The 72089-nt window shown below is 37.6% G+C and overlaps 1 protein-coding gene across 4 annotated transcripts; it reads left to right on the top strand.

The window, feature by feature from the left end:
* Positions 1-4023: 4023 nt before the first annotated feature.
* LOC126367546 (5-hydroxytryptamine receptor) lies at positions 4024-53131 on the top strand. Of its 4 annotated transcripts, none has more exons than XM_050011123.1 (5): positions 4024-4330; positions 49147-49223; positions 50626-50874; positions 51702-51945; positions 52122-53131. In XM_050011123.1, the coding sequence occupies exons 3-5, from the start codon at positions 50655-50657 to the stop codon at positions 52978-52980; spliced, it is 1323 nt and encodes a 440-aa protein (XP_049867080.1). In that variant the 5' UTR covers positions 4024-4330; positions 49147-49223; positions 50626-50654; the 3' UTR covers positions 52981-53131. The 4 variants fall into 4 exon arrangements, with proteins under 4 accessions (XP_049867080.1, XP_049867082.1, XP_049867083.1 ...); XM_050011125.1 differs by having other exon boundaries at positions 49151-49223; XM_050011126.1 differs by lacking the exon at positions 4024-4330 and adding an exon at positions 44318-44528.
* The last annotated feature ends 18958 nt before the right edge of the window (positions 53132-72089 follow it).

Raw genomic sequence — 72089 nt, forward strand, 5'->3', positions numbered from 1 at the left:
AGATCAGAAGTGCAAATCTAGAATTAAATTATGGCCGTCTTACTATTAATACTATGGCCAGATTCAGGAGAGGCGCTTTATTTTTTAAATATCTTTTTTAGGCGTTCTCGTTACAAATTGTTAATTTTCTGTTTCATGTAACAAAGATAATTAATAAAAGTTTAAATACAAATAGATATTTTTTGCAATAACGTATAAGGCTTTTCTTTAAAAGGGTCTAACAAGAACTATAACCAACTATCCCTGACTTACCGTAATACCTATGCATTAAAGCATGATAATTATCATCTGTTATTTATTATACAATTTGTAGCTTATAACCCTTATTAGCTTTTTAAACAGGCCTATTAAAGATAATAATACGCAATAGTCGGTATGACGTCATCACATTATTAAGGAGTTTCCGTACCAGCTCTACTGAAGTAATATTTCGGTTTTTATGCATTTGTCATTATTTATATTTTATAAGAATATGTAGGGCAACAAGAAATGTCCAAGAAGTTCATTAAATGACCTTAAAATTATAAAATTGCGTACTTTCCACTTATAGACAGGCACTTTTAAAAAAACATCTTAAGTGTGTTTTGTTTCGGCCATTTTACCATGCTCCTGACAAAGTATGCCAAAAGACGAAACTCTTTTTCCGGCGGCGTAATGCCTGGAGAAGTTGGAGAAGATGCGGGAGACAGGTCCGCGCAGTTGTACGTTTAATAGGTAAGCGTGTGCCACTTTAGGCACTCTTCATTTACTGTGGTCAAACGCAAACCTGAATAAAAAAATGCATTAACCAATTTGCCGACTCCACCGCTATCTTGTCTATAATGAATGATCGCACGTGTATCGGCCAGACTTTACAATACCAATGGTGCTAATTCCTGTAAATACCATCTAATTTTATTTTAAGTTATATCTGTCATTTTCTTATCCGCCGAAAAGGAAAGGGACGGGTAATCGACAAGCATAAAATTTATGGAACACACGTCAATTTTAAGCACAAATCTAAACCAACCGTCTAAAAATTTTACGTCAGTCAATAACCCGACACATTAATTTACTCATTCTTCCTAAAATTAAGAGCTGTGAATCATCCGTCCCTTTCCTTTTCGACGGATATGAAAATGACGGATATAACTTAAAATAAAATTAGGCGGTGTCTGCAGGAATCGGGGCCAATGTCAATCTAATGATATTTTTCATCAGAATTTAATCGAAACGATGTCGACAAATATCGAGTCGAAATAAAATTGGCTGTCCGCAAACTCACTATCGTTCGACCTTTGTAATCCACATTAATGTGAAATTTCCTGTTGGAAAATTCACAAAAATCAGAATCATGGTCTGAATAATCTGTCAAAGTTTTTGTTACGATATCACTAGCTGTATATAGGGGCTACGATAGTTTGGGATAGACCAACAGACTTAATTTCAACAGACTTTTCTAATTACGCTGCAAAAGTGAGTGCGAAATGTTGTTGATATATTTCTATTGGGTTGGATTGTCTACGTATGGGGGCGATAAAACATACATACATACATACATAAACTCACGCCCGTAATCCCAAATGGGGTGGGCAGAGCCACAAGTAATCAAAGACAACTTGCAGCCACTGTTGATACGAAGTCCTAAGATGGATATGATGAACCTTATGGTGATAAGGGATCAGCCTATCGCCCATAACATTAGTCCATCAATAAAAAAAATAAAAGCGATAAAAAAAAAAATAAAAAAAGATATTTATTTGATAAAAGCGAAGCTTGGGGCGATAAAAGCTGCAAATTATTTTTGTTTTAATAATACCCGGTGTCAATGCTCGTGATAGTATTAAAATAATTGATTTAAAAGATATACTGTGGGGAAATGTAGCAGCAAAGCACCCCTAAGTATTTAAGTGGCTTCAAGGCCATTTAAATGAAGAAGAATTTAATGGACTCTATATACTTTGTGTTCTTGACGTCCCTTTTAGCTTCGAGTAAGTGCCTACGTTTGTAACAAACATAGGTACCTAACCTGTTTAGATGTATTGACAAATAAGTAGCTTTTGCACAAAGTTGCCTCTTGACACGCTTATGTCAAGACTCTCCAAACATTAGTTGATAGAAGTATTTTAAGAAAATGACTCGCGGCTGTCGTTGAGAATTTGTACAAAGTAACTTAAACTTTTAGTGTAAAACGTGACCATTTCTTTGAGACATTAAGGCGATAACCGGGAGTAAGTATTCGGTTGTTAACAAGTTCAGACATTAGGCATAGAATAAGGAATAATACTACATACAGAACTGCAACTCTCCGGCCCCCACTAGCGTCTTAGCTAGGTTTATAGACTTGAATCGCTCGTAAAAGCAGTGTGCGGACCATTTATTTTTTTTCAGTTGTTTATATGTTCGAATTTTGACAATTTTCTGAATATTTTTTTATTATTATTATTATTAAAAATAACTTATTCTTGGACTACTTATTGTAACTTATGTCTGCTTCAATCACTTAATCGCATTCTAGTGCTGTTCCACCTGCCATCTCATCCTGCAGATTCATTCAACTGAATTAAGTACTTCATTGTTACGATCATTTGCACCCGTTTTTAGACTAAGAAGTGAATATCTTAGAGCTTGATCTCCGACTTTCCTCGTCCAGTTTTTTAAAGTTCCTTTCGCAGGTCATCATTTTAGTCATTGATATTTCGACAATGTTCATAGTCAGATCATTTGGTAGTTTTATCTGGATAATTTATCAGGAGTTTTGAAGATTGGTGATTAGGTAAATTTTGACATGCTTTTTACAAATTTCAGTTTTACCATCTTGTATAGTTTGCCGCTTGCGCCGCACTTATTCATAGAAAAATGGCGCCCATTAACAATTTTGAGTCGTTTAACAACAAAAACCTAATCGACGAAGTCTACCTTAACCATTAAAGTGTTCCGTTAAAATAATTAATGTCACACGTAAACGAAAATACACTCGGTCAGCCAAAACACTTATTCAGAACAATTCCAATAATTTATGGAATCGGTACAAGCAATAACACTCGTATTTCTCTTTTATACAGCCGAACATCTTGTAGTCTAGTGTAGTACAGGGGCCGGTAATAAATTTGTTAGATAATAAAATTGATTACTCCATATGACAGGGACGGACGAACGGGCCGGCGGCGACGGGAGGGCCGGCCGGCAATCGGAAGCTATATTTTTCGGTGACAATAGTCGCTAGCCGGTCCACGGCTTCGACCAGGGGTTACAAACTCTTAAGTGGATTAAACGTCTTACAAAGGGAGTTTATTGCGCGGAGTTGCCGCCGCGTCACCGGCACACGCTCTTTGTTAATACTTTACTTGCCATTGTTTGTCCCCCTACCTGCGTATCTCTACACTTCATCCACTCTCAACCTGGCTGCGACGGTTTTCTGTAAACTCCAACGTTCTTAAATTGGATCGTGTCGCTCACTTTTCTCTCTAAGGATCGTTTAAGTAAATAATAATTAAATGAAAAACGCGCTGAGAGAGAGCAGCTAACGAGTGACGGGTAGAAACGGAGATAATTAACTTGAATAGAACGCTTAAGATTCAGAGCGAATGCCATGCCGGTGTTACTAATCAAATCCACATTTCAGCATAAGTCGGTACGGGGCTTTCCAAGTGTTGACAGCAGCTTATTTTATAAAAACCTCATAATGTTTGAGCTTTCACTTTATTAAGTAAGAAAATAGGTATAGGTACCCTTGATAGCCTTACCCCTTATGTAGGCAGTTACTTGATGCTCCTCGATTATGTACCTATATGTATGTAAGCAGATAGGTGTGTGTAAATAATAATGCGTAGTGATTGGAGGTACGCGTCATATTGAATTTCAGCTTTCACATGAGGTGCTCGAGCCGGCTTGCAGAGCAGAAAATGTTCCCGAGGATTTTGGAGGTTTCGCGGTGACGTCAGAGCGCGGGGCGAGGCGCGGGAGTGGCGCGCGCCGACCCCGCCCGCGCCGCCGCCGCCGCTGCTGCCGCCGCCGTAGCTGCCGCGATCTGTTGCGCGCCGAGCGCGGTCGTCGGCGCCACGCTCGACTCGCGCCGCCCGCCCTATACGCACGCCCGCGAAACGCGCCGTAAACAAATAAGTTGAAAAAAAAAAGACATTAAAGTGCAGCACTCCTAACTACTTCTTGAACTATCTACGATTTTTGTGTTATCCGTTTCTGTGACTTTGTTGACATTTTAAAGTGCAGTAGACGGTGGACCGGCCGGGGTAAACGGCCCGTCAGCCACCCACGGACTGTAGTACTTTGTAGTAAATCCCTGCCCGCCTGTCGCCGGGTAATGCACCGAGTTATCACCCCCTTTAGGAAGGTATGACCGTGCATGACTTCGATTATGTCACCCTTACAAGCCGTTATACTAATTGTTATGATACTTTGGATCTTTTACATCGCAATTATATCGTGCGTTTGCTTCTTTCCTACAATTTCCCAAACGAAGGGTCAGAAACTACAGACCAGTTAAAATAACCCTCCTCATCCCAAATAAGTACGCAAGTACCTCTGGACTGTTATTCAAGAGAGCCAGCTGAAACAATCGAAATAGAAAATGTGTAGGTCTATTTAACGCCGGTAGATAGGTTATTTGGAAAAAAATAAAATATTGGACACATCAACAATAAAAATAATAGTTTTTCAACCAATATTTGTTTATAACAGATGTTTACTAGTAAAATCGGACAGACACTATGACCGAGATCTGACCTTGTTTTGTAAAATAATACCCACTTATCAATTATCGTAGTCACAAGATATATTAAGGTATCTTCTTAACTAATATTAATTCTACGACAAATTCAATTTCAATTGGGAGTTTCCCCAAAGCAACATTATAAAATTATCTAATTATAAGATGAAATACTTTATCAAAATTCATTATTGATGATGATTACCCTCATAAAATTAATTTTCGAGCTAAACAACTCACAATACCTACTGTTACATATTTTCCTTTTCTTTAATTAACGATAAACTCAGACATCGGATTTACATAATAATAGCAACTAATTACTCTCATTACACGACGACAATCCTCAGAGAATATTTTGACAAATAAGTACTTCTTCATTTCTACAATAAGGCGAGAAAACGTCGAGAAATTTAATTAAAAATCGGAATGGAGAAAAATGCTTGAAGGAAATCGCTGAGCGCCTTCTGTATAGCAGACGGTGTCTGGGGTTTAACCATTTTAGATCTATATATTTCAAGCACTCGAGCACGTACTTAACTACCTATTCGCATCGGAGATAGAATTTTAAAAACCCGGTCACTTGAATCGTTTCTTGTCAATTAGACTATCCCGAAGGACTTTCTGATATCTCGATGTCAGAGATAAAATTCCACCAAACTCAATTATTTTAAATTGTTCGTTTTATAGCGCCAAAAGTAATCCCAATGAACGTAGACTACGAAAGTCTCAGATTATTTCCCAATCTCATAATGAGAGGAAGATCATTATTTCCCTGTATTTTGTTGCGTTTGTTTTTGTTTGTCGATTGAGCGCATTTGAGACGAGTACGAAAATCTTAAATTTACATTTTCCAAGCCAATTTAAAGTGCATCAACAAACTTGGAAAGCTCATTTACATGCATTGTCTGTTTGGTTTTTGATTGTTCCCAGACGTCACTTTACTAACATAATAGTGTATTTGGAAAAATTTAATGCTTGTTGGAACAACCCGAGGAATGCGTCCCTCAGTGACAGTTGATTTTTGCTGCCTTTCAAATGTGGCGCGAGGGAGTGCTCGTCTTTTGTCAGTTTTTCGCTTCGCGTCGTTCCCCGATGCGTGTTTCCGAGACATTATCTGCAGAAACACGTGAGCTCCGCCTCTCCGGTCTTATCACGGGCTCGATACGTGGAAACCTGTCTTCAGCTTAACCTCCTTACCCTCGTCTGGCGACTGAACGCAAACATTGACCGAGATTTCCTTTTATGCGTCCCTATTTGTTTTATCTACGGCGTACAGGACCGTCAGTACCCACTAACACCTCTCTTTACATGAAACATAACCGATATCTCGAATTGCGGTTGACTATATTCGGGAACGGCTGCTGCGGTTGAGCGTTGACTTGGTGGACACTGAATATGTTTGTTCAACTTGACCTATTTAGGAAAAACGTAAGCATATCACCTCTATTATCCATATTTCAGATATTCTAAATTTTTAACGGTGTCCCTTTTGATATAAGCGTTACTGGTTTTGCATAACGTTTCATTGAAAAATTAAATTTTCTCCCTCCTTTTGTAATATTCGCCTTCATTTATAATAGCATTGTGGGCTTTTCACAGCGGTAAATTTAACAGAAAATAAATATACTTACTGATGTTTTGAAGCAGGTTACCATTTAAATATTGTATATTCTTTTCACTTGAAGAGTACAATGGGTAATAAAATAAGTGAATGTATTTTCTTTTACAAATTTGTACATAATTTCAAACTATTTTCAACAATTTTCTAAATACAAAACGTTTACAAAACAGCTCTACATGACCGACAATAATATAGATCTTACTTACGTTGTTGTATTGATTTAGGAACCACAAGTATGCTCGGGTCAACACTTCATCGAAGCGAGTCTAAATAGTTATTATCAACTAAATCTCTATCTATACTGTTGTGTATATATATATTTTTTAAACGGTTTTATATGTAGATATAATTATTATAATGGATTTAATATATTGCACCTCTTTTTATTCTTCCGCAGTTACTCTAATACTACCTCTGGGTTGGCTGGAAGAGATCTCTCTTAGAGATAACTCCACCCTTGTAAACGTCCATTTCTTGTTTGTGATGTAACTAGTTGTTAAGTGCAATAAAGTATATTATACTATTATGAATTTGTATTAGTATTGCATAAGATGAAGATAAACAGCCTATATACGTCCCACTGCTGGGCACAGGTCTCCCCTCAATCAACCGGATGGGGTATGGAGTTTACTCTACCACGCTGGTCCACTGCGGGTTGGTAGAGGTACTTTTACGGCTAATAGCCGGGACCAGCGGCTTAACGTGCCCTCTGAAGCAGGTAATTATCTTACTTTTTCGGACAATCTGGTGATTCAAGTCTGTATACTCCTTACCAAACAAAGGACAGTCTCACAAAGTGATTTCGACAATGTCCCCATCGGAAATCGAACCCGGACGTCCAGATCGTGAGCCTAACGCTCTCATGGTACACGCTCTAATTGGCCAATAGACCACAGACGCTGCTACATACCACCACGGAATAGAAGAAAGAGGTTGGAAGGGCCAAGTGTAATACATGTATGAGCAAATACTTCATACTTCAACATTACACTCCACTCGTCCGCAAACTTTATGACGCACAGAAGTTCACGATTGTATCTTGAAAGATCATCTTGTGCATTGTAACCTGCAGCTTGAGGAGCTCGGTGGCGCAGCGGTAAACGAGCTCGGTCTGCGATTGTTGAAGTTAAGCAACTTTCGCAAAGGCCGGTCATAGGATGGGTGACTACAAAAAAAGTTTTAATCTTGAGCTCCTCCATGCTTCGGAAGGCACGTTAAGCCGTTGGTCCCGGGTGCATTAGCAGTCGTTAATAACCATCAATCCGCACTGGGCCCGCGTGATGGTTTAAGGCCCGATCTCCCTATCCATCCATAGGGAAGGCCCGTGCCCCAGCAGTGGGGACGTTAATGGGCTGATGATGATGACGATCGGCTATTTATCAAAAAATATTTTGTATGCAGTATCTTACGAAAAGCAAAATATACATTGACGTTAAAGTGGCTATGGAATTTGACAAACCGTAGAGATATCGTAGTTATCTGTCTGCAGGAGTAGTAGTAAAAGATAGTGGGGTCTATCAAAATGCGTGATAGCCTTTTCAACCTCTTTCGTCTATTCCGTGCATACCACACAAAGAACCTAAATCTTTCCACAACTGCGAGGTTCAAACCGTGGGGGTAGTTGATAAGTAACTTTCTACAGAATCTTCATGGTCACGCATATTTGCTTCACCCTTAATTAAGTATATAATAATAATAAAATAACCAACACTTTATTGCACAAACAGAAAATACAAAATTATAAAACAAAATAGAAATAGAAAGACACTAATATTACACTTTATTGCCCAAAAGGAACTTAAGTAAGAAAAACTCACAGTAAATTGTACACAATACTTAAAAAGTAAAAAATAATTATTTTATACATTATTTTATATATACATTATATTTTTGAATAATTATGTAAGTACCCGAGCAATGAGAAAATAGGTAATTATCACGTTCAATAAGTATAACGTAATCTGGAGAACGTAACCTGGAGAAAGTAGCCTGAAGAACGTAGCCTGGAGAACATAGCCTAGAGAACGTAGTTCATTGCGGAAATGATGTAGTTTTATAAGTAATACAAATGCACTTATAAAGCTTGAGTCACCTGTACATAATGATGTAAACATATTGGATTTCATTACTCGTAGTGGTGTGTATTACGTAGGTACGTACTGTCGCAATTATTACGAGATTCATCTGACATATTGGTGTCTCTTTACTTTTATTATACCATAATAGTCGTTAGTCAATCTAGATTCGAGTAGGTTTAGAACCCCCACCAAATATAGGATGACCTTAGTTTTAACCGACATTAAAAAAGAAGTAGGTTATTTATTTATTTATTCGATTTAAGCAAGTATGATTTATATACCTTAACCTAAGAATTATACCTTAACCTAAAAATAATTAAAATAAACTATTCAGGGAATTTATTATTCGTCTTCGCCTTCCTGATGCATCGCAACACCATTCCCTCTATTCATTACTACACACATAAACACAGTCTCATATTATGAGTCTCATAAAAGTAACGGACTACGCTTAAACGGAACATGCTTACTTAGTTTTAGACTAATATATCAGATCAATTGGCAACAAATTGTTTTTATATTCGCTAAAATGTATATATATATATATATATATATATATTTATATTTATATTATTGTTAAGTTTAGTGTCATTTAAATGAGACTTCACATAACGATTCCCGAGGTATTCATAATTGGATCCTTAGCCCGGTGCATAGGGCGGGCGCTATTGATGCACTCCTGCACATTAAAATGTCGGCGCGGCCATTCTTATGCCGCCATTCAGCTTTATAGCGGACCTTCCGGTCGTACTTCATTCGTATGACTAACCTAATTCTCAGGTTCCTTGAATATACGTTCTAGACGACAATGCAGTTTGCTGAGATTTATAAAATAGATATATAGATAAAATCTTTATTTAAGTTTAAGACAGTACGCAAGTTCTAAATATTAAAATTTAAACATATTTTAAATCTTTTATCGTGTTTTACCAACCTCATCTACCCTGGTGTCAGGGTTATTATTGAGCCGCCAAAGGCCTCTGACATGTCTCATGTAACGACTACTTACTTACATCAGTAAATAGTAACCGGGACCAACGGCTTAACGTGCCTTCCGAATGGATCATCTTACTTTTTGGACAATCAGGTGATCAGCCTGTAATATCCTAACCAAACTGGGGATCACAAAGTAATTTTTGTGATATATCCCCACCGGGATTCGAACCCGGGACCTCCGGATCGTGAGCCTAACGCTCAACCACTGGACCAAGGAGGATCCCTCTGCTGGGTTAGATGCCTTTCCAAAAAAATAAAAAGTAACTCGTGGCTATACATGGCAGATAGAATGTGTTCTTCAACTGGTTTTCGTTCCAGACATGTAGCAAACATTTTCTATGTAGGTATATGTGCTTGTAGAACCTATAGACCATTTTCGCAAACGCACACCTGGGAATGGAATACATATTACAATAATATTATGAACAAACTGTAAACAAACATTATTAAAGGAAGTAGGTACCCATATCAACTATTAACAATAGCAGAATATGAAAAAGCAAGTGGAATACCACTTCCATAGCACAATACCTGCCTCTTTGTTAGACACAAACTGCGTACTGTCAACCAAAACATACTTTTTGTAATGTATTCCTTACGAGGCAAGATAAGAATAAATTCTGCGACCACAAAAGGGAAGGTGAATGAATGAAACAAAATATAAAGGGAAGAAAATCATGAATCTTCATGCAATGTTTTTCTCCGTAAACTATAAAAAGAGAAACTTTGGCCTGACATTTCTGTGAAGTTTTGTAAACCGCTAAAGTTTCCGAAAAGTGACTATGTTGCGACAAGAAAATCATGAAATTTTCATGGGCACTTCATGGTCCACCAGTTTTCATTTTCATTATGTAGCTTTTACTTTATGTAGCTCGGTTTTACCCGCAGTATTATTTATGATGGACATGTCTGTGGTATTCTGTGTTAATGGCATTCGCTGCTTCTATTAGTCGAGAGATACCGCGTCCGTACATTAGCAATAAATCTCTTTTGATTTTTTTTATATAAATCGCGCGGCGCGGTACCCGTGCCCGGGCGATGAAGTGTTAAATTCATTCCATACATAATCCGGAATGAAAAGAATAATTTAGAATATTAATATATTAAAAAAGGACTTATCACGCTTTATCATTAGGTCCTTTTGTAATAAAATACACTCGTGTAACATGAATGTATTTATGATTGTCTTGGTGTGTAGTAATTTTATCGTAACTAAGTAAAAGTTGCTGCAATCTGAGGTATATCCTATCATTAGAGATGATGAGAGTGAGATATAAATTTATGGTGATTATTCTTCATTTGTGTGTTATCACATTGTTAATAGATGTAATTTAGCAACAATCTTCTTACATTATTTATTAGAAATAATTTTATAGATATACCTTTGAAAAATATTAAAATGAGTATCTATTTATGTATTTTATTTAACTTTTTTTTAACTTACTTTACAAAACAATGTCAAACAAAAATCACCAAACAATCTATATTATACAATTATATTTTTTATTTAACGCGTTATATGTGGCGTGTGATTAAAAACAAAACTAATTTGGACCGAACCGTAACCGGATACGATCCGTGGACTCACAACAACAACGTCAAAGAGGAGGAAGTCAAATAGTCGATTGATCTTTTCGGAGAAGTATTAACGTACTAACCTATATGGGTACTCACCCAGCTAATCTGTTTTCGACAAATAAATTAAATGTGCTGTATTTACTTCTTTTATTAATGGACTGTGAAAGATTTTGGTCGATAAACAAACATATTGCGACTTAGGCATAGAATAAGGAATAATACTACGACGGCTTAGCGTTCGTCTGGTTTATTTTGGGATCAAGATCCATTCTAAATTGGAAATTCACACTAAAGCTTTGTATTTTTAAACATTAAAGATAAACCCTCCTGTTGTGTATATTCAGAAGACAACCTGCAGCTACTTGTGACACGAATCTAAGCTCGAACAATGCGTCGTGCCCTACTTACAATTTAAACAAAGACCTCACACTTCCATAGAACAGTTTGGTAATAAATTTATTTCTTAATACCAAACGGGAAGCTGATTCAAATATCGGCGACGTCCGGAAACACGACTTGATTTATTATCCTAGCAGGCAGTTTGTAAACTGTCACCCTAGCAGTAGGGTAACACAAATAATACAATGTATATTTATCAAACTATTTATTTTGTACTGTATTTTACTGTCTCTATACAGTATTAAATAGTTTGTGTGTGTTTGAAATCAGAACAAACTCAAATAATAATTTCGGGATTGGGGATGCTCTTTGATAGATGTATTCAGCGAATATTATAATATGAACTGTAGTACAGCTATGATGTACTCCTGTCACGTTAGGGTTGGTACAGCCGTGTTCTATAATCTCTTTTACTTACTTTTCCTATCGTTCAGTAGAGTTTTTTTTATGGTTTTAACTCACTTATATTCCATATTATATTCCTATGACTGGTAAAAGTTTTTAGTTAGGTACCCATAAAATGAATAAAGTATAATAGATAGGTACCTATGACTTCGATTTATTCTTCGTTCGTCCTGACGTTTAGTCCCGCATTCAAAAAAAATCGTCCCATAACATTATTGAAGTTGTGCTTCGTTCCAAATCACAAATACTTTCAAGTTACAATCAACAAAATAAATTAAAAAATACTACTACTAAATAAAAAAAAAGTATTATAAAAAATATTACAATATTAGGTATTTATTACTTTTTATGACACAGATTTTGAAGTAGGTTTAATTGTTTTAATTACTTAGTTATTTGCTGATTGTACAAAATGGTAAGTTAACCTTTGGCATATAAAAAAATTAGGCCGGTGAAGGAATATAAAATAGGACGAAGCGGGAATAAAATCATTAAAATTATATTTTGGGACGAAAGAAGCATATTGTTTGGGTTTTTTAATGTAAGGAATCATTATCTTTAAATCTACATGTAAATTTGCACCGACGGGTCAAGTTTTACATTAACTCTTTTTATCTAGCTAAAATTAAAATTCTTAGTCTTCGCGGCTAAATTAACAAATACTTGGGAATTTTTAACGCCTTTAACTTTGTCGTCAAGTCTATTAATTAGCAAAATCGTTTAAGAAAAACTTCTTATATACTTTCTCGTCTACTCTGTCCGCATCATCCCGAAACTGAAAGCCATTCAACCGAAGAATGAAAGGAAATTCTTTAGAAACTTTTTTAGAAAGTTTTCCATCTGCACTTGCTACTTGTAATCAACATTTTTTTAGTTTACTGAAAAATATTGGGAAACGGATTGAAAAGTTTTATTTGAACAATTGATATGCATAAACCTAGTATCTAAATAACGTATTACTGTGTGAAACACTGTTTTGTTGTAATTTTTTTCTGGAGTAACAAATATTTATACATATAAATAAAACAATGTCTCAAAATGAGCTAATTTTACAAATTAGCTAGTTCGAGCGTCATGGGTAGTCAAGCCAGTCAATAACATGGGCAAAAAACAATAAGATGTTCCTTCCAATAGCTGCCACACAATGGCGTCTATCTTCTGGCGTAAGCGGCAAAATTTCAGTCTCGGTAAACAAAAGAAAACCTAATGTATTAACGGCCTCCGTGGTCCAGTGGTCGAGCGTTGTGCTCACGATCCGGAGGTCCCGGATTCGAACCCCCGTGGGACAAATCACAAAAAACTCTTTGTGATCCCTAGTTTGGTTAGAACATTGCAGGACTTGCAGGCTGATCACCTGATTGTCCAGAAGTAAGATGATCCGTGCTTCGGAAGGCACGTTAATCCATTGGTCTCGCTTACTACTTTCTGATAAAGTACGTAGTCGTTACTTGAGTCACGTCAGAGGCTTTGGCGGCTCAATAATAATCCTGACACCAGGGTTGATGAGTTTGGTCATCCACCTCATAATCCACACGATAAGAAGAAGACCTAATGTATTCCAAACAATTTAACACCGTTTTTTTTTTCAATATTATTATACTGAATTAATGAGAACATAATATGTTTAAAGTCGTTACGTATTGAAACTTCGGACGCTTCTAGTACTAAAGAGTTGTTTTTCGATGAGTCTCTTGACTGACATATGGCCGTCTAATAATAATCACCTACTGGACGGAAATCAGTGGAATGCCGAAACGTCAACACGAGAATGCGTAATCACTCCATCTAATAGTCATTGGCTTTTAGGACGCTTTGAAATATCATGTTATCTGTGTGGCCTGGAATACCACTGGCATATCTCCGTAGATTGATTATGCGTTTGAGTTTATAGATATATATTATAGCCCGCTCATAACGAATTATTGCGTTGACAGCCGCAACTCGACTCTTTTACTTAACAAATTCTCCATTTATACTAAATACGTTAACTAACTCGCAGTCAGCAAAAGTAAAGTCTTCCGACTCTAAAAATCTGGCTTGAAATATTCGCTGCCATGTAAGTACCTAATGCTTAAGTTGAACATTTTCCTTCGCGCTCACTTTGTAACTTGGTAACGTATAGGTAGAAAGTTGGTAACCATAATGGAGTGTGGTACCAGCATCAATCACTTGTCGGTTTGTTGGCAACATCTGCGGGGTATTAAACCGGCTGCCTAGGCCCGCGCTATTTGTAACCCATTCTAATGAAACTCTTGATAAATGCGACAACAACGAGAGCCGACTTCTTTTTTCAAGAACTGGGAATGTGGGAACATATTTTCACGTTTAAAAGATTCAATCTTGGAGCAGAAGGATAGTAATAATACCAGGTAAGTAAGCGTGAACTATTTTATGTCACATTTTCACTTACCATAAGATGAGATTGTGGTCAAACGCAAATTAATTAACGATAAAAAAACCAAGCGGATGTTTCAAAAATTTTCCATTTCACAAAGCGTGTATTCGTGTTCCATGCCGTGTTCCGCCATATTTAACCAAACAATGGCGGCCGAATTTCACTGTATGAATTAAAAATTCGCGCGATTTTTTGTTATATTTTTTTACTCATTCTGATAAATTTCAGAGCAAAAATGTGGATGAATGAAATTGCAAACGCAAACGTCCAGTAATCAATCAGACTTGAAAGTCCAGACGGACGACATTTTTATAGATATATTTTTAATCTCGATTTTCTTTTTCCATAGTTTTTTCGTCTCGGATACCTACACATATTTGTTAGCTCTCTAAAAAGTGTTACAAAACAGCGTAGAGCGAGTTGAAAAGTATACATGTTGCATCTATCTGCATTTTGATTTAATCGGAAGCAAAGCTATTTTTTTAAATATGTCTGATCATGTCGATGGATATACATAAACTCACACAACTTTACTTTAAATCCGTCGTTAACATAAGCAAATTTAATATTATAAGAAACAATTATTATACAATACTACAATTACTATAAAAAACTACTGAAACTTTTCTGTTCGTTTCATTTCCACACATCAAAACAAAATAAAATATGTCCGCTTTTGGCGGGAATTTATTACTTTTTGATAAATAATTATAACCTACACAAAAAACAAGACTAATTGATTTGATGATTAAAACAATCACAAGGTGAACTGATATAAAACAGGTCGAATCAAAAACAGGCTACGTCAAAATGAAGGTAGGTATATTATGATATTAATCTTATCAATGAAAGTAAAAAGGCCGCCGCCGCTATCAATGCATTAGTTATTATATATAGCATTAAGTACAACTGAAACGCATAAAGCCCAACATAAAACTAAGCATTTAGCCATTATAGAAACTGTAAAATATATTTGACATTTGTGTTCAGAAACATCTGGGACGCGTTCGTTTTCCATTCGATTTTTACCCATCAGCCATTTATAGTCCTGACACCAGATGTACCGGGCATACTTAAATATTCTGATTAAATAGCCCGGGAATTCGGATATTACCGACCCATGTTGGGAAAGAATTTGTTTGCACGCGCCGCACCGCCGACATTTTCACCTAGGGGCCTTTTTCATTTTGTTTCGCCTCGTTCGCGGAGAATTTCGAGTTGTCCTTTGTTTTCCAGTGAAGGAACAAAGTCGTTTTAATTTACTGCAAGGCTTCTGTCGAGTCTCTGTAGACTAGTTCTATACCTGAACCTCAAAGTGCCTTATACTTCACGTCCCTAACCTCTTCACTTACTACCAAGGCTGTGCTAAAACGTATTCACCGTAAAAAAGGTGAGCAAAGTAACAAGACTCTTCGGTTTTACTACCTTCAGATGTGTTCCTTAAGGTACCATATCAATTTAAGATCTACCTGTAGATACTTAAATTTATTTCGTCCGCCATGTTGAATTTTACATAGAAAACGTATTAGAAAGTCTATTATTACCAGGTAAAATGCATTAAAATGTAGCGTTGTCAAGTTGTAAGCACACACATTTTAAATAACTTTGTTAGATATCCGTTCTTATCAGTAGTTTCAATGGCAATGACTGCTTTTTTAAATTGTATCAATCATTATGAAAACGACAGGTACGTAAATCTACCTATCTATATTTACAGTTCCGCGAAGAAAAAGCCTCACATTTTTCGCGAAAGCGTATTTGGTTAAGAGCTTTTTAATAAAAGACGTCCGCTATAATAAGTAAGTTTGCGAAGTGGATCCGATCCGTTCGCGGTTCACCTTGAAAGGTTTTGTAGGAATACATCATGCATAATGGAGGTGTGGCAGGTGATGATCGATACCGATCGTCTTCAATCTCTCCACGTATCATCATATTACGTGGAAGTTGCCAAGTGTTTGTGACACTCACTTTCTTTTAAGGTTACTTCGTAAGGGAATAACAACTATTTCATTTAAAAGTTTTTTAAGTACTTGAAACAATACACGCATGACCACGGCGATTCGACTGTACTTTTTTTTCAAGGCCTATCACAATTGAAAGTTAATCTATGTTTTATAAATCATTGATGTATAATGTTACTATAGATAAATATATAAATTACAAAGTGGGATGTGTAGAATATGTCTTTCATAATGTTATTCGAAATAATATTGTACCCATGTATAAGTTTTCCAGTCTCGAGACTTATATTCATGCCTAATTCGTTTACACTTTACACACTACACATGCACTTACACACAACTCACACACATACATATTTATCACACAGTTAACTTTATCGAATTCTAAAGAAACAAAAGCGTCTAGAAAATTGTTCAGTAACAATATCCCTTATTTCACTTGGTATAGTTGTAAAAGTGTCTTAAGAAAATGTCCAACTTACATTAAGTTTACAAGACAAACTGTTTGAAGTAGAGCAACTGCATAATATATTATATAATATATTATGAACCGTCCTGTGTGTCACACAAAGACTAAAGAAAATGAATGTTATATTTTTTAAAACAAAGGTAAAAGAAAAAGTAGCTTTTGCAGGAATCGATTGAGTGTGAAACTTTTTGTAACTTTATTTTCATGGTGTACCTTATCAGGTCTGTGATGGATGTTTTATCTTAATGCCTCGTTCACAGTATTACACATATTTTGAGTCGCCGATCTCGATTTAAGTTACTTACAAAACAACCGAGTGAAAATGCGTACGAAATAATTCGCGAAACATTTCTTAAGCTTATAAGACACGTCGCGTAACATACAAGGCAAATGTATGTACAAATTGAGTACTTTATACGACTTGCGAATCTGTTAACCCCAGCTGGGATTACGGAGCTTGTTTATGGTTAAAGAAGAGAATATTATGAACAAAATGACTAAATTGTTAACCGATACTTTTCAATCAATATAAAAAAAATATAAGCGATCTAGTAACAAATTACACAGCTTATAATCTATGTTAAGCAAAAAATTACGTACCGCGTATAATAAATGTAATTATAAGGTTTGAATGAAGGCAAATCGAGACAGTTAATTAATTGTGACCTAGACATGTCACTGGCGAGCAAACACCGCTTCAGACAGACGCCGATTGATAAATATACTCTAATTTACGCACAAATTGGCAAAAAAGATACACCGCTTGGAGCAATTTATTATAACGGCAGGACCTAACTTAATAAAGTTTCTATATTTTGCGTCTATCGTGCAATATTTTTATGATTTTTTAGGAAACAGACTCATAAACCTGCTGCGAGCTCATTTTGAATCTCATTGCGGCGGATATACTTATATGTATTCCGTGTTTTATATATATATGTGTATAGTTATTTATTATATGTTCTTTAGATTATGGTTAGTTACAATTTTGTAAATGTGTATTATATATTATTGAGTATTTATTAATATATCTATAGAGTATTTATTGTATATATTAACTTCAATTTACTTTTATTTATTTCTTGTTGTACCTTCCCGCATCCAAGTATAGTAAATTTTTGTTTCCTGGTAGCAGTTGCTTGGAAGAAATTGCTCAAGTAATATTGTGTCTGATTGTCAAAATTAGGTTCTGTGCAATAAAGTGTATGTGATTTGATTTTAGCGCAGCGGTTAACGCGCTCGGTCTGCGATTGTTGAAGTTAAGCAACTTTCGCAAAGGCCGATCATAGGATGGGTGACCACAAAAAAAATAAGTTTTCATCTCGAGCTCCTCCGTGCTTCGGAAGGCACGTTAAGTTGGTCCCGGCTGCATAAGCAGTCGTTAATAACCATCAATCAGCACTGGGCCCGCGTGATGGTTTAAGGCCCGATATCCCTATCCTTCCATAGGGAGGGCCCGTGCCCCAGCAATGGGGACGCTAATGGGCTGATGATGATGATTTGATTTTGAAGTAGGCCGGCTGGCTTGCGTAAATGCTTTTCGTTTTTAACGAATATAATGAAAATGTGATTGATATAATATTTAACACTATAACGAAATGAAAATGGACGTATATATAAAGCACGTTACATTCCATTAGCGCATGTCAATCCTATGCATTATTCCTTTCTGTTCTATAGCTTTAACGAAAGTCAAAAACATATTGGTTTAAACCTGCTATACACGTATCATTACACAGTTCCGCAGCCATTGCGGCATTAAAAATTAAGTATTTTATAACATTAATTTTGTTTGTCAACGTTTTGTGACAACCATAGAAACAACTAGTTTGTATACACGATGTGGTAATTAGCAGCATATCAAATCGTGATTACCTGTGTTATGTTTTATTAAAGCCTCGTAACCAGTAGGCAACAATTAACGCGCAACACGTAACGCTCAACATGTACACAGGCAACGTTGCACAACAGCGCGCGACGTTGCCAGCTGAAGCGCAACATGTCTTAACGAGATAGAATTGCATTCGATACATTGTTTAAATCAATTGAAGTCTAGATGATTTAATCTATAAAACGTCCACACCAAATAGGGAACACGCCGCCGCCGGTTTCATATTCGGGATTCGCGCGAGGCGTATCTCCAAAGGCAGGGTCGCCATGTACTATCGGACTGATCGAGGAGATGAGTGAAACCAGTGAATGCTAGTATTAGACTGATCATATATTTCTTATTATAAAAGATTACAGTTTGTACCTTATACATAGTAGGTATAACTTATCTCACTACAGCGCGGTTCGTTTAAAGAGCATCGTTAGTTGAGCATCAATTGTTGTCGAGACGCGACACGCAACAACACTAGTTCCTCTGGCAACATGTTGTCGACCACAGACGTGTAGTAAATGCTCAGATAGACAACATTATTAAACAAAAGTTCCGCGCTAACTTTCTATATGTTGTTTTTTTTTATGTTGGGCAACATGTTGTGCAATATGTCGCGCACCAAATGTTGCCCAGTGGAAACGCGGCTTTATAGGCATAGATAAATTGTTATTATGTATATGTGAGTCTATATAAGTCAATCTGGCTCGGATCTTTGTCTTTTATAGAGACGTATATACCCTACGAATAAATAATAAGTACCTATCTTATAAGTATTTTATTACAAACTATGTGGATACACGCAATGTGTCCATAGTTCAATATAGTCGATACCTGGCGATATTATGTTCTATCGATTCGATTGGCTTTACGGGCGTTTATATTAACATTAACAATATAATATATTATGTAATTCAATGTTAATTTACTCGCTAGATAAAGCTAATCATTCTGCCACGACCTATATATACCTAGAAGTTCAGAGAGCTAATCAGTCTCGAACTGTAATCCAACCAAAGCATTCGGTGATCCTGAACTTAATTTAATTAGTAGATCTTTAGTGATTAGCATTACTTACAAACAACCTACTATATAATATACCTATGCATGAATCTCGTTATTAGTTACAGTGTAGATACAGGCCTCTTTAACCAGCAGATGACGATTAATAGTAATAATACAAACTACCACACATCTGTGGCCACTTCCATAATTATGACACCAACTTACTCACATGGCTTTTAATGGGAAATGTATGCGCTTTTACTGTTATTCAAACTTGCCTTTCTAATTAACAGAAACACCCACGGCCCTGTGCCGAGGTTTTTATTGCAGCTACTTTTCTTCACCTACCTATACAGGTAAAAAAAAAAAAACAATCTGTATAGATTGTTGAGAATCTGCATGAGATGTTTCCCGACAAAAAAAAATATATTTATATAAACAAAGACCATTAAATTTTTAATTAAATCAACTACAACTAAAATTTTTCAACTGTAACAAAAAAAAAACTTTCATTCGAGTACAATAGCTGAACGGAAGTCATTGATACAACATGACTATGAACGATACATAATATGAAGAGTCTATAGACGTGAAACCCTGTCCCCAACCAACCGAAAATCGTATAGACCTTACCACTTCGCTACTCCTTTGTGGATTAGTGGAGGTGTCTGGGTTAGTAGCCAAGTCCTTTGCCAGAAACTGCAACAGCAACACATCTTTTAAATTCCCCTGTTCCATAAATCCCTACTTTTCTATCCCTACTGGTAGGGAATAATGGAATATATTTCCACATATTCCATCAATGTATACATTACAAGTTATTTTTAATAACTAGAGGAACATATTTAATACTAGTATTGATTGCTAAGTTGGTTACAATGACATAGTGATAGCATAGCATCAAGGCCTCTGCGTCGGATCTTCCGGAATCCGACCTTTGGAACTTAGACCGATATGAATTATGGCTGGCATTCGAGATAATGCATGGGGATATAATATATTACGAGTATCTGTTGGTTTAATGGCTCTCACTTACTACAAGCAACTCAGAATCGAATTTAACTTCAGTGGGTAAATTCAAGCGAGCATTAGATATCCTATAGCTGTAGCATAGCAGCCACATATAAAAAATATTGTTAATGTTGGGACATTGTTAATGAGAGATCAGAGAAGACTTATTTAAAGTCAAGATTCTACTTTAGCTTGACTATGTCCTACTATAGTTAAGAATCAACCACCACTTCGAAACGGGTTACTATAGTTTATTATTTATTCGTAGACTATAGTAAGAATAGAAGTAGAGTAATAAACTCTCATAACGCACGCAGCACGATAAATGAGTCCACTCTACTGGCTAAGCGATAAAGAAACAAATCCTATTGGCTCATTTATCGCATTATACGCCAAGTATTGCATTAAATATGTAGCATAATAACGCTAGGGAGATGATAATGTAATATACAGCTTTAGGAGAACTAATAAAAGAGAGCAGAACAAAAAATACTATTTATTTATCCTGCATAAGACAGCAAATCTCTTGATGTGTAATTTGATCACGACGATAGGGGCTGCTCTGTGTAGTGTCTTAGTTAAACAGATGTAATATTATGACGTCAGTAGATATTTGACAGACTAAGCTTATTACGAGCGTATTTCTTCCATGAGGAAATATACGTCTACAAAATGAACAGTTTACGTATCTCCCGACTTATTATATTTACCGGTAGTCCAAATTGATGAGTCTGATGTTTTCTCGCAATATTCCTCTAGTGTGGATTGTGAAGTCAATGACCGACCTCATCAACCTTGGTGTCAGGGTTACTGACATCCCTCATGTAACAACAAGTACATGTCAGGGGCCTATGGCGGCTCAATAATAATCCTGACACCAGGGTTGATGGGATTGGTAAGCCACCTCATAACCCCCACAATAGAAGAAGACAGTCGGGTAATAAACCAGCCATGTTCTAACCAACCAATGGATCAGAAAGTGATTTTTGTGATATGTACCTACCCTACGCTCAATCGCAGGACCACGAAAGCGGTAAATCCCTCAATGTACACATTTCCGCGTAAGCGCGAAAATCCAAAACAGCCGAAGCCGTAGAGCAATACGGACCTTTAGCCGTCGCATTGTGAAGGCAATCTACAAAAATATCTGTCTATTCTTGGCAAAGTGGTAGTCGTCACCTAGGCTAATAATATTATATCACTATCTGTTCACCATCTCTCTCAGTTGATATTTTTTTGATAATATAAAACAATATTTACTTACCTACCATTTTTTTTCTTTATTACCTACCCTAGATCTATACTTATAATAAATCTGTAGAGAGGTCAATTCTGTACATTAAATATTTTTTCAAAATAACTATCAGGGGGTGATAAGTGATCGATACTGATGCCAAAAATGCAATCAGTAAAATTTTTGTCTGTCTGTCTGTCTGTCTGTCTGTCTGTCTGTCTGTCTGTCTGTATGTTCCTTATAGAAACAAAAACTACTGGACGGATTTTAATGAAACTTGGTACAATTATTCTTCACACTCCTGGAAAGGTCATAGTATACTTTTCATCACGCTACAATCAATAGGAGCAGAGTAGTGAAGGGAAATCCTTTTGTATGAAAAATCTAAACCACTCAAGTTAGACGTTTGAAATTTGGCATGCAGGTACCTTAGATACCGTAGAGGTGCACTAAGAAAGGAATTCCCGAAATTCCTACGGGAACGGGAATTAGCGGGAAAATCCTTTTGTATGAAAAATCTAAACCACTCAAGTTAGACTTTTGAAATTTGGCATTCAGGTACCTTAGATAACGTAGAGGTGCACTAAGAAAGGAATTCCCGAAATTCCCACGGGAACGGGAATTAGCGGAAAAATATTTTTGTATGAAAAATCTAAACCATTCAAGTTAGATGTTTGAAATTTGTCATGCAGGTACCTTAGATACCGTAGAGGTGTACTAAGAAAGGAATTCCCGAAATTCCCACGGGAACGGGAATTAGCGGGAAAATCCTTTTGTATGAAAAATCTAAACCACTCAAGTTAGACGTTTGAAATTTGGCATGCAAGTACCATAGGTACCGTAGAGGTGCACTAAGAAAGGAATTCCCAAAATTCTCACGGGAACGGGAATTAGCGGGAAATACCTTTTGTATGAAAAATCTAAACCACTCAAGTTAGACATTTGAAATTTAGCATGCAGATACCTTAGGTACCGTGGAGGTGCGCTAAGAAAGGAATTCCCGAAATTCTCACGAGAACGGTAATTAGCGGGAAAATCCTTTTGTATGAAAAATCTAAACCACTCAAGTTAGACGTTTGAAATTTGTCATGCAGGTACCTTAGGTACCGTGGAGGTCCACTAAGAAAGGAATTCCCGAAATTCCCACGGGAACGGGAATTAACGGGAAAATCCTTTTGTATGAAAAATCTAAACCATTCAAGTAAGATGTTTAAAATTTGGCACGCAGGTACCTTAGACACCGTAGAGGTGTACTAAGAAAGGAATTCCCGAAATTCCCACGGGAACGGGAATTAGCGGGAAAATCCTTTTGTATGAAAAATCTAAACCACTCAAGTTAGACGTTTGAAATTTGGCATGCAGGTACTTTAGTAAACTTAAAGCTTAGTTGCAACAGGATATTACAAAATTCCCACGGGAACGGTAGTTAGCGGGAAAAAACATTTGTATGAAAAAATCAAATCTAAATAAAAGGAGAAACTGACTGACTCAGTGACTGACATATCAACGCATAGCCTGAACGGCTAAATGTAGGCATTTGAAATTTGGAAGGGACATAGCTTAGGTACCGTAGAGGTGCACTAAGAAAGGAATTCCCGGAATTCCCACGGGAACGGAAATTAGCGGGAAAATCCTTTTGTATGAAAAATCTAAATCGCTTAAGTTAGACGCTTGAAATTTGGCATGCAGGTACCTTAGTTAACTTAAACCTTAGTTGCAACAGGATATTGCAAAATTCCCACGGAAACGGGAGTTAGCGGGAAAAAAACATTTGTATGAAAAAATCGAAACCGCGTAAGATAGATGTTTTCAATTCAATTCAATTAAATTATTTATTGCATTCCATGTAGTACAATGGGGTGTTACATAGGCATAGGAACTAAAACATGGACCCTGTAGGGCACAGCAACGTTGAAGGGAAGAGAGGAAGTGTGTATTAAAATTAAAACTCAATGAACAATCAATAAAAAAAAAATCAATTCAATCAATTGATTCAATCTAGCATGCATGCATACCTTAGTAAATATAAAGTTTATTTTTGGCTGTATTTTGAAAAATGGGAGTTATTGGGAGAAAAATTGTATGAAAAAATCTAAACTGCATAAGTTAGATGCTTGAAATTTGATATGCACTCCCACACACACAAAGATCTCTCTCTTATATAACACGCCACGCGGACGAAGTCGCGGGCAAAAGCTAGTAATTAAATATACTTATTATGAGCCCTTTAATTTATAATGAAAAAAAATACAAAAAGACTAGACATTATAAGTATTATTAAATGTGAAAAAATCTAAATGTTACCTGTTCACGGTTGAGCCGTTGCGTTAGACCAATTTGAATTGGAATTCAAATTCCCAGGTTGTACTTCGACTGCTTATGTGGGCTTCTGACCATTCGTGTTTGTGCCCGTGGCTTTTGAGACTGCAGGTCCTTGGGGTAGTGAGGCGAGGGAATTAATCAGGGAGATCGGCCGGAGACTCAAAGTCAGAGGGGGTGACCATAGATCTGCGTCTTACGTGGTCCAACGCGTGTCAGCGGCTGTGCAACGGGGCAATGCCGCTAGTGTAATGGGTTCGTTTGGACCAGGTCAGTTTCAGAACACTTAAACGCCTAGTTGAACGTGACGAAGTTACGTATGTTTAAATTATTATTATTATATATTTTTACAATTTTTATTAAATATAATTACTTAATTGTGAAATATGTTCGGGTTTCTTATCCCGGCTAGGGCCTTAAACCACTGAAATCGACTTTATGATTTGGATCATAGATAAATTGACATTACGTGGTTTTCTATTACATGGGACTTAAACATAGATAGCGAATGTGTATACTATACGCTTCTGCCTACCCCATCGGAGATACAGGCATGATGCTATATATGTGTAATATGTTGTGTTATATATAGAGGTATTATGTTAATACGTTACATATTTAGATAATACGCGGCACGCACTAACTTCCTCAAAAGAGGCCTCATTAGGTGTGCGACGGCTTCCTAATATAATCAAAGCTTCAGACGTAATATGATTCATTAAAATCCCAGAAGCTGTCAAGTGTGTGGATGTAATTACGCAGCTGAACATGCGTCAAATGAAAAGACATGATGTGCCTGAATAATTTAACTTGTTTAATCACATTTATAAGCGCACTGATTTGAATTTATTGCCTACACAGCCTGCTAGTAGGCAGTCAGATTAGGGACGGTACTGAAAAGTATCGGCGTTCGAAGGACGTAATATACGATCCCGACGACCCAATTACTCTAGCCATAGAGGCAGCCAATCAACTCGCGACACTAAACACCTCAGTATCCTGATACCGACCCCGCCGGCGTGGTCGATGATTTCCCTTAATCAGCGCTTATCGCTATCGACCCTCTAGAGTCGATTAATTCTTTCAAATATTCTTCCCCTCAGACGACTGAATATAGTTATTACGTTTCTACTAAAATATTCACGTTCAAAAATAATGTATAACTATAGAACCATGTCGTAGTTAACTTATTTGACAAATAGAAACGAAGTCTCATTAAATGAAGACACTGGATGATGTTGCACCGCACACAGAACGACACCTTGAGATAATTAGGAAATTTGTAATATTTAATTTAAGTATACCTACTGGGAATAAAGAAAAAGCATAGAAATTCAATTGCGACCACAATTGGTTCGTGTACTAGGTTCAAGATAAATAGAATCGGAATCGGAATGTCATAACATTCCGATTACTATATAAAGACAGATCTTAAACTAACTAAAAACATTTTCTGTTTTCTATTTACATAACTTATTTATAAATTTTAATCAAGAAAATAGCAATAATAATTTGTCACGTTTTTCTATGACGTCAGAGTGTACTTTTTCATACAAGTTCCATAGTAATTTTTCGTTATGACGTTTAATAAAAAGTAACTGATTTGAAAACTATTATATGTTCGAGAGAATCGCAGGCGTAGGTTTGTAATTATACTTACGTGTTTAAGACGAAAGAGTTCCCTTATGATATAAACGTAGGTACTTAGTACAGATTTGGCCAGAAACCATAAAATTATCTACCCAATTCATGCGCTGGAGCTGGAGGTTATATCTCTATATAACCTAATATATATATATGGGGTCATCAAATCTTCAGGCTAGGTAAGCGGACCCTATGAAAAACGGAATAATGCTAGGGGAATGACGTAGTATCATTCCTTATTCTATGTCAAGGGTTACTGTGTGCCTCACCTTACTTTCATTCTCACAGGGTCCGCTTACCTAGCCTGAAGATTTGACAGGTCCGGTTTTTGGGCGTCACGTAAGTACCCTTAATTATTAATTATTAAGTTTTATTCAAATATGTAACCTCAGCGTGTGAGGATCTCATTGAGGCAATTCAGAATTTACACCTCACCGTCCGCGTTCACTAAAATTACCATTTCCGCGTAAGACGACGTAACCGCAACGCAAACCAACTTTCAACTCCAATGTTGCCACTATGACGCCACGCGATTGGATAATACAAATAGGGTCTCACGTTAAGTAGGTAGGAGCATTGGTTTTATGTTTCAGGTTGCGGTTGAGTTGTCCGGCGCTCGCAACCAACCCGTTTCTACTCTACTGCCCGTTGTAGTGTGACCGCGTTTAGAAATTGCTACTATTTTGTATGTAAAATAGAAAATAGGAAAGATCGTGTCAAATTGTTTATGTTTGTATCGAAAAAGTGTGTTAGGCGTTGTAAACAGAGTCTGTAAATGATGTAGGGATATATAGGTCTGTGTGACGCGAACGTGAAAAAAGATTGGATGAATTAAATATTATATTTATGTTTCAAAAGAGTAGGATAAATACTGTATAGGCGATTGTATCAATTGCAAATCGAATCGTTGATTCAAATAATGTATATCTAAACTTCAAAAAAATTAAGTATGATAAATTATTCTGATTTCTGATCTGATATGAGTTGTAAAATCGAAAATCGAAAATTACTGTCCTGGCTTGTACACTGATGTCCAGTGGAGCATGCTCGGTCACGGAACGCGCCATGAAAATATTTGAGAAACACATATTCCCTTCTAAATCGATACCCATGACACACATAAAGTGCTAACCGTGGTATAAATCAAACGTCTTGACAAAGGTTGGACGCATGAATCTAACACACAACTGAAAGTAAGAATCGAATACATAAATAAAGGCGGAAATCTCAGCCTCAATATGACTAAGATTGAGTGCTTTTCCAATACGATATCGTCGCCACGTAACCGCTTGAAAAAATACATTTTGTTGTGATGTTTTCCTCGATTTCTTTTAATTTCTTTCAATTCTGGAAAAAATTAGACCACAAATTATTTCCCTGCATTGAAACTAACTTTGCGTGGTTTTGTTAGCAAACATCACATCCGAATGTGTTTTGTTTTTTTTAGAAAGATTTTTACTTGGTTTTCACTTTAAGGCCTCCGTGGTCCAGTGGCTGGGCTCGCGATCATACCACTAAACTAGGGGCCTTAGCCAAGCTATAGTTATAACGCAATGATATTACATTATATTCTTATTATCTTATGCCGTCATGAAATTAAACGCAGTGACTTTGCTGTCTAGCTCTCTAGTCTATGTCATTATTTTAATATGACATTAAGGTTGTGTATTGTCTATGTTTAACTTGTTATGAAAACTAAGACTCATGTAATACATATTTGTTTTCACGTCGCTATTTGAATTATAATATTACCGTAGCTTCTGTAAAAGGCATGTGTTTACTCTAAAGTAAACCTTTTAAAACACGATATTTCAGCAGACCAACTCAAAAGTAAGTGTAGATTACCGTGTAATATTACTCTACATTATCTAAAAGTCGCATAACGTCGCCTTAAAGTCTTCTTCTATCGTGTGGGTTGTGAGGTGAATTACCAAACTCATTAAACCTGGTGTCAGGGTTATTATTGAGCCGCCAAAGGCCCGTAACATGGCTCATGTAACGACTACTTACTTACATCAGTAAGTAGTAACCGGGACCAACGACTTAACGTGCCTTCCGAAGCACAGATCACATTACTTTCGGACAATCAGGTGATCAGCCTGTAATGTCCTAACCAAGCTAGGGATCACAAAGTAATTTTTATGATATGTCCCCACCGGGAATCGAACCGAGGACGCTCAACCGCTCAACGCTCAACCACTGGACCACGAAGGTTGTTCGTATAGAAGCTAATTCAACAGAAGTAAAACAATAAAATATTCGGATAGTTTCAATAATGGCAATTGTTCGCCGTGGCCGTGACCAACTCAAACACATCACCATGTGAGTATTTATCGAAATTACCGTCATAGTCTCTGTTCGCTGGTTAATTAAATAATATATCTACCCGGAAAAGAACGCTTATATTTATATTGTGTGACGGATTAACAGTAATTTTCTGTAATTAAAGACGCGTAGTACAAAAATCTTCGTTTTACAAGCATATATTGATTTAATTGAAAATAATTGACATCAAAACACGCGTTTGAAAAAAATACCGTTCAATCATCAGTTTCTCATTACGTGTAGATATGTGGTTTAAAAATACGACGCACAGCACCACGATTGTTGTATGGATATAAAAAAGATTTTTAAAAACATCGCTAAACATCAATTACTGAGGTAAAATCTACTCTCGCGAAATCCCGACGACCCGATTACTCTAGCCATAGAGGCGGCCAATTAGCGCGACACCAAACACTTCAGAATCCCGATACCGACCCCGCCAGCGTGTTCGACGATTTCCCACATTCAGCGCTTATCGCTATCGACCCTCTAGGGTCGATTAATTCTTTCAAATATTCTTCCTTTGAGACGACGTCCTGACCCAAGGTTCACACCCAACTGGGCACCCTCAGGCCTGTTGTCTTAAATTTTGTACCGAGTGAGAGCCCTCAGCGCTCCCCATTTGTCCGGCCAAGTAGTTAATGCCATCTGCGGCAAATCTACAATAACTCACGTCAGAAAAAATCTCTTGCGAAAAAACATAAATCACAAGTATCTTATTAGATACTTAGTAGGTACTTATTTAACAAATTACAGTGACTTATCAATGTCATACCTGACGACATTGAAGTACAGCTTACAATAGGACAATAAACTCATCACTCACGAAACGCCTGTAAATGCGAAGCCATCTGCCAATAACTTCAAATATTCAATAAAGGTCATTTATTACCACAAGCTCGTAGGTACTCCGATTGTTCCAAATTATCGACGTCATGCTTTGTGCTCGTTTTAATAGACACCGAGTAATATTCGTCTTATGTCTGTTTGACTTGATGAAGGTCTGGGAATCCCAGACTGGGATTATGGTGAGAATAGACAACAGAGAAAGTCATTCTCACGTAGTGGGTATAAACTGTTGTATAAACGCAAGGACATACTCGTATAAATTTTAATGTCATTACAACAATCGTTATTGTTGTTAACATTACAATAATCGACAGTATTTTTTTTTTGTTTTGGTTTTCCCCGAAGAGCAAGGTAAAGGGAACTATGCCCATACAGCTATGTCTTATGTATTTTTTTTCTAGATGATGTTAATGAAATGATGAAAGATGATGAAACCTAAGCCCCCATCCTCGGAGCAAACTCCTACTCCGAACCCCAAACGAATTAACTCAAAAGTCCGCATAAACTTTCGAGTTATAAAGCGGCTTGTTAGCACGAAGCGAAACTTGATAGGTACGCTTTGTTTATTGAATATTCCGATATAATAACACTGTCGCGAATGTTTTCCGACTAACTTCATGCGATCGTAAACAGCCTATATACGTCCCACTGCTGAGCACAGGCCTCCCCTCAATCAACCGGAGGGGGTATGGAGCATACTCCACCACGCTGCTCCAATGCGGGTTGGTGGAGGTGTTTTTTACGGCTAATAGCCGGGACCAACGGCTTAACGTGCCCTCCGAAGCACGGAATCATCTTACTTTTTCGGACAATCAGGTGATTCAAGCCTGAAAAGTCCTTACCAAACAAAGGACAGTCTCACAAAGTGATTTCGACAATGTCCCCATCGGGAATCGAACCCGGACCTCCAGATCGTGAGCCTTACGCTCTAACCACTAGACCACGGAGGCTGTTCTCCCAAAACACAACTTCGTATTAATTATTTAGACTATTCAATGAAGAAACCAACTGTCCCGTTCCCGTTCCCGCCAAAAAGCACTCGACAGTGACAGTGATAAAAACTTATGGGATTGGGTATAGAACAACACGGACCTCCGCAGACCGGAGGGATTGGGTCGTGTACTAGGTTCAAGATAAATTATAAAATTCTGATTACCTACTAAATAAAGACAGATTTAAAACTAATGAAAAACATTTTCTGTTTTTCTTTTAACTTATTTAAGAATTTTAACCAAGAAATAAGTCCGACATTTTACCTAAGTAACTTATTTGACTAGTTGGCAACTACCCTATTGACATAGAGTGACATGTCAATCCCAAATATATTTTAATCACTTTAGATTGTCATATCGTTTGCAACACGGCTAAGGCCACTAGAACTATACAATTCGTTCTGCCTATCTGAGGAAACCATCACAAAGTGTGGCTGCCAGTTATTTTCCTAATTTGCATCCGAAAACGAATTATTTTGCTCGAATTATGCGCTAAACTTTCATAACCTATTACGAGTAATAGATTTTTAGATCTCTAGGAATATTTAGGTAGGCACGTGATGTGTGACTTTCCAGCAATAACGACTCTAGCAAAATACGTAAATTATGAAAAAATCTGGTGTTTTCAACTCCAAGGTTTGCGAGTGTGCACTTAGTTGATAACAAGTTACGGCGGATAGATGTCAGGTTTTCAGCACATGACGGCTCCGACCGCGGTCTGCGGTCTCTCGTAATTCAGGTTTAATTATTTCGGAATAGACCTACACGACCCATTCCAGAACACTGACGGCTTTATACCATTTCCCAGCTCCCATTCAGTCCGCCGATTCTGCCCAACATTATATCGCTTAAACTCAAGACGATCGATTATCCCAACCTAACTTAGCCTCCGATCGCTCTCAACTTTCCAACGAAAGTCACTTTCTCAATCGCTGACGTTATGAACGTTTGCCCAAAGTATGATCGTTATTTGAGGAGATTCTCGTTTTTCTTAAAGATTGCGGTTATCTTATTTTAATTTATAGGAATGTTTTTTTGGAAAGTTTTTCAAATGGGTTTACTTTGGGGCAAAAATCTGATACGCGATAAGAAATGAAGAGTTATGACTTTTTAAGCTTATCATTTGCAACAATATTATTTTGGTTTGTTGTTCAATTTGCTCACGAAGAACAAAAGCAATATAAAACGAATTTCTTCAGGAACTAATAGAACAATAAATTGTGAGAACAAACTTCTCCGACAGGATTCATTAGGAGTGGCAAACTATCGAGCTCTCTGCTGAAACTGTGGCAAACAACTTCCGTGCTATTAATTAGAGCCCCATTGATTATAGCTAGATACATTATGATCGCAATTGAACGGATCCAGGCTTGCTGACACCGGTAGACCTAATTAGAAACGTAGTCTTACTATGTGATTTCATGTTGCCGATCTATTTAAATGTGAGGAAGGTGTCTCCACTCAAATAGTTATTGTTAGACAGTTTATACTTCATACACACATAAGCCCAGTATCGGTAAGACCTCATAAGCAGCTTGGAACATTCTAAAATCTTCTTTAGATCTCAGACCGTACATGGAACGTTATAACAAGCTTTTATGCATAAATGTCTAGCAGATATGTTTCAATACCTAAAAAATATATTGTTACAATCACAAATACCTACTTATACTTATATCCACCGTAATCGAATGCGGAACCGCCGTCGACCGAAACAAACATTTTTTGAATATTTAATTTCTGAAAATTTCAAATTCTTCTCTTTCCCGTATAGGTGTCGTGGGCGTGCTTATCAATAAGCAAACATCGTTTCACACAGATGTCTAAATATACAGCCACATTTTCTCTTTTATCAAAAGTAAATTCATTCGTCATTCGCATCCGTAATTTCTGTTGAGGTAGGCAGATTTACAAATCAAAAGAAAATAACTTGCTCAGACAACCGACAAAAGACTACAATATTGTTCGTTGATTTCCACAACATGCCTGGGACTATGTTGAGTATTTCTGTCAGTCTGACTCTGAAAGGATCAAAATTATAATAAGTACTTATACCAAAACGTAAATTAACGAAAACCGTTTCAGTACCTAATATTTATTATTTTTTTATGAGCTAAATACAATAGAATTTTCACGTTTCCACGAAATTCAATCCCGAATTTAATCTTCCGCACAGCTATGAATGTTAGCTCATTGGAAACCACAGTAATATAATAACACATAATATACCGGTAGAGTATTTAATAGGATGTTTGCTATATTTCAATATGGTGAAAATTTTAGATTAATGTGGACACAGATAAATAATAAAACTATAAATAAGTTGTAAGTAATATGGAGTTGCCGGAACGTATAGCGGAAACGAAACAAGGGCGGAAACAAGGCGCTTTCCGCGCAGTCGCGATACTCGAATGTTCTCGTTTGCAGTAATTTCATATTATGCCAGTATTACGCTACAACCCACGGGGCAGAATTAGTTATCGCCAGCAAACTGCCGGCAAACACCATATTCACTATTCATAGCGGAACTAATACCAGCAATATGGTTTAAAGCCTATTTACAGACGAAAATGGAATAGTCACTGCGTGTTTATACTATTTGATCAATACTATAATCGAGTAGAATGCTTCACAAGCAGACAAATTTAATTCCAGACGCAGTGATTGTAGCATACTCGATACCGAAAATATGATTGTTGGCGCTGCAGCATTTAATGCAAATAAGTACTTAAATCTATCTACAATAAGGCGGCGATCAAAGGTAAATAAACTTTCTTCAACGACAATCCTCCTCAGAACTTAATGCCTTCGATTTTGCATATAAAAGCAATTGCTAAAAGAAAATTCAATCCTCGCGAAATCGAATCAACTTTTAGCGTAGTCAGCCTTTTGAAGATACTTGACTTACTTTTCAATATAATACCGAGCGTGCATTTTTGTTTATTACGATTTTTAGAAAGTTGTAAAGTTGTTTTTGAAACATGAAATCTGTTATACACATCGCGTAACTAAACCCTTTTCAGACATTATACAGACTAAAGATTGCGCAATTCAAACATATACATTGTACAGCAGCACCATTTTTAAAGCTGAACATTTCTTGTTTCGGCGTTCCTCATAATCTTATTTCTGTACGGGATTGCAGCGTCCACATAAGGCGAGATTTATGGTTATTATACGCTCTGGTACAATGGCTTGTTTGTCTCTTATTTGTCGTTTGGCCGGTGGAAATTGTTGGCGGAATGTTGTCGGAGCTCTTGCCATCGTCGGCGTCCCCATCTGTCTATGCACAATGCCCTTTGTCACAACTTTCTACAGGTAGAGGTGCCCAGACGTCCCGGCCACTAGACCTTATCGCCACCCGCTAAGGCTCTACTGACTTTTAACACTCTCTCACAAAGCGACAATGTTTTGCCAATAACCATTGTGTGCAAAACACTAAAATGGCACCTACAAAATATTTTACACCGTATGAAATATCGAGCTAAAATTGTTGTTGTCAAAAAGACGAGCGCTAGATATTAGAACGGTATTAATAAGGCAGTGTTGCTGGGTTCGCTACGTGAATACTAATATAACAGAGCAGATACACTATCGCTCGCTGATACTAATGGAGCTTTAACTTTATCCCCGACCTTATCCTTTACGGATAATCCTTTTGTTAGCTTATCTTGACTAACATTCACTTCCAGCCTTCATTACAAACTGGCACCACGACGTTGCTCGTATACGGATCATTTTAATGAGATTCTTCTCGTGGTCATACTACGTAAACATGGATTCACAGAGTAAGCACTAAAATGAAAACAATGTGCAGTTTCCAGAAACGGATTTTACGATCTCATACTCATATTTCGTAGAAAATCACTTAAGCTACTGTTTTTGTTTTGCGAGAAAAAATCTTTGTTTTAACCGCAACCATTTTCGGATTTAAACTAGATTACGAATCGCGCCAGGATTATGAAAAGAAGAAAACTAGTGTAAGAGTCAGTTTTGCAATGGAAAAATAAATGTGTTCATTTTATACGTCCAACATTTTAAAGCCACACTTATTGTGTCTGATTTGTTTATAGGTTCTTTAGTCGACCGTTCCCCTCAAGTCTCAGTTTCTACAGTTACTCCTGCTTTTATAGGACGATGTACAAATATCGTATTTGTAAAAGAAGAAGAAATTTGTATTTAATAAACTCAAAGTCAAATGGGAGCCGTAAGTGGTTTATGGCTGTCGTGGATACAAAGAATTGTTCTATCCTCCGTACCCGGCTTATCCTCTGGTCGTTTCCAAGAGTAAATAAAGGCAGAAATTTGGGTTAGAACGCAATCATCACACAACGAATGAATTTTCAGGGAATCAGTAGAACGTCAAAATCAGGATCACATTATGACACGATGAATAAAATATTGCATACCTTTGGTGGAGGATGTTTACATTTAGGGTAAATAATAACTGTTTTTCATATTTTTGAGAATTCCGTCAAGGTGAAAGCGTTGCCGCTAATGAGAGGAAAGTTACGTACTTACATAAAATTCTTGGAACACTTGACATTTGTTTACTATTTTCTGCAGGGACACAAACAAAGTTATTGTCCGAAGGCCATTCCTCGAAAGAAAAAGCAAATTAATATTAGAAATAGCTACGAAATTACAGTTTATTGTTGCAATGTAAAAGTCAAGATGTTTTGTAACAATATTCTATTTTTTGCCTTTTAACGCACCAACTTTACTACCTTGTCGCTCTAGAATTTTCCTTTTTCCTAGCTAATATGGATGTAAATTACCCGAATTAGTGCGAATTAAAGTATCAATTTATCATAATATCGTAGGTACTAAACATGAAGGAAAAATAAAGCATTATGTTGTTTTACTAACTGCTAGGATCAACACGTAGTCATAACCTTGCAACACTACGCTTGACTTCAGATGTAGAGCCCACATGACTGAGAACCCCGTGCGGACACAGGCTTCACATGGATGCCTACCCCGCATGGATGCGTTTTCAACGCGCTGAGACAGCTCACACAATACATGTTCACACACTACAACTATACTACTACTAGACTTGTTATCTCACGATGATTTATGTGAAAGCTTTTTGCCATTTCTGCCCTCTGTCATTTTGAATAGTGATTTTCTACGAATGAAACTCCCAAACCCACATTGCGGTGAAGGCTTTATTGATGATAAATCTTGCTAGAAAAACTGATGATAGAATCGCGTCTAAAGAAAGTCTGACTTTCAAATAGATGTAAGGCAAACCATCCATTTGTTAATAATATTATGACATGAAGATCGCTAATTGCACGCCCCACGCTCCCCCAACAGACCATTCGTGACTCGGCGCTATTCAGTGCGGAATTCCAATCGTATTGGAATACAAAAAAAAAATCGTACTGAATGCGAAAAGAACCTTACTTACTTATATATTTTAAAGTTAAGCCTTATTCAATCATTCTTCCCGAGACCCGTGTAATCTTTGGAACTCGTGTTTGGCATAGACATCTTTTTGAGGCGGCTACGAAAGATGTTTCGGATATCTCGGTGGATACGAAAATTGTTAGAAATGTTTGCAAGGTTCTCTTCCGTTTTATTTTCGATATTTTAATGGTTTAGTCTTTCAGGACGCGTAACAGTGTTTTTTGTAATATTATTTTATTAATTTTTTGCAGCTATTCTATTTGCTGTCTATTTAAACAATTATTCTGTAAGAAGTTTTACAACAGAAATTTGTTTATCGTAATTTATTTACTCATACAAAATCACTACCATTCAATACTTCTTTGTAGGTGGAATACCAGCCTCATCAACCCTGGTGTCAGGGTTATGATTGAGCCGCCAAAGGCCCCTGACATGGCTCATGTAATGATTACTCACATCAGGAAATAGTAACCGGGACCAACGGCTTAACGTGCCTTCCGAAGCACGGATCATCTTACTTTCGGACAATCAGGTGATCAGTCTGTAATGTCCTAATCAAACTAGGGATCACAAAGTGTTTTTTTTGTGATATGTCCCCACCGAGATCCGAACCCGGGGCCTACGGATCGTGACTCCAACGCTCAACCACTGGACTACAGAGGCCGTTGTTGTTGCAGGTTGTTTGTTGATTTTCGCTAACGTTCATCAGGTACCCACAAAAAACATGGGTTACCTTTGCGTGTTGAAATTTGGTCAATAAAAACACACGTAAACATGTATATTCCAATACCAATATTTCAGGATATTGGCACAATCTATCTAGCGGGCTCGCGGGAGTCCGATGAAGGTCGGCCTGCAGTACTTGCCCAAGTGAAGGCGATCAGCGATTAACTAAGAATGAGAAAAAGGAAATACACTGAGAACTTGAGACTTGTTTATTTAATTTACGTTTACAAGTACCTGAAAAGTATCGGCGTCCGAAAGACGTAATATACGATCCCGACGACCCTATTACTCTAGCCATAGAGGCAGCCAATCAGCTCGCGACACCAAACACTTCAGGACCCCGATACCGACCCCGCTGGCGTGGTCGACGATTTCCCTCATTCAACGATTCAAGGGTCGATTAATTCTTTCAAATATTTTTCCTCTCAGACGACGCCTTTAGCCGAGGTTCGCGCCCAACTGGCCTGTTGTCTTAAACGTTGTATCGGGTGAGAGCCTTCAGCGCTCCCCATTTGTCCGGCCAAGTAATTAATGCCATCTGCGGCAAATCTACGATAAGTCACGTCAAAAAAAAAAGTTTACAAGTACATTCGTTCTCGAACCTATATACAAAATCAGGGGTCTCTTACGATATGCCTGGGTTTGACATACTTGTATATGTATATTCTTTCATTTCATATTATTTTTCGTACCTACGTCCGTAATAAGACAACTTTAGAGTCGTAAATGAAAATTGCTATTTTCATCAAACTTGCTTGTATTCCTTAGCGCAAAATATTCTTTTCTCCTTACCGAGAGAGCGGCCTCTGTGGTCCAGTGGTTTGAGCGTTGGGCTCACGATCCGGAGGTCCCGGGTTCAAATCCCGATGGGAACACATTATGAAAATCACTTTGTGATCCCTAGTTTGGTTATAGGACATTACAGACTGATCACCTGATTGACCGAAAGAAAGATAATCCGTGCTTCGGAAGGCACGTTAAGCCGTTGGTCCCTGTTACTACTTACTGATGTAAGTTAGTAGTCGTTACATGAGTCATGTCAGGGGCCTTTGGCGGCTCAATAGTAACCCTGACACCAGGGTTGGTGGGATTGGTAGTCCACCTCACAACTCACACTATAGACGAAGAAGAAGAAATAATAAATTATGTAATACAAACTGGATTTAAAAAAAAGAAAAGAAAGGAAAACATGAAACAGTAGAACCAGGGACCTGTGTTGGGAGGTTTTGTGGCCACGTCTTTCCCTCAGCGTTACAGATTCCGATGTGGTAGTAGTTTTACAGCTAGTTACATAATGGCCCCGATTCCTGGAGACACCGTCTAATTTTATTTTAAGTTATATCTGTCATTTTCATATCCGTCGAAAAGGAAAGGGACGGATGATTCACAGCTCTTAATTTTAGGAAGAATGAGTAAATGAACGTGTCGGGTTATTGACTGATGTAAAATTTTTAGACGGTTGGTTTAGATTTGTGCTTAAAATTGACGTGTGTTCCATAAATTTTATGCTTGTCGATTACCCGTCCCTTTCCTTTTCGGCGGATAAGAAAATGACAGATATAACTTAAAATAAAATTAGATGGTATTTACAGGAATTAGCACCAATATGTAATTTAATTTTTTGATGTTCAAAAAGCGCTAACTTTGTAAGCCAATTTTGAAAAATAAATAATTTTGAATTTCTTTTTTTGAATTTTGAAGACCGATGAGCGAATTCGATTTTTCCACTTAGGAAATGTATCAAAGAAGTATGTCAAACCCAGGCCTAACATAACAGACCTCTGATATTATTTTCTTCAAACGACATCAAAGAAAGTGTACTGAGCAGAAACTTACTGTTATACGAAGCTACGTAGCTTAGAAACTTCGCTTTATCGCTAACAAAGGGAAAGATACCAGAAGCAATAGTTATATTAAAACTACTACTATTATTTATGTCTTCAGCTCGCTGCGTTCGCATGGTCACTATATCCCAAGTAGAGGCTTTATTTCGTTTCATAAAATGCGAATGAATTTTCTCTCGTGGTTATACATTGGATAAAATAGAAAACTAAAAAGTTTTCAGGTTCATATTATTTATATCAACCACTAAATCTGTAAAAGGATTAGGTAGACAAAAAGCCCAATATTAGATAAGTTATATCATATATAGCCTGCTAGTTCATTTATTATCATGCGAACATCGGACACTCGATAACACGTGTAGGTTAATTATGTTTATGGAAATATTTTATACCCGTGATTTACTGTAGGTTTTTTTGTACTTTCTGTCAAACAGATGTCGAGAGGAGATTTATTAGAGTGAATTAAGATATTTTTTTGCAGTTTTAACATAGCATCAGCCCTCGAAAGCTATGTTTAACTCCTATGTGCTCAATAAAGTATTTTATCTATCTATCTATCTATCTATGTAATAGGGAGCGAGCCTATTATCATTAACCGAGCACCAATCCTGGAAACTACGTGATATCAATTATCTATGATTCAAACATGAATTCAAACTCATAAAAGTCAAATTCAATTTTATAACAATAATAAAATAAAATGTGTTTCAATTATTACCATCTGTAATCTGACTAATTATAAGCGTTACGTTTTTAATTAAACTATTACAAGTAGGTACTTCGCTGGCACTAATAAATAAATTAGTATTAATTATTTTAAAGTAAATAAACATACGGCAAAAGTTTGAACAAACACATAAACACGACATCATTTCAAACACGCGTAAATATAATTTGATTCATGACTAGGTAATCTGTTAATTATGAAACATGTTTAAAACTAAACATATTACAGACATGACGCAAGTCAACCAAATTGTCTGTTAACAAATTGAATTACTTACCACTATGGTAAGTATTTACTACACATGGTATGTGTAGGTATATAGGTATGTTACTGTGGTAGGTACGGTCGCGAGCATTAATATGTATACACCTTGGTACATACATACATACATACATAAACTCACGCCCGTAATCCCTAATGGGGTGGGCAGAACCACAAGTAATCAAAGACAACTTGCAGCCACTGTTGATACGATGTCGTAAGCTGGATATGATGAACCTTATGGTGATAAGGGATCAGCCTATCGCCCATAACATTAGTCCATCATGTACACTACACTTTGGTACCACGTCACATTAACTTTTTTGTCAAATTGAACTGTAAGTCTCACTAAATGTCAAACATGTTAGTGCCACAGAGTCCTAAAGTGGGTACATTATATTGCTCATGACTGTACACCGGCTTGCTTCTCAAACGGGGAGCGCTGGTTCGAATCCCGGTACCCCGGTATTTGCCCCAATGTGTTATTTATTTATGTTTTCCACTAACACAGTTGGCTTGACCATTATAGACAACCTATCACGTTGGTCTACCAAACCAAAAGCTCAGTGAGGTGTGGGTACTTAGTTCACCTTGCGATCGATGTACTTTTGACTAGCTTGTGTTATGTTATGTGTGTACTATTTATTGTACACTATTGTAAGTCGTTATATTTTGTTTTAAGTTTACGCGGTTATTATCATATTTAAAACACATAATAACGGGTTCTTACCACGTTTAAAGCATTGGGAGTCTCATATCCCTGCTGGGGTTTAGTTAAATCTATCTCACCCGCTGGTGGGGAGCGGAGAGTTGCCGTTCTGTATTTCTTATTCTATGGTATAGGATGCGGACAGCGCAGGACCGATCGTCGTGGAGATCCTTGGGGGAGGCCTATGCCCAGCAGTGGGCGTCATACGGCTGATGATGATGATGATGATGGTATAGGTGTCCGCTAACCCTAACCCTATCCTATATTTTGTCATGTACGTCTTACGGAGTACAGACAGTCAATAACAGACCAAATGTAACACAATTATAACCTTGAATGAAATCGGAGTCAGCCGGTTAACATCACCGTTTGCTACAATAATAACCGCCACCACAAACGTTAAAGAGATCTTTTGAAAGTATGTTTATGTTATGTTTTTACGTAACTGTTTATTTTTATTGACAGTTATGTATAGTAACAGACAGACTGTATGCTGGGCGATGAAAACCGTTCAAAGCAGGATAAACCGATAATTTATGAAGAGTGAGTCATAAACAACATTTTTGAATGACTATTCGGACATCTTTCCCTTCATATTGGAATCGATTTATACAGTTTTAGCAGTGAGTGTCTCCGCCGAGCTGCTGTTCTGCTAACATAACAATACAATACAACGGGAATATCGAAATAACAAAAATTGTACATTGTTTTAAGTTTACGCGGTTATTATCATAATTAAAGCACATAATAACGGGTTCTTACCGCGTTTAAATGGGGATATGAGACTCCCATCATAGAGATGAGATGAGATGGGGAGTCTCATATCCCCATTTAAACGCGGTAAGAACCCGTTATTATGTGCTTTAATTAACAAAAATTGTGTATGTGTACGCTAAATAGATAGCGTTTCGAGGAAGTAGGTAAGTGTTTACTTTGATTTTCCTATCGTTATCACGGTTGTGTTTTTTTTGTTTGACGTGATTACTTGGTCGGACAAATGGGGAGCGCTGTGGGCTCTCACCTGGTACAAAATTTAAGACAACAGCCTTGAATGCGCAGTTGGGCGCGAACCTTGGCTCAGGGCGTCTTCTGAGAGGATACTATTTGAGAATTAATCGACCCTAGGGGCTCGATAGCGATAAGCGCTGAATGAGGGAATTCGTCGACCACTCCGGCGGGGTCGATATAGGGGTTCTGAAGTGTTTCTTGTCGCAACCTGATTAGCCGCCTCTATGGTTAGAGTAATCGGGTCGCCGAGATCGTATATTACGTCCTTCGGGCGCTGATACTTTTCAGAAGCCTCAACTACCAGGGGATTTGAGTGATGCGGAGCAGAATCGAAAAAACGTTTTGAAGCTAATTTAAGTCATTGGCAATGGTTGGCAGACCTAGGTCAATGTGCAGATTCTCATTGCGAAGGAACTCATTGAAAGGGACTCGCCTGAGCAAAAACTACCCATCCATGGATCATAATCGAACGGGTGCAGGCCTTGTACATTTTCACCTTATTCGCGGCGCGATCACGCACACGTGTTATATGGGTCTTGAATGTTAGACGTCTATCTAGGACTACTCCGAGATACTTGACATGCTCCTCCCAAGGGATCGGCTTGCCCAACATCTTGATGATTTGAGTTGACGGTGTGACCGTAGCGTGTTATAATAGCCCATCTAGAAAATATACTATTGCGCTTTTCTCCGGGTTACGGTTATGAAACCTAAAACAAATTATTTCGATAATATTTTGATCGTATTAAATATTTCGACTATAGTTGTGTGCGATATTGAATTTGAGAACAGGAACTTTGCCCTAAATTATTCGGTGGAAAATATTTTGCTAACTCATCGCTTTATGAGGGCAAGTTGAATATGTTCGTAGAATTATTTCCAGCTTCGCACCCTTCGGTCCTGTAGAGCTATAAATACTTTTCCTATATACAGTTTGAATTGTGGAATTCTAAATTGAGTACCTCCATCTATTTGGGGGAATAGATTCAATTTCCTCTGAAACAATGGTCATTACCTCCCTGGCTCCGAGTTGCATCCCTCGTTTGAACGACTGTAGCTATTGCAACTTTCGTAGATTTATAGGGCACTTACGGTTTAATGCTTTTAGAATCAAAGAAGCGTCTTTTACTGACTGGACTGGGTTCTTAAATAGCTCAGCTATTGAACAACTTTTGTAACATTACATTATTCTATTTCAGTCCGTACGTACAAATCCGCCCAACAGTCTACAGGATGTTAGTGACATCGTAACGAAAACTTTGAGGGATGATTCACGCCATGATTCTGAGTTCATCCATCATCCATCCAACCATCCATCATCCATCCATTCATTCATTCATTTGATATTAACTCAGAATCATGGTCTGAATTACGATGTCACTAATACCCTGTATAGTTTATTGATAACTGTTATTTTGAAATTTGAAATAGAATCAAACCAATTTTATAGCAGTAAAACGTAAAAGTAGTAAGTCGTATTATGGCTGTTGACTTAAAACATACTTACAAAGTAACCCACAATAGAAGAGCTTAGGTATAGTACATTCATTTCACTATCACCAAACAGTAGTTCCGTTCCAAACAAATACAGACACATCGAAAACAGCAGCGTTCTCGTTACCATAGTCGTTACGTTGCCACAGACAATTCCGCTGGACGACCAATCGTTCCAATATTTAAACGATTGTCTCGATAAAAAATGAATGGTTTATTTCCAGACAGTTACATCTCTTCCTAATCGAACTGTCGAATGCAGACCGCAATAAGAATAGATGGTCTCAGCTTCCCGGTGCACCTGTCAATATTTCAGAAAAGTTGCGCCACTTTAACATGCAAATTGCCTGGCATTTATAGCACCTCTATTCACTCCTGAGTAGGAAACTTTTTAACATCTCTCTTTTCTATTCAAATGGTAAATGATAATTTTTGTAATATTACGGGATTAAGCTACAAAGCGAGACAATTTTAATTGGTATTTTAGGTGGTAAGAAATGGAGGGACCTTGCGTTTGGGGATATTACTTATACCCACTTATTATTTACTTACTTGATCTAAAAATAGAGGCTATTCTTGCAATAGGATGTAAAACAGGAAACTGCCCTAGCAAGTGGCATTTCCTCAATGAAGATTACCTACTCGTGGTTCCGCTGACAAAAAAATAAACTTCCTTTAAGTCTTATCCAAAATATCCTTTTGTTACGAGCTTTTAATTGTTTTAAGCTAAATAGCAGAAATGGCGAAGTGAGTGGGTGAATGATGAGTGAATGTAAGATCCTCGAATAGAATGACAGACGAATTTTATTTTTGGGTTCTTTAAGGTCTGATAAATCAAAAACATAGTAATGATACGAAAACCAAAATACATAAGCTATTTTTATATTATTTAGATTATTTTAAAACTAAAAGCATATAACTATATATAATATTATACGTTGAAAGTCTCTCTTGTCACGTAGGTCAGCTAGAAGAAATCTCTTTGTTTAGAGATAAGCTTGCCTGTACTATCTGTTTTCTTTGTATGTTTCTTGTGTCTGTTTTATTGTGTACAAATAAATAACTATACCTACACTTATTCATAGGTAATTTTTCTTTTCGTCAAATTCAATTCAAAATTAGGCTATTAGAATTTATGCTGATATAATTTGATACAAAAGGCTTATTAGGCATGCGTGAAGGGTAAGCACATATGAAGCAATTGTAGGGAAGCTTAAATCATTCAAAAAACAAAAAAAAATATTCGTATAAATTACTAAAACGCTTTTTTACTTTGTATATATTGTGGAAACGTACCACATAATCTTGTATATTTTTAAAAAATTTAAATATGATGTAAGTACTTAACTAAAGAATGACAGGTATTTTCAAAAGATCGTATTGATTTTACTCGTGCAACGAATCAGGCAAAGTTTTGTCCTTTCATACAATCAATTGACGACGGATTCAATTAGTCTCTGAATAATTAGTGATGCCAATCACAGTCGTCTTTCCGCCTGTCTAACAACAAACAAATATAAGGTTGTTTGTTACCTATAGGTAAATAGTTCTGTATACATTACTCATGTTTAAGGGTCATACATTTGGTTTCATATGTATTTACCTAAACTTGACGGTAGTATGTAAATAGAGTTGATATTTTACTATTCCCCGCTATACCCTGACTTACTAAAATAACAATAAGTTTATCAGTTAACATGACAAAAAGATACTAACTTGAGCAATTCCAAACGTTTACACAACACTAATTATCTTGCTTAACTATCTTATTTCTGCAATATAATTTTCAAGTAGTAAGAAATTATAAATATTTACATTATTTTTTGGATGCACATTGCTTGCAGTGCACTTACACATAATTAAGACGTAAGTAGATACTTAAGTAAAACAAAATATTTCACATTATTTTTGCAGAAATTCTCTAACGCTACAAAAATTATGTTAGTTTAGCTAAATATACCTTTTATAATTAACATTTTAATGGTACTTCATTAATAGCAACTTATAAATTGTTATTTAAAAAAATACGTGAGGCAATAAATGGTAATATCAACTCTATATTATATACTACCATACGCCACCGAACTCCCGAGCTATGCTCATGTTTTACAAAAACTGATTTTGGTTCAGTGTTTTAGTGTACCAATGCGAAAATAATTATCAAGATAAAACCTTCAAAGATAGCAAGTTAATAAGTGGTAATCAGAGATTACATCGCAGCGAATATGATGGAAAAATGTTGATATTTACGTTAAATGTACTCGTACAAAGCAAATTATCAGTGTCAAGTTATTATTCAACCAAGACAGTGCAAAAATCCGTGCGTATTCAGCATACATGTATGAATTGCATTAGTATTCGCTTCGCATCTATTGTATATAAAATTGTGTTATGCGTGGAGAATTTAGTATCGACAAACGAAGCGCAAAAGCGAGAATGTCACCACCTCACGAGACTCAGTCGACTCAACTCGTAAGTGAGTTAATAAATTAACGCGAGCATATTATATAATCTATCTTCAGCTGAGTAAACAGCTTCATCCGCTGTCTTCTCAGCGTTAATTCTATTGACATTGTAGTCTGCTCAAATACGATAACCGAAGCTCTCTCTTATATTGAGATTATCTTATGTTATCGTCACGTACGTTTGACTTGCCTAAATCGGTCTACTTTATCTGGACAAAGCAGATTGGTTAGCGAATCAGAACTGTATTACGCTTTCAGCCATTTTGTTTCGCTGTGTGCTATATTACGATCTTCTCAAGAACGGTATTTGACCGAAAAGATTTATGATATATTATCAAAAATCCCAAAAAAGTACTTCATCGTCCACTTCGTACGTTTCGATGAATAACTATTAATAATTTGTTAGTAATTTATTTTTTTATTTGATTGTTCAATCCGGTCCCCTTCCAAATGGACTGCTTTGTGTTCATAATTTATTATGTTACATCCGAAACGAACGAATATTTTAACCATGAAAACACGCTTTCCATCGGTTTTTACAACTTGCCCAGATAATGTTTTACAATACAATACATCATCATCATCTCCCTTGAATTATCACGTTTTTATCACAGGATCTGCTTACCTAACCTGAAGACTTGATAGGTCCGGTTTTTTACAGAAGCGACTGCTTGTCTGACCCTTCCAATCCGCGAAGGGAAATCCAGCCCAATGCAGGTTAGGTCACATACCTCCGAATAAAGCAATTTTCTGGAATGTGGGTTTCTTCACGATGTTTTCCTTCATCGCTGAGCACGTGATAATCATTAAACATGAATTCGAAAAGAAATTCGAAAATTATTAGTTTAGGCCAGTGCTGAATACAATTCAATACAAAAACGCTTTATTGCACATATAAACACAACACTAAAAATATTACAAAACAAGAGTATATTATCAGACAAAAAAGTTTTAGTATAAACTAAAAAAAAATACCTCTGTTTATCCTACTAGAGTTAGAGCCGTCAACATAGAGGTATAAACTGTGTTTAAATGTCTTGTTTACTAAGGTTCAACAATCGATTGAACATGTAACTAGTGGTCTGTGACCGATATTTACGGAACCAACAGCTCGTTGAATAGCTTTCTCCTTGACAATGCCTTTTCAATGACATTTACTGATTCGCTACTGATTTATTAAGCAGTACACTTGCAATCTCAGTCGCGGTAATTTTTCTTTCTATTTTGAAACAGTTTCACGAACAATATCGTCGCATGATTTATGCAGCTGTTACTCCCCTGGTAATATATGGACGAGGTTCTGAGAATTCGTTCCTCACGGGCTATTCGGAAGAATGATATGTGGGTATTTTACTGTGTAGATTATTGGAATTGCCTCTATAAGTAAATCCAGTGCTTAGCGCATGTTTCAATTGTTTTCCTTAAATGTTGGCTGGAAAACGAACAAGGCATCAATAGACTCTTCGATACAATCAACTCATAGTTTGTACCAGCAATCTTTTGCCTTGTGATTGTCTGGACGCAATCGCTTTAAGCGATAAGGGCGCCATTTGCCTTACTTAAAAGTAGTTTGTAAATATTTCCTTTTATTTTGGTGCAATAAAATATATTTATAATTGTATCAACAAAAATATCGCTAACCTAAAATAAATTATTAATAATAAAAAAAATACTGCGCCACCTTACAGTAGGTAGGTAATCTAGCAACTTTCAATAAAATATAAAAACTCAAGAATAAAATTCGAAAGACACGTAAGACACGTAAGGTCTTGAATTGGTAATTTATAAGTTAAGATTACATACATTGTGTTACTTTTATAAAAACAAAGAATAAAATATATAAAAAGAAGGAGAGAATGTATATTCGGACGTGTCACATGATTCGTTCTTTTTATAAATAACATACCGATTGATTTCTCTAGATATCCACGTGTTTTTTTTTTTTTTTTTTGCAATATTGGACTTTATTACCTCTGTTCTGTGCGCTGCAATGTTCCAAACTGCATTATTGTAATGATACACAATACTGTAGCGTACAGTTTGACGTAACTATTGATTTATCTATAAGTACTCGTTGATTGATGTAATGCTCGAATCCAATCGACATTAGATGGATCATTTGATCACACCTTAATAGTTCGACTAGAAATAGGTCAGCATAAAGTGGCCGGATAATTGATTACATCTCTCCTATTTGCCAAATCGAATCTCGCACCTCTTTGTTACAAAAACTAATGACCTAAGGATAATCGTTTAGTAATAGTAAATAATACATTGATTTGATCAATAAAAGTAATCTTGTATTCAAGTCACATAATTATTACTTCATAAAAACTCATTCACAGCTACTACTATCTCTCAGCTAACATATAATATAGTATACACACATACAGGGTGTTAGATACATCGTAATGAAAACTTTGAGGATTGATTCTGACCATGATTCTGAGTTGATATCAAGTGAAATCTTCCGTCTTCATCTTCGTAAGGAACAGAAAATAAATTAAATTCAAATTCAAAATATTTATTTCGGAAACTAGTCCAAAAGAAAACAGTAAAATTTTCATGGATTTTCCGACAGGAAATTCGCTGGGATTCAATATTCTAGTACTTACCTATAAATTAAACACTGCTCGGTTACGTCAGCCTTATAAGAGCACATCTAAAGAACTCCTAGTTTGGAGACGTGTCGCGATGGCTGAATACGGCTCGAAGACCTAACACCGCGTATCTTAACATTTACTGCACGACAGCACACATCCGATATACGTTTAATAATGATTAGACCATGTACTAGACTAACTTAAACTAAAAGATTCTATTACTCTTTAAGAATGTGCCTGAACAATAACAGTTCTTTTTGACGTGACTTATTGTAGATTTGCCGCGGATGGCATTAACTACTTGGCCGGTCAAGTGGGGAGCGCTGAGGGCTCTCACCCGGTACAAAATTAGAAGACAACAGGCCTGAGAGTGCCCTGTTGGACGCGAACCTCGGCTCAGGGCGTGGTCTGAGGGGAAGAATAACTGAATGAATTAATCGACCCTAGTGGGTCGATAGCGGTAAACGCTGAATGAGGGAAATCGTCGACCACGCTGCCGGGGTCGGTATTGGGGTTCTGTTACCAAACAATACTAGCACATCAAATCCGTTTAGAACGGGTAGGGGCAGGTCAAATTCAAAGGGGAACCCAATAAGCGAGTTTAAACTTCATTAGCTGTATCTTAACCATTCTGTCCCATTACCCTAAGCAAGCCTCTGGTACGAAACAAAACTAAACACAATTAAGGCGTTCCACAAACTTCCGCATAATAGGACAAAACAATCTCGCCTTAAACTTCATAAATAAATTAAATATACAAACAAAAGTTTGAAACTCTATCGGATTCGTGATCGTCATATGAAATTTTAAAGAGGTTGGTTGATTAAGTCTGAAAACAAAAGAGTTGATTGATGATGAGAAAGTGGGTCGTTCAACGTTTACACGGAATGGCTTCACATCTTCACATATTCATGAACAATTGTAAAAGTACTTATTTACCGTTAAGTTTTCATTCGAAGGAAATTAGTTCGCCGGCTGTTACGTTATATAAACTACGATCTGACTTGTGCTAGTTAGAAGTTTTGTAATGGCGATATGTTTCTGCGCATGTTTTTCTAACTGTCAGTCTGCGTGAAATGTTTTCGTAGATTGTACAGAACTAACCGGACAAAAGTATGTCTGTGTACATAAAAGCTTCTTTTCTTTCTCTATCAATTTCTTGCAGACTTCTATTTTGGAATTCGCTTTTTCTGACGAGACTTTCTCTTAATTATTATGTTTTAGTTTTAGTGCAACTTCATGATACCACGTAAAATATTCTTCATCTCCTTTCGAGTCTAAGAGTATTATAGCCTCTTCGATTATTTTCTAAGCTTCAACAAGATTTGTACTCCAATAGCAAATGCTTCCTGAAGTAAATCGACCTTCGTGAAACGTCCCAATGACTTGGTTTTATTGGAAAAACGTACCGTGATATAAAAGGAATTGGACCTTCGAATAATATGAACGACAAAGCTATAACAGGGATCCAAAATAAATCACCCATCAGAGCATCGGTGCTACAACAGGAATACTTATCTTATCTTATATGAAAATAACCCACCTCACTCGCTTGCCTCTCACTTTGAGGTCGCAGGTTCGAATCCAGCACGTCCTAAAGCAATGATTGTCGAACTTCACCGAACTTCGACCCGAAGTGTCCACACACAGTATTGTGTGTGTGTAGTTTATCCGCTACATTGTATTAAATATTTAATGGAAGTGTCTACATACACATCAACATATTATAATATAACATAAACTCACGACTAAAAACTAATCGGGGTAGTCAGAGATATCTCCATCGCCAGATGAACTAAGTACCCAATCCTCACATAGCTTTCTGTTAGGCCAACGTAATAGGTGATGGTGGGTGTTGTGTTACTTAATAATGGACGTTAAATAGTTTTGTTACGCAACTTCAGTAGGTAGATTATTAAATTCATATTTACAAAAAGAAAATAAGGAAAAAAAAATGCCAGCCGGCAAAAAAACCATCTTAGTAGTATTTTTTTTTATTTAATTAATAGACTGTTTATTGTTTCAGATAGGATCGTAAGCAATTTCAAGTCAGCATGACGGACGACACGGCTAGTCTACTTTTCTGGAAATACGACAAGAATAGTAAGTAACTTCTTTACGTTGGATTAAATCATCTTCACCGTAATGCATTAAGGCGAAAAGAAACATTGTCAGACATGTGCATCTCACACCATGCGCCGCACGCCTCGCAATATGTGTACCTTCATCGTCAACACCATGCGCCGCACGCCTCGCAATATGTGTACCTTCATCGTCATCGTAATGCTTTAAGGCGGAAACAAACATTGTCAGACATGTGCATCTCACACCATGCGCCGCACGACTCGCAATATGTGTACCTTCATCGTCATCGTAATGCTTTAAGGCGGAAACAAACATTGTCAGGCACATGCTCCGCACGCCATGCGCCGCAAGCCATGCGGTCACTATTATGACCCGTGCGATTTAACTGGACACAATGCGTCGTGGAAGTTGCATTCTAACTAGGTATTCAACGGATTATATTTAAGTTAGAATGACAACCCTTGCGAATTTGATAAACACCTCAAGATACCTACCATAATGTTCATTGTAAGATAAATTATGGAATAGTTTATTATACCTTAAATACGTTTAAAATTATTCAATCATAAGATGACATTTACATCTAAGCATCATCAACAGAAACAAGCACACCAACACAAAGCTAAACGCGTACGACTAAAGTCACTCATCCAAAAGTATTATGATGGTTAAAGTTCTTCATTATTTAAATTCTACTCAACTTGAGCAAGCTAGGTCGCTTGTCGTCAAAGTAATGAAATGTTATTTCACGTTCTATTTTAGGAATTCATTTAAAGTTGAAAAGTCGTATACGCAAAGAGCAGAAACAAATGATTAACTCGATCTGGTAGACCAGGGGGGTCAAAATGGCCACATCGAAGAAATTCATCTAAGAAAGCAATATTGCTATTTGACATTTATTTTCATTGCGCACTTACTTTTATATGCGAAAATGTCAAATTGCAATATTGCTATTTTAGATGAATGGCTTCGATGTGGCCATTTTAGCCCCCCCAGATCTGTATGTCTGTACTTAAGTCGTACTATAATTTCACCTTAGAACGATATACAAATAAAGCAGAAAAATGCTTGACTGGTTTTTTATTCAATTACTTACTGAAAGACATGCACCGTAACTAAAAAGTAGCTTTTACTTACGGTGCATGTCTTTCAGTAAAAGCTACTTTTTACTTACGGTTTACTTCTCTAGGCATCACTGCTGGAATGACTCACCCCTTAAAGGATGATTTCGGGGATAAGAACTATCCGGTTTTTCCATGAGTCTCTACGAAACTATCTACGAAAGTTTAAGCATTTCAAATAGTGTAAGAATTGTTGGTATTACGTATTGATTGATGAGTGATGCAACGTCGTAACGTGTCATGATACGTCATAAAAGACTACATTGACACAATCATTAATGTTACATTTCGTTTGTCAGTTGAAGAGGTGACGACCCGGTGAGACGGCATGGGGGGCGCGGACGGCGAAGAACTGCTGGAATGGGAGGCGCTGTACCTGCGCCTGTCGCCGACCAACAGCTCGTGGAACGGCAGCGAGTGGAACGCCACTGCGCCGCCGAACGCCACCTGGTGGGACGCCGCCGCGCCCTTCGACTCCCCCGCTGCGCTGGTCCGCGCCGCCGCCAAGGCCGTTGTCCTTGGACTCCTCATACTCGCTACTGTAGTTGGTATGTGTTTCAAGGTGAATTTGAGAAATTATGGGAGAGGAAAATGCTTAAAGTACGTTTAGCTGCTGACTAGACTATATTAGTCCCGAAATAGGACACATACTTTATGTACTTTCATATACCTGCCATTTGTAAACAACTTACATAACTACCTCCACACTGACTTAGGGTCAATTATCAACAACAACATTAAGAATTTTTAATAGCATTATATGAATAGATAAAAGGGATTAAAACATATCCGTCACTCAGGGGGTTGACCAAGTTGCTAGGCGTTTTGATCGCGATTCATTAGCGTTGTAACTAACTCGCACGAATCGAATCGTCTTACAGCTACGCATCGACCTTGACGTATGGAGTTCATTTAATTCGGACGGGTTTACTCGCGCGAAACGTTATTGCAACTTGGCGCTCTTGAATAGAGCAGTCACAATTTCATGGCATAATCCGCTAGATGATGACCTTCTATCGTGTGGGTTGTGAGGTGAATTACCAACCTCATCAACCCTGATGTCAGGGTTATTAATTGAGCAGCCAAAGGCCCCTGACATGGCTTATGTAACGACTACTTACTTACATCAGTAAATAGTAACCAGGACCAACGGCTTAACGTGCCTTCCGAAGCACGGATCATCTTACTTTTTGGACAATCAGGTGATCAGCCTGTAATGTCCTAACCAAACTAGGGATCACAAAGTGATTTTTGTGATATGTCCCCACCGGGATTCGAACCCGGGACCTCCGGATCGTGAGCCTAACTCTCAACCACTGGACCACTAGCCGTTATAGATGGATAGAGGATAATGACGTTATTTTATTGGTTACAGGTAATGTGTTCGTGATAGCAGCAATACTTCTAGAGAGGCATCTTCGCAGCGCCGCCAATCAGCTGATCCTGTCTCTAGCGGTGGCAGATCTGCTGGTGGCGTGCCTGGTGATGCCGCTGGGGGCCGTGTACGAGGTCGCGCAGCGCTGGACGCTGGGCCCTGAGCTCTGTGACATGTGGACCTCAGGAGACGTACTCTGCTGCACCGCTTCCATCTTGCATCTTGTCGCTATCGCGCTTGATAGGTTGGTGATTATAACATCTAGATTACTTAGAACATAGATAATCATTATAAAAAATATCATTTTCGGTTCTCATAATTACACAGAAGAACAAAATATGAGAAGCATCTCCATGCTATTAAACAAATATTTGAACTTTGTTCCGGATTAAAGATTTAATGAAGGCTTCGTTGTTACAGATACTGGGCTGTGACAAACATCGACTATATACACGCTAGAACTGCGAAACGAGTGGGCCTGATGATAGCATGCGTGTGGGTTGTGAGCTTCCTCGTGTGCATCGCCCCACTGCTGGGCTGGAAGGACCCGGACTGGAACCGTCGCGTGTCCGAGGAACTCCGCTGCATTGTCAGCCAGGATGTCGGCTACCAGATATTCGCAACAGCTTCGTCATTCTACGTGCCAGTATTAATTATATTAATATTATACTGGCGAATATACCAAACTGCCAGAAAAAGAATACGGCGGCGGCGAGCGGCTACAGCACGCGGCGGGCCCCCGCCCGTGCCCGCGGGCGGCGCGCTGGTGGCGGCCGGCGGCAGCGGCGGCATCGCGGCCGCCGTCGTCGCCGTCATCGGCCGCCCGCTGCCCACCATCTCCGAGACCACCACCACGGGCTTCACTAACGTCTCCTCCAACAACACGAGCCCCGAGAAACAGTCATGCGCCAACGGTCTCGAGGCGGACCCCCCGACGACGGGCTACGGCGCCGTCGCCGCCGCGTACTACCCGACGCTCGTCCGGCGGAAACCGAAGGAAGCCGCCGACTCTAAGAGAGAAAGGAAAGCGGCGAAAACATTGGCAATAATAACCGGCGCGTTCGTGGCCTGCTGGCTACCCTTCTTCGTGCTGGCGATCCTGGTGCCGACGTGCGACTGCGAGGTGAGCCCGGTGCTGACGTCGTTCTCGCTATGGCTGGGCTACTTCAACTCGACGCTGAACCCGGTGATCTACACGGTGTTCAGCCCGGAGTTCCGGCACGCGTTCCAGCGGCTGCTGTGCGGCCGGCGCGCGCGCCGCCGCCGCGCTCCCCCCTAGCTCCCCCTTCGCCCCCTGACTGACCTCGTCTAGCTCGAAACACGTTATGTTACCTTGTTACATTTTCAGAGATATATTTACACCCCTTTATTTTTTGTACATGATGAATGTGAATATGATTACCTGTCTAGTAAATAAATTACAAATTCTCTTTATGTTGTTTTCATTACTTAGCGATGAACTCTTAGTCTAGATATGTCCGTGAATAGGAATTTCTATTAAATCTACTATTATCTAGTTAGAACAGAAGTAGGTATTTAAAAAAATAGATGTAAAATAATTTGAAATCGTTTGAATTGTTTGTGGTCGTTGAAGGACGTACATAATATATATTATAACTCCCGAAAGCACAAAGTTCCGACCTTATTGTTGGAGTGGTTTTCAAACAAATGAGTATTTGGAATTACTTAGAGTTATTAGAAAGCCAAAAACAAGTTCATACTTATCAATCAAAGATTTTTCAAGGGAACTCCATTTACGTAATGACTCTAATGACCAAGCTAACAGAGAAAGTTCCGTATGGTTATTGTTTATTATTATTTATTTTATTATTTAATAATATCAAGCTACTTACCTAGCAAAATTTGCGCTCATCCTACGTGCCAACCATGGCATTTTCAAAAAAATTAAAAGGGTGTGTATAAAATAAAAACGTTTGGTGACGAAAAATTATGTCAAAAGATAGAACATTATTATTGAAGTAAATGTCTTAACAGGTATGTATTTTTATTAAGGTATTAAAAACATTTAAGCTCGGGTGAAACTCCGCGTTTTTAGTAAAAGATTTAAGTACAATTTTAATGACTTTTATATATGTGACAAATAATAGTAATTAAATACATTAGTCAGTAGTTCACTTAATTTTCAGTAATAAAATTTACGTCCTTGGAACGTTGGAGATACCAATTGAATGGTAACACTTACGTCATCAATGGGTTAGCAAAGGCTACCAATGGCGGCTTGTCATAGGATTGAGCATACCTGGTCTTCTTATTTCATGGCATCAAGGCACGAATGTGACGTTACGTATTTTATAACCTTTACATAGATACCAATTTCGAGAGCTTCACTCCATATATCTGAGTCGTCACGTACAAAATAATGTCCCACAAAAGAGGAATGGGGTGTAAGCCTGGCAAGTCCGCGATTAACCTTTGAAAATCAAATGTGTAGAGGTCTCACTACATGCAAGGTCAAGAACTTAAGAGTACTCGCTCCCCTCATGCGGGCTGTATGGTGGATTTGAAAGATTCGAGAAGTACTTTAGTACCTATGGAAAAGTTTCTTAAGAAGTTCACAGCTAGAGAGATGTAAAATTATAGGTGGTTATACTTAGTTACTTGCTTAAAGTTAATTGTTCAACAAGAATGCAAAGATATATTTTTTCCTGCGATTGCCGATTTTAATTCACTGGCGAAGTCATCTAGAATTGTATCACGAGTCTAATAGCGATTTTTTTTGACGTTACTTATTGTAGATTTGCCGCAGATGGCATTAACTACTTGGCCGGACAAATGGGGAGCGCTGAAGGCTCTCACCCGTATCTAATAGCGAGTGATTAAAACACAAGACGTAAAAAAATACAATCGAGTGAAATATACAACTTTTAACCTATGCCAGCAAAACAAAATATAGGTTATAGCACTTATATCCAAGTAGTAGCATTAAAAAATAATATAGATAGCGATGTTGAGATTTAACATGATAATTACCTATTTTCAAAAAGTAATTGTGCCTGGGTCAAATAAAAAAAGGTCATCATTTATACCCAAAAACAAAGGTAAAAGATGCGTATGTCTGTTATCCATGATATTAGAAGGTTAAACGAAGGAAAGTCTAGCGCCATCTGTATTGCTTTTGAGGAAAATAGCCTGGAAAGTCCTACATTTGCAACCACAATCGCTACTTACTCTGCCAACACAAACTGAAACAAAATATTCTCTACTTTAACTACGCCACGAGTCTACGACAGTACATTCTTGACTTGACTTTATCATTCACGAACGAATAAGACAAGTAAATGAGTTTCTGATTGTTATTTGGACAATTTAAAAATGTACAGTAGGTAGAGTCTAGTGGTGAATGTTACAATATTTTGCTGTTAGTAAAGTCATAAATAATATTCCTATGACGACATAAAAATGGCATAAATATTATTCTGTAATAATCTATACTGCTAGAGGATTACTGCGAAAGGATCCTTCAATATTAGATGAACATTAAACTTTTTAATTAGCAAGAAATCATTAAATTCAAACGAAGTCCGCGTCTGAATTGATAAAAGATCTTTTTTTCTTGGAACTTTCACACTTTTTATAAGTAATTAAAAAAGGTTCGTTCAAAAACCTCCCGTTTCCTTTGTAGAGATTCCTCTTAAAATCTACCTTATACTATAGACCGTAAACCGCGAGTCGTTAGCGGCGAGATGTTCATATATTTAATGTGCCATTAGAGTCGCTATTTCGATACAGGATTTCTTTAGAGCTCGAAAGCTAGGTTCTAAAAAGTTCCTACGACGAAGTAAAAGAGAGAACAACTGTGTAATTAGCATTAAATTACATTCTAAAATACTTATTTAAATAAAAACATTACAATTTTAAAAAACCTCAACCGTAAAGAATAAAAAAGTCTTTTTCATTTTAACAAACCGTGTCTAAAACGATATTTTATGCAGAGATAACCTTATTTTTCTCTAACAAAGTAAAGTATCGTTAAAAATTCAAGTCACATAATATTTTTCTTTTACTTTGTATTGACCTGTAACTGTCGTGGACAGCAGAAATTTTATCGTTATGACTGTAGAGATATGTTCTCCCTCGTAATTTTTGCGTATATTGTTAAATAATCACCATTTTTTATTACTGCCACTTTATAGTCGACATCTTAATTATTTTCACATCGCATTTTCAGTCGGTACATTGAATATGCGCGTTTATATCATTTTTATGAGCACAAGAATGTTGCGCGCATAAATTTTAATATAGTCATAATGTCCCCGTTTGGCTGTAGCTCGATTTTGTTTATTGTGTGTAAATATTTTCATACTACGCCTGTGACATTTATGTATATGTTCATAAATTAGAGGCGGTCTTTTTCCACCGATGTAAGAAATGATTAAATCAGGGTTTACTTAGATAAACAGTTATCATTCGATAGCGATATAATTAGGTACTTAGGTGGAAATATATTTTTTATTCTTCGTTCTTCCAGGTACTACAAAGAACATTTACTTATGTCGCCGATAAGAAACCTTTTTGATATGTTTTTACTTTTTTTTTCTCTTTTCTATTGTTTTATATTCGAATTTGATATATGATTGTTATATGAATGTAGAAAGAAGCGGCAAAGATAGAGGGTAGACAGACATGTTTGCCCTTAGAAAATTATAGATCTACCTACTGCACTCCAATTTCATCAGTCGTCCCGTGATCATGTCACTTGCAAGTGTTGAAATATCGGGAGTCTCATATCCCTGATTAACGCAGTAAGAACTCGATATTATATGTTTTAATTATGTTAATCACCGCGTAAACCTCAAACAATGTATATATGATTATTTTTACGTTTTTGACATTATGTTTTTTTTTACTGAAACTAAAGCCGAATGGTTTCACTTTCGACAACTTACTTATTCCCGTGGAGCTTGAAGTATATAAAAACACGGTATATGATGATGGAAAAGTTGTTCTTTATACCTATGATCACATTCATTAAGAGATATTACTTAGCAAAAAATCATTATCATTACCCACTGAACTTCACCTTCCATCGAAAAACCACTGAAACATGTATTTGTGGACTGAAAATTTAAGACAATGTTTGTTCTCGTAACGTAAGGAAAATCTACTCAAATTCAAAAATATTTATTTCGAAACTAGTCCATATTATGTTACTACCAGAAAGCGTAACCTAGTATTAATCTGTTCTCAAGAAACTATCTCTGCTATGCTCTCATAGTGAAGTAGGTACCTACCTAGGCATAATAAATAACACCAACAGAACAATATTAAATTACAGGCATGCCAATATTGAAGACGTTGTCAGTAAAATTCCATCGTAAAGCAATGTATTTATAAGAGATATTACGTAGGTTTATGGGTCGATCCCATTCCGGCGAGGCAGGGTAGCAGGGTCTCTTGAAACGTTCTATTATTGAGTCACTTACCGTCTATTATTATTAAGTGTCTTAAGTTTGTTGCTCCCTTCATATCGAAATAGGAACTTTCAGAACAAAAATGTGAAGCAAATCACGTAAAAACAAAAGGCACGGGTAGGACTATCAAATAGATAATATAAGACACAAACATTATATAACTTTTTTTTGACGTGACTTATTGAAGATTTGCCGCAAATGGCATTAACTACTTGGTCGGACAAATGGGGAGCGCTGAGAGCTCTGACCTGGTACAAATTTTAAGACTACAGGCTTGAGAGTGCCCGTTTGGTCGCGAACCTCTGCTCAGGGCGTCGTCTGAGAAGAAAATATTTGCAAGAATTAATGGGCCCTAGTGGGTCGATAGCGATAAGCGCTGAATGAGGGGAAATCATCAACCATGCCGGCGGGGTCGGTATCGGGGTTCTGAAGTGCTTGTTGTCGCGAGCTGATCGGCCGCCTTTATGGCTAGAGTATTTGGGTCGTCCAACATTATACATACATATAACGCGACCGTATACCTAGTACAGTTCCATGCAATTTATTTTGAAAACGGATTAACGAAATATCCACGAAGCGGATCAATCGAAATTACTTACACAATTGTTCTACGCATTTGGCATCAAGTTTTTTGCGAGTGATATCAAATACAATAATACATTCATATCTAGCCATGAGTCGGCATTTTTCCTTCAGTCTGGCTGCAAAGTAATGAAAAGTCATCGTTACTTTCTGTAACGGATAAAGTGATTTTTCCGCACCATTTGTTCGTGGTCGAACGAAGCCGGGAAGTTGCGGATGACAGATGACAAACTACCCAACTTTGGGGTCCTGTTAGGTTTTATACGCCACAGAAACTACACCCTAAACTCCGCACAAGTTCACGCCTAAGAGTTGAACACAATACCGCGCGCGGTCGCGTTCTTTTGACTTTTGGTTTGCTCACAGTAGGTATAGCGTCCGACAGCGCCCAGCACACATAAGGCTGAAAATGAAGCTTCATAGACTTAGCGGCTCATGAAAATCAAGTATCAAATCAGAAGCGTTTGACTGCCTATCACAAGCGTTTGACTATGACTATAATTATAATATGTTTTATAACTTATATAAAAATAATCTAAATAATATTTAATTGTGTGTTTCGCATATACTGGTTTCCATCGATCATAATTAGCTTTCTTTTTTGTTATTAATGTTATTATTTTTAGTTATGTACAAGTCACTGTTTTTTTATTAAGTATTATAATTTTTTCTAGGCTGTTTTGTTTTTCATTGTTTAACTTTGAAAAAAATATGGGGTAACCTGTTAATTGCTTAGCGTTTAGAATTAAGATTGTAACAACATCATTGAATACACATTAAGCTGTTGGATAACTGAATAATAAATAAATGAAAATAAATTATGAAAAACGGATAACGTCATCGTGTAGCTCTTTATCTAACAGCAACTTATGGTACCTGCCATTTTTTGATAAAGCTATTATTTAATGAGTTATTTTGTTAAACTGTTAAAAGAGAAAAAAGAGTTTTTTCTAAGAATTAGTAATAAAATTTAAAAATCTCTTGGCTCCCATAATAAAAAAATTAAAAAAACACAAATAAGTCATGAAATAATTGCTTTATCAAAAAATGGCAAGTAACATAATATGCTGCTATTAGATAAAGCTACACTATGACGTGATTCGTTTTTCATAATTTGATACTTGATTTTCGTGAGCCGCTAAGTCTATGAAGCTTTATTTTCAGCCCATTGTGCGGCAGCTCCCGACCGCCTCGTCGATTAGGCCACGTGCGGTCACATTATCTCGCTCTTGCAAATGACGGTACTGATTGTCAGAAAAGGATAGGACGAAGTATAGGAAAGTGCAATGCGATGCGGTAAGATGTAGTTGAACGGTCATACCTACTCTTCATACATAAAAGCGATCCCGCGAGGGATGCGGAACCGAAACGGGAGTTCCTATAAAAACGCGAAGCAAACGGTGTAATGTAAACGTAAGCAGGCAAACTAGAATATTATGTTGTAATATTATTATGTATAGTGGTGATGATCTGACGTCATTGTATTATTTCTGTGTGCGGCGTAATTTAATCATAAATACTTTAATTCTTTCTTTTCTCTCTAAAATGTTCCCGGCACAAAACGCCCCGATGCCGCGAACATTTCATTTGTGCATCAAGTTTCAAGTTTAACCAGTCAAGTATTTCCTCTTCTGACGTACGACTTACTACGAGTAATTATTTTCACACTAACAGCCTACGCCTTTACATAATTAACCATATTTACGCTCTTCAGTTGAGTTTCAGATCGCCTTATGGAGCTTCCTAAATATAAATCATCTTTTTCGTCGTCATATAATATCTTGAAATCGTAAGGTCATCTTAAAGCGCTTTGTTCTGCAAGCATCTACAATTTTATAAAAACATGTCAAGTTTGTATTTAGGAGGTATAAGTAATCTCTGAAACTAGTTATATCCAGTTTCAAAACTTATTTCACCAATGTTTAGGACGGATATAGACGGTATTCCATCTCAGTGACATCGACAGGGAGATTTTAACGTAAGTACCTAACCCACACGAGTACAGCCGCGGACACGATTTCTCATACATAAAATATAAACGATAAAATAAATATTCCCAAAAAACTTCTAGATCAAAATCATCTCCCTTACTACAACGCTGGCAATAGTAATATTATTTGGTCCAACAGATAAAACTTTATCACGTCTTGATTCAATGAGTCGTAGTGACTCACAAGGGATTGGTACGAAAATAGGCATATCTATAGTCCCTCTGGGTGGGACGAGATTTAGTTACTGAGGTGCCTGGAGGCTTGAGTCAACGTAGGTATGTACGTCCTATAGATAGATAGCACGTGTGAATGGGTACCTAATAAGATTTGACATCCTAATTTGATAATATTATGACGTGCGTGATTACGACCTTGAATTTACTCGGATCAAGTGCGTACCTATTATACGATTATTATTCATTATATTTCAGCAAGCTTCCATCAACCCGCAATAGAGAAGCGTGGTGGAGTATGCTCTATACCCCCGCCGGTTGTTGAGGGGAGACCTGTGCCCAGCAGTGGGACGTGTGTAGGCTGGTTATGTTATATATGTCAGCCAGAATAAAATAATGTATCCAATAAGCATCAGCCGCAACAAACTAATCTAATACGAATATGTTCGACTTTTTAAACAATACATATTTCATGCGGCATTTTAATTTAGCATAATATATAAAATTTAAAAATACTACAAATAAATACACTAGTAAATCTAACAAATAGCATACCTACCTACTAATGTAATAATAAATATTTCATGAACATCTGAAATTGCGTTTACTATTTTCTTGTCATAAAAATGTACTTACCTACGAAATTTTTGTAAGGATTTGTCAGAATTAACAGATGTAAAAATAGCACTTTTATATTTTGGCAAGAATATATAAGCAGTCTTATCATTTATTGCGCTTGGTAATTCTGAACACGTGTAACTCGTTAAGGTACCTAACAACTTCTTTTAATAATTGTATAATAATACTAATATACAGAGTGCTAGGGATATCGTAACGAATACTGAGAGGCATGATTCAGAACATGATTCTGAGTTAATATCAAGTGAATTTTCCGTCGCAAAATTAATGTTTTTTTTAGTTTTCTATAATTTGTTACAATTCTATACTTTTGCGATGGAAAAATCCACTTGATGTTAAGAATAATCAGCAGAATCATCCCTCTCAGTATTCGTTACGATGTCACTTACACCCCGTACGAGTACATACAGATAGCCTTACAAATACGTATGGGTGTTAGTGACACCATAACAAATACTGAGGGGGATGATTCAGACCATGATTCTGAGTTGATATCAAGTGGAATTTTCAATCGCAAAATTCATGAAAATGTTGGTTTTTTGTTAATTATTTTCAGTTCCATACTTTTGCGACGGAAAATTCGACTTGATATCAACTAAGAAACATGGCCTGAATCATCCTTCAGTTTTCGTTACGATGTCACTAATACACTGTATATATAATTAATGCCAATACTAAATGCATATTTTATCTGCAAGTAGTGCAGTCTCTGCCCACTATACTAAATAAGGATGACGGGGGAAAATTCAGATATAAAGTATAAAGTTATTGAAATGCTACATCTATTCAAGGCCTTGGCTTTAAACATGTTGGATACAGATAAATAAAAAAAACACTTGTAAAATAATTAGCTGAAGTAAATGGAACTGAAATGTATTCCATCTAGAAACACCTTGGACAAGTCAAATAATCATATTATTTACAAATTCAGGTAAGTACAATATTTAATCAACCCTCTTTGTAAAGGTATCTAACCTACCCCAAATAATTTCAACATGTGAGAGACTGGGAAATCAGCAATCATATCCCACGCACGTTTGCCCAATTCTTTCACTACAATGGCAAGTCACAAAGTTTTATAACGACACATCGGTGACACGAATGTATTTAAGATAAATCATAATTGTCTTACTAGCAAAAACAAATATTTAACTGTCTCTCTTTTCTTGAATTGTAGGTAAGTATAGGTGTTATTTCAGTTAACAGTTGATCATGTTCGATTAGCTGTTCTATACCTACATGTTTGCAAGTTGTCATCTAACGATTTTATACTTCGTATACCTCTTAGTAATTCCTGAATGATGATGAATATTAAGCGTGTGTGTTTTTATCTATTCCCGTGTTATGAAACTTCAATAGCTGCAAGTTATTTCAAACTTTCAACGTGTTTTATTTGATTAAGCATAGTCGAACGAAGGTACTTGCAAGTTAATATAAGTTCTAAACTGCAAAATGAGCAATTTAATCTAAACGAGCAGTGCACACTGCATGTGTGTGCATTCAGTATTGTATCGTGTGTACTTAGGCTATGATATTAGCTAGATTGGCAGTTTAGATTTTACGTAATCAGCTCTTTTCGTAAAACTAATTATATCCTTACACTAACGAGAAAAGGTTTTGATTATGAAAGTGCTCGTTTAGTAAATGTTATCCGTGTATTAAACGAGAGGTACATAAAGATTATGACTGTATCTCTACTTACCCTAAAAATGCAAATTATATTGTGATTTTACGTTAAAAAATATTAAAGTAACCTAATTCAAGTTTAAAATTTAACATCTAATACATAAATATTTTCAGAATTTGAATAAAAGTATAATCATAATCAGACACTTTTTTACAGACACTCCTCTCATAACGACAACCGCTCAAATACGTTGCTCCTAAAATCGTCTGGGCGCACGAAATAGGTATTTTAAGCAAACGATGGCCACAGCTGAGCTATTGGACGTAAATTGTGGACACCCTTGTAAATTACGGTCCAGTGTTCTTTCCAAACAACCCTGAAACGCAGTTTCCTTCTGTAGGTATGCAAATCGCTGGTTTAATGGGCCTCAATGTAGATAACAACATAGTATAATGAGGCAAGTTATACTGCTCTGTCTTCGTGGAATAGTATAGGGAACGCTGTTAATGACGAAACATTATTTAAGGTAATGTGGTTTAAGATACTATTTATGTTCCTATTTGTTTACGTACTTGCCACTTTAAACTGTTTATACTTTATGAGACGAAACAAAACTCCTGAAAACTGTGTTTTCTATCTGTTCGCGCCAATATATGTGGGCAACCTCTTAGTTATAAGTACCCGTTATTTTCCAATATTTTTATTATCCGCCTCTTCCTACCCGCTGTACCAGTCTTTGGTCGACACTCGCCGTCGTCGGGTGTCAATTGTCGACTACTCATTTTTTGGTGACTTTGGACTGCTTTCTGAGCTCGTGCCCGCTGCACAGTTTCTCCCGCATATCTGATATCAAAGGCCGCACAGAGTGTAAATACCTGCCAAGAACAGAAGAAGCCAATAAGCAGCGCTGCAAGGCTCAAGGCATACGACGTGACCCAGGAGAACGAGCCCGAGACACGACCGTAGGTTATCTGGTGCAGCTCCTTCCCACTTCTGTTCAAGGTATTTATCCACTCCTTATTTACAGTACCTGTGGAAACTTCAAGTGGATTAGCGTACAGTTATACTGCTTAGCTGACGCGTCCACATTATTTCTGGTCCTTCGAGCCGGATTTCCCGGATTTCCCATTATTTCCCGCATTTTGCACATTTTTTCCCACCTTTGCGCGTGATACCTACGCCATAGGTGACGTCAGTTCCAGTAATTTCTATTACTTACCCGCTCATTTCCATATCTTGCCGCTCAAGTAGTGCGTTATTTTAAGGTTCTCATTAATATTTCGCTATTTCCACATCCCAAGAGATTATAAATCGCATTAAATTGCATTTATAAACTTTACTATTTTTTTTGTGAAGGTAAATTGAAATCGCATTCTTGTGTTCTACGTTTTGCGCTGCGAACAAACCGTCGGTAGATAACTCACCGACCGAGCTGTTGTGTTGCAGTCACTACCGTGTCATCAGACATTTTTCAGTTTATCTGTTTGATATTATTTGTGTAACAATGCCGCTGCCTAAAGATGATTTCGCGGATGCTAAGGAAGAGGTTGACATTAAAGAGATAAAACTAAAGCAGTTAGTGGGTAAACGTGACGCTATCTTTGCTCGTTTGCAAACTATCTATAATTACTCCTTAAATGCTTTCAAAGATGATAACTCGCAACAAATGTTTCTGTATAGTATTGCATCTTTGGAAGGTTTACGCGCAGAATTTAACAAGGTGGTTGATCAAGTTAATGAAATGCAATTAATGATTAACCCTGCCTCCGCTGTTAATTATCAAAGTTTTTCATCATTTGAAGACTTGTACTGTCGTTGCAAGCATGTTTCTGATAAATTATCTAATACTACGAAATCAGTAAATTCTGATATCAGATCTGAATCAACAAAACGGTCTCCTAGGTTACCTGAGTTGAATTTGGTTAGCTTTAATGGCGATCCTATTAAATGGCCAATATTTTATGAGTCATTTAAACGCACGATTCATGATAATCCAGAACTAACGGATCATGAGCGCGTTCAATACCTAATGGGGAACTTGTCAGGCCGGGCACTTTCGGTTTGTTCTGGAATCGCACCTAACGGCGACAGTTATCAACTCATGTGGAGGACGCTTGTTGCGAAGTATGACGACAAACGTAGTCTAGCTGCTGCATATTTAGATCAAATTCTTGAATTTAAATCATTTTATACCGCGTCTTCAAAAAATATAGATATATTTTTAGAAGGGTTTTGTTCCGCAGTGTCAAGTTTGAAATCACTGGGTTTTGAAAATCTATCTGATTTTATATTGTTGCATTTGGCACTAAAGAAAATTGATTCAGAAACAGCCCGCTCTTTTGAAATGTTCAAACGAGGAATATCGTTGCCCGCATACACTGACTTGGTCGAGTTTTTACGCGAACAGTCGAAAATTCTGGAACGCACTGCTACTAGTGTGCCGAAACGTAGTACGGAACCTTTGATTAAACCCGCCGCTAATTCTAAATCGACGCATTCTTTCGTATCCTCTGCGAACATAAATAATTCATGTCCGCTTTGTAAACATAACAGCCACTATACTTTGTATAGATGTCCGGAATTTCTTAAATACTCGGTCGATGAGAAATTTAATTTCATTAAACACCACAATGGCTGCACTAATTGCCTAAGTGTATCACATAATAACTCCGCATGCAAATCGACTTATCACTGCCGCTTTTGTAATTGCAAGCATCATTCGTCACTTTGTCGTAAGCAAGCCTTTTCCAATATCGCGCAAAATGATAACCGGTCTTGCGAGAGGCTCGCGCAGCCGCGGCCCGCGCCCGCGCCCGCGCCCTCCGCCCTGGGCTCATCCACCGCCGCCGCTCAGCTGTTACATTCCGTACCTACGGCATTACATGCCGCGCAACAAAATATATCGCTTTGCAATGTGCATCCTCCAGCGCAGCACAATGATAACACGTGCTTACTAGGTACTGTGCAAGTGAATGCGACCGATTCTTTAGGGCGCGTGCACACTGTTCGTGCGTTAGTTGATCCCGGATCTCAAAATAATTTCATCACGTCGACTTGTTGTGATAAATTAAATTTAAATTATAATAAAATCTCGCGTGCAGTAGTGAAGGGCATTGGTTCTGCGCCTAATCCGATTAAGGGTTCCACCTCATTGATTTTATCTTCTCGACTTGATAATGTTTCGGTTTCTATTGATACTTACGTTATCGACCGCATTACAGACAATCTGCCCACGATTCAGATTGATCCGTCCACATTGTCGTATTTAAATAATGTTATTCTCGCTGATATTACTTTTCACAAACCGGGAGAAATAGATATTCTCATTGGTGCTCCGCTATTTTCTGATATTTTATTGTCAGGCCGTGTTTCAGGCCCGCCAGGGTATCCCACGGGTTTTGAAACTATTTTCGGTTTCATGATTATCGGTGAAACTCCTGTAGGTCAGTGTAATACCGCTTCTATTTCGTTATGTTCTACCGTAGAACCCGAACCGCCAATAGAGTTAATTGTACAGAAATTCTGGCAACTCGAGGAGGTTTCGTGTGAACCTGCCTTAAGCCCGACCGCTCGCGAGTGCGAAGAAATATTTATAAAAAATGTTTCTCGTGATAACACGGGCCGCTACTCGGTTTCTTTACCTTTCTCTCGCGACACTAGTGTTTTAGGTAACTCGTACCAAACCGCGAAAAGACGTTTTATGTCACTTGAACGCAAATTCATTTCGTCGCCTGAGTTGCAAGACAACTACCACGCTATAATAAAGGAATACCTTGATAAAGAGTACATATCCATTGTAAGATATGATGACCATTTCACGGGTTATTATATCCCACATCACGCAGTGGCGCGGTTAGATAAAACCACCACTAAATGGCGTATGGTGTTGGACGCAAGCTCGAAAACTGATTCGGGCATTTCCTTGAATGACATTTTACATACTGGAGAGAACCTGCAAAATGATTTGTTTTTAATTTTACTCGACTTTCGTCTTTATGAAATTGCCTTTACCGCTGATTTAAGGCAAATGTACTTGCAGATTTTAACAAATGACAATGATAGAAAATATCAAAAATTCTTATATCGCTTTGATGTTTCTGAGCCGCTCGCTACTTATCAGTTTAACCGCGTGTGTTTTGGTCTGCGAAGCAGTCCGTTTTTAGCCTTGCGAGTAATTAAGCAACTTTGTGCCGAGGAATGCGCTCGATTCCCACTCGCCGCTATTGTCGCAGAGAATAACAGATATACCGACGATATTTGTTTTTCAATGTCGAACTTGTCCGATTGTGGACGACTTAGAGATGATCTCCGCGCATTGTTTACGGCCGGGGGCTTCGATCTCGTTAAGTGGTCGAGTAATTCGCCTCACTTACTTGAATCTTTGCCTGAATCTCACCGGCATTCCTCAAAAATAAATTTTGAAGAGCCAAACCAAACGTTGAAAGTTCTTGGCCTACAATGGTCACCGATAACTGATGAATTTATGTTCACCGTCAAAATTGAAGAGCGTCCGATTTCAAAACGGAACATTTTATCAGTGATAGCTCGTCAGTATGATGTGCTAGGCCTTATAGCACCTGTAATTTTATACGCGAAACTTATCTTGCAAAAACTTTGCATTTTGAAACTCGACTGGGACGAGGCACCACCCGCTGATATTTTGCACTGCTGGCAAAACTATTTGCACGAGCTGCCTGCTCTGCAGAACCTGCGCATACGACGTCATTTAGACGTATTTGAATATTCAAAAATTTTCATAATTGCTTTTTCCGACGCGAGTGAAAGGGCTTACGGTTGCGTAGTCTATATTAGGGCAGAAGGCGAAAACTCTCCGCCAGTCACGCGATTAGTATGCGCGAAGTCAAAAGTCGCTCCGCTCAAGACCCTGTCCATAACCAGACTTGAACTATGCGCTGCCTTATTGATGTCGAAACTGGTTCGCCGCGTAATCGACACTTACGAAAAACGTCATAAAATTGACAATATTTTTTGTTTTTCCGACTCCATGGTCACCCTGCAATGGGTACATTCCGCACCGTATAGATTCAAAACATTCGTAGCTACGCGTATTACGAAAATTATATCCGCAGTTCCAGCCGAACATTTTTATCACGTGCCGGGCGCAGAAAACCCGAGCGATTGTTTATCGCGCGGTCTTTCTCCCGCTCAGTTGTTGACCAACCCTTACTGGTTCTCCGGGCCGTCGTGGCTGTGTCAGGACGTGAACGAGTGGCCTATTAAATCAATTGAATCCGCTTCCTTAAAAAACGACTTACCTGAGACGAAGGTAATATCACTTCCCGCAGTCAGCGACGCTCATGCCGATCCGCATCCACTTCTCGCTCTCTCTCACCGCGTCTCCTCGTGGCTCGTGCTATTGCACGCAGTCGTATACGTGTTTCGATTTTTAAGGAAATTACCGCAGTCAACCATTTTTACCGCTTCCGACATTAGTTTTGCCGAAATTCAAATTTTAAAGGCTGTACAAATTTCATATTTTTCCGACGAAATACAGAATTTAAAATGCAATAAACGTTGTTCCCGCGCGATTCAAAGATTGTCGCCTTTTATAGACGACGCCAGCCTGCTACGCGTAGGTGGTCGCCTCCGCAACGCCGATTTATCGTACGACCAGCAGCATCCGATCCTGTTACCTAAGAAGGACGGCATCGTTGAGTTGATAGTTATATACTATCATCGTCAGAACTGTCATACAGGACCGCTGGCATTAATGTCGATCCTTCGCCAGAAATTTTGGATCCTGTCATGCAGAAATATTGTACGCTCTGTTATACACAAGTGTAATTATTGTTTTAGAGTTAAACCTAAGCAAACTTTCCCCTTTATGGGTGATTTGCCAGCATGTAGGGTAAATGAAGCTAAGGCTTTTACGCATACCGCTGTTGACTACGCCGGTCCTATAAGTATAATTCCGTATAGGAAACGTGGCGTCCGCTCTGTAAAGTCTTACCTCTGTATTTTCGTGTGCTTGGTCACCCGCGCGGTTCACGTCGAATTGACCACCGATTTGAGTACGAATACTTTTCTATCTGCTCTGAAGCGTTTCTTATCACGCCGCGGAGCTATTTCTGTAATTTATTCAGACAACGCAAAGTGCTTCGTAGGAGCTAAAAATGCACTTTCTGACATATATACGGTTTTAAATTCTGACGAATTTCGGAATTCCTTTTCTAATGAGCTCGCCGCTAGGAGAATCGCATGGAAGTTGAATCCACCGCGAAGTCCTCACTTTGGCGGTCATTATGAAATCTACGTGAAAGCATTTAAGTCACATTTGTACCGTGTTGTCGGCTCACAACTGCTTACTTACGAGGAGTTGCTTACTGTCTTGACACAGATTGAGTCAGTAATCAATTCACGTCCGCTCACATTACTAAGTGAGGATCCGTCTGAACTCAACGCGTTGACGCCAGCACATTTTTTTGATGTCAACACCTCTCAAGCATTTGCCTGCTTATGATATAGTGGATGAATCACCGAATTTGTTAAAACGCTACGCCTTACTGGACCAAATGGTTCAATCGTTCGCAAGGCGCTGGAAACAGGAATACTTACATTTACTCCAATCTCGTGGGAAGTGGAATACGCATACCAACCCTATCAAGGTTGGTTCCATTGTGGTCATTGTGACTGATAATACGCCCCCGCTCCAGTGGCCTCTTGGCGTCATTGTTGCTGTTTATCCTGGCAGCGATGGTGTCTGTAGAGTCGCCTCTGTCAAAACGTCGACAGGTGTCTACAAGAGACCTGTCGTTCGTCTTTGCCCATTACCATCTCAATAACCTTGTATTTCTTGCCCCCCGCTGCCACTTTATTTTCTTTAATTTATTCTTTTAAAACCAATAGTTTTAAAGCCGGGGGCAATGTTCGCGCCAATATATGTGGGCAACCTCTTAGTTATAAGTACCCGTTATTTTCCAATATTTTTATTATCCGCCTCTTCCTACCCGCTGTACCAGTCTTTGGTCGACACTCGCCGTCGTCGGGTGTCAATTGTCGACTACTCATTTTTTGGTGACTTTGGACTGCTTTCTGAGCTCGTGCCCGCTGCACAGTTTCTCCCGCATATCTGATATCAAAGGCCGCACAGAGTGTAAATACCTGCCAAGAACAGAAGAAGCCAATAAGCAGCGCTGCAAGGCTCAAGGCATACGACGTGACCCAGGAGAACGAGCCCGAGACACGACCGTAGGTTATCTGGTGCAGCTCCTTCCCACTTCTGTTCAAGGTATTTATCCACTCCTTATTTACAGTACCTGTGGAAACTTCAAGTGGATTAGCGTACAGTTATACTGCTTAGCTGACGCGTCCACACTATCTCGTTCCCTTACTTTTGTATAGTAGTAAGAAGTAAATTGACTTAGTTAAAAATGTACAAACATGAATGCTTTTTTTAAGTACTTGCAAAGGAAGTCCGCAAATGTGGACTCTATAATTCATAGATGTACGGTGCGCAGAGGAGCGGGTTATAAAAAGACATGACCGCACAGAGAGGATTCCAGCAATTAAAACACTTTCATGTAATAAATTTAATAAGATCTGTGACAAAAATCCAATCGGAACGCAAAGAATTTATCAAAAATGTGCAGCAGTTCATGATAATATCGAGAGTTGACAGTAACTTGTCGATAAAAAGAGAGTGACCCATTTCTGCAGTCGTAATAAATGACAGAACCGCCAAGCGCGAAGCGTCTCATAACGCAGGTTTTGACTAATAAAGTGTATGCTGTCTTTGTAGATAAACATCCTATACTTACGATATGGACGTAAGTATAGGACGTTTTTATAGGACATCATTGTCCATTGGTCTATTTGACCGTTTATACAGGTTCCGCGTCGGACAGAGCTTGAAATATTAGGACTGCTAGTTCCTCTCGTCTCGTTTCCAAGTTTCAAGTCTTCTGATTCCGTAGCTTTTCAATTTCTTTCTTAACCAATTGCCTTAAAAGCCATGCAACGTAAAATGTGGGTAACATAGAGACACCAAAACTAACAACGAACTTTTCAGTTTTATATACTTTGTCTTAGTTAAAAATGTACAACACAAATGTACTCTTTATCTACAAAGGAAGACTGCGACAATGGTTGCAATTTATATTTCTATACGGCAAAACAGAAGCGGTTTGTAAAACGAACATAGAGACGACTTCAGCTGATAAAATACTTACATAAGCCCTCCGAAGAAATGTGGTGGGAAGCCAATCGGGGGCAAACATTTATCTAACTACGGGAAAATCAGCGACAATTCTAGGAAATATTATACTGTAAACTCCCAAGAGTTTACAGTATAGTCGGGGTGACTGTAGATAGTGGAGCGGCGGCGGTGGCCAAATATAGATTCTTCACATCTGCGAAAAAGAAAATATGGCATTTAGACTAGTTCAAATATTCCCACATACCTACCGAGAAATGCATTTTCGGAGGTATGTGACCTAACGTATTGGGCTGGTTTTCCCGTCGCTTCTGTAAAAAACCGAACCTGTCAAATCTTCAGGTTAGGTAAGCAGACCCTGTGAGAAACGGGATAATGCTAGGGGGATGATGATGATGACTAGAGCAAATACGATGTGGTTTACAATGTTTTTTGTTTGACGTGTCTTATTTTAGATTTGCCGCATAACTTGACCGGACATAAACAATGCAACAGCTAAGTCCGATAGATCCAGCAAAAGTTTATAAGTAACTAATAAGAAGAAATTCACAGATGTAGGTAAATATGAACATAGTAATCGATACTGTTAAAGCAACTATTATTATTATTATGTTTGCAATATAAACGACTGAACGAAAAATAGTAGCCATGTGAGAAACAATATCTACTTACTTAACATTTGGAGTACATGTTCAAAAAATCTGTTAAAAAATTCACACTAGCTGTTGAACAAATTCGTCCAAAATCTTTTACACTTGAAAAGTTCAAAGGTGCCTTAATAGTAGGCTGATAGGGCAGGTCATCAGCGGAATAGATCACGCAACAGGTACCCTGATCGTGCCTGGGTCGATGATCAAAGGACATTAATCAACGACTTAGCCTGCGCGTGACATCCGTCCAGCCGAGAAAGGTCAAGTCACATCGATAACTACATGAATAGGGTATCATAGAACCGATAATAGGCTAGAAGAAAAGTTAGTCAAATGGCGATTTCATGTTGATTTTAGATCGTATTAGAAAGAAAGAAAGAAACTTTTAATATATAGGGACATCACAGTAACAAATATAAGACAAACACGGAATAACACATAACTTACATATTAGACTGACTTTAGATTAGCATTTCTTTGAACTAATTATCGACCCAATATCGGTACAGTACGACTGCCGAGTTCTATCGCGAAATTAAGACTTGTGAACGGAAAAGTTACGAAAATTGGCATTCATACATAGTGATACATAGACGTGTATGTAGGTATTGTAGGTAGTTAGCAGCTCTGTTGTGTTAATCAACCGTACATCATCCGTTTTTTGTGTCGACTATGATTGACGTGGCTTTTGCTGCATATTGACTCGTCAGTCATACTCATACTCATTTATTCATAAAATTTTTAAATTTTACATGTCAAATGTCTACTTATAAATATCAAGTACCCATAGTTAATAATACATAATTATATCAGTGATGTCAACATATTATCTATCCATTACAGAACTCATCCATGTTATAAAAAGCACATTTAACAAGCCATTCTCTTAGTTTATTTTCAAATTTGAAATCGTTTACACAATTTTTTATGTCGGCAGGGATTTTATTGTAGATCTTTGGTCCAATAGCATGAATACTTTTAGTTGATTTTTCCAGCCTGCACAAGGGTCGCATTAACTCGGTTTTACTTCTAAGGTTGTAAGTGTGTACTTCACATTTCATAGAAAAGAGGGAAATGTTGGTCCTTACGTATTTTGCGATATTAAAGATATATTGTGAACA

The sequence above is a fragment of the Pectinophora gossypiella genome, chromosome 6 (assembly GCF_024362695.1).
Source record: "Pectinophora gossypiella chromosome 6, ilPecGoss1.1, whole genome shotgun sequence".
NCBI lineage: Eukaryota > Metazoa > Arthropoda > Insecta > Lepidoptera > Gelechiidae > Pectinophora > Pectinophora gossypiella.

Excerpts from the sequence above, each read along its gene's own strand:
- LOC126367546 (XM_050011123.1), top strand. The coding sequence starts at position 50,655 with ATGGGGGGCGCGGACGGCGAAGAACTGCTGGAATGGGAGGCGCTGTAC. Across the intron at positions 50,875-51,701 it reads CATACTCGCTACTGTAGTTG|GTAATGTGTTCGTGATAGCA; the intron begins GTATGTGTTTCA and ends TATTGGTTACAG. Across the intron at positions 51,946-52,121 it reads GTCGCTATCGCGCTTGATAG|ATACTGGGCTGTGACAAACA; the intron begins GTTGGTGATTAT and ends TCGTTGTTACAG.